We start from the raw sequence: 54,074 nt of genomic DNA, 5'->3' as shown, positions 1-54,074 counted from the left end.
AGTTTTTTTGGTAGTGCGGGTTCAGTGTAGGAGGACATCATATTTTTTGGTTTCAGGTTGGTTCAATAAATGGCTTTCATCATGTTGTCCTTGAATAAACTAGCCATTCTTGAGGTCACAAACTAGAAAAGCATGGAATGAAGCACAGGAAGAACTTCTACATTCCTTTGTCTTTTCCTGAAGTGACATGAAATGCATCATCAAACAGAAGACATGGGTGTATGTAGTTAAAGTAAAGGTAAAATAAGTACCTATTTGTCACTGAATGTTCAGTGTGTACTGAAACAGTGATATCAAACATCATCTATGGTTTTCTGGGCAGCTGTGTTGATAAAGACTCTCGTTAATGCAAAGGGGTTTATAGATCAAATTCTGTTTAGTCAATTTTATTTCTAATCACTTTTTTGATTGCAATGTCTCAAAAAAGCCACAACCAAAACCCAGCTGTTACGGAAGAAGAATGGAGCTTGTCACAGGAGCACCATGTTTTAGTGGCTAATTAGTTGTATATTTGTTGAAGGCACTTTTATTTTACTTTAATACTTCTTCCTATTTAGGGCTTAAAATAAGATGAAGTCTCGATCTTTAAGGAGAAACATAGCATTGTTTTTGCATGAATGTGTAGTTATTGTACAATAGTGGTAGCGATAGGATTCCTAAAACAAGTACTTATCAATCAAAGGAACCTAAAGGTCACACAGAAATTCAAGATCCTTTTCCAGCAGAAAAATGCCATATTCCCTCAGTGTGCTCAGCTTTGCTGTCAGTGTTGCTTGCATGTCCTACAAGACGGCTGTAAGGAAACATTTGGGGTGTTTAGCTGTAGTGTTTCTGACTATGGAAGTGTGACTGCAAGGCCATTGTTTCTTACCTGATGACTAGCAATACTCTTAAGTGGTTCTGAGGACGAGGAAGGTTTCTTTCTTGCTGGCTTTCTTCTTTGGACTTCTGCAATGTTCTTTCCTGAGCTGTTGGATCTTCAGAATGTTGGATTGACTTGAATGTTGTGTCTGGATGTCTCATCATAAAACTAGCATTCAAGCACTAGGCAGCAAATTGCTCAGCTCTGGGGAAGTGGTTAATTAGCAAAAAACAAAACTGGTGGTTGGGAATGGTCAAGAGCATCAAGCTTCTGCTTTGTGTGTTTTCTTTTGGTTTTCTGAGTACAAGTAAGACTTCTTTATCAGGTATACTCATGTAATAGTCTTAGAAAACAAGTGTGTGCAGGGACAAATCCTGCTTCTGTTTCACAGCACTTTTTTTTTTTTTGAGAATGTATTTGTAGCCTTCTCTAAGCATATTATCGGTCAATTTATCTGGAAGGGAAATATTTAATAGTGGTGAATGTTGTAACTTACAGGACTACTTTTGATATAAAATGTATGCATCTTCTTATATGACATAATTTTTAATTAGCCAACAAATCCTTACCAATGAGGGACACATGGTGTGATGATCTTGATTTGTATGTTATTTGTCTTCTAAAATGTCCTGTACCTTGTCTATTTTAAGCAGTAGTGTGGGTTTTTTTATTCCCTAGTTATTCTTCATTGTGTACTTGAGTTTATTAGGCAGGTTTTTAATATTACTGCATGTATTGTATTCTTTTTCTCACTTATCAGTGTTTGAATATAAAAATGGGACCAGGTTTTCTAATTTTCTAGTTAAGCTGTCTTGGTTTTGAAAGAGCTGGTCTCTACATCAATCTGTAATGTCAACTTTTTTTTTTTGTTTTAATCTTGTTTTCAAGTGTTAAGTGAAATCTTTCTAAGCTGAAGATCTTCCTTCCAGTGGCAACAGTTGAAATGTTAAGGGTGAAGAATTTGGAAACATGTACCTACCGTATTCCTACAAGTCTTATTATTCCTGGTTTTGAGTCTTCACTGTGAACTGGTCGTATGACTTTGGGAGCTGTTTTCAGACGGATTTCATTGAAGTCTTTAGGTTGTGAAGACAAAACTTTAGGGCAACTGTTCAGGAAGTTCTCTAGCTGCCAAAACAAGACCTGCAACGTTACAAGACCATTTCTTTTTTACAGTTGTGTAGATGGTTAAATGTGCGTGTGGCTGTGTTTCATTATGTCAGTTGTTACCCAATTGTGCAGTAAAACTAAAGTAGCTCTGTTTCTTATGCCACTATCTGAATCCAATACATGAATGTTAGGAGGCTTACGGAAATCGTGTTGCCTCTGGGTATTTTGTTAGCTTGCAAATATGAAATGAGTTGATACTGTTATATTCAAGTTCCCAGCTGATGGTTTCATTTTGTTAAGCATCGTTACCTATGCCTTAGTTAAAAGGTCAAAAAATTGCAGAAGTATCTAACCTCTGACCACTAGAAGTCTACGTAGAACAAAAATGAGATCTATGTAGCAGGAAGCGATGTCAGGGGAAGCTTGCCTTGCTGTAGCAAATGTCATTGGGTGACTATTGGTTTTCTAGCGGTGCTTAATCTGGAAACTTTGAAGAGTAGTAACTAGTTAGGGACATGCAAGATACACAGGCAGTATTTAAACCAGACAAAACCAAGCAAAGGTAGTGTGACTCAGTGGCCTGTGAAAGCTGAACTGTGTAGATGCCAAGTGGTTGTATTTAGGAGTGAACTTACGAAACAGTGCATGAGGATTTAACATTCATGCCAGCCACTTAGTAGGAAATTGCCCTGTTCATGCAAATAAAGACTGCTAAGACTATTTTTTAACTTTAAGGTCATGCACATGTGCAGAGTTCCTTATGCATAGTTCCCAGTCCGTAATGATGTCAACCAAACCACAGAGTTGCATCTTGCAGAATCTTTCTCCATCTTCATACACATATGCATGGCTTTCCAGTGAAACTTCTGGTTACTTGTTTAAAACATTCTATTATCTTCTGTTAAATAGGCAAAAAATTGGTGCACGACACCTCTAGCTATTAAAACTGCATAGTATTTCGGCTTTATCTGTACATGTGTACAGGTAGTGTTATCATCCAGTGTTATCAGATTGTTCGGTGGGTGGTTTTTTTTTTACCAGCTATGTAATCAATAAAAAGGACTTTTTTGTTGCCCTTTAGGTGTCTTCTGTGAGAGATTCTCCCTATTCCCTCAGTCTTTGTAAACATGGTAAGATATTTCAGTAGAAAGGGAAAGATATTTTTTCTTCCTTAAGACATCAGGAATGAATGAATGGTCTTCAATTTGACAGAGTTGTACATTCAGTCATGTTTAATTGAGAAATTAACCTAAACAAATTAATTGCTTTCATGAAATTGTGTATCTGTTTAAGTGAATGTTCCCTTAAGTGCCATGTTAGAAATCAACAATATACGGTACAAGAAATTTGAATTGCAAAACATAAGTGATGTTATTTTCATAAAGAATGGTGTAAAGAAAAATAAATTGTTTATTACTTTACAGCTGCTCTGATTCTTTTTTTTCATAACAGATGGAAGTAACTGCAGGTGCCATGAGGACAAACCAGTAGTAAAGCTGGTGGTTTTGTTTGATAATGTGATTTGAGAGAGTCTCTCTAGAGGAACATATATGCAAATTTGGCTTTGAAGCATGAAGATGTGAACTATAGACATGTTGCATGCAGGTGATGCTGACTGGGTAAACTCGTGATGGGTGTCTTTAGTTTCCTGGGAGAGGAGGGAAGGGGAGGGGAGATTAAATCTGCGTGAGTATTCACAGGGAACAGACTTCCTAAGAAACAAAGTTATTTGTATGATATCTCCTGACACCAAAAGCCTCTTTAGTAGGATTGGGCACTGATGTTCTGCTAAAGCCTTTGGTACCCAAGAGCATATTTTCAGCTGCTTTGAAAATGTAACGAAGTACGGAATTGATTTGGAAATCTAGCTTCAGTGCTTGTCTTTTGGATACAATTTTTGCATTTTGGAGTTACCTTGATTCTCTTAAAGGTGCTATCAAGTACCTCAGCAACTTCAGGTAAAAACTTAACAGCTACATGTTTGTGAGGGAGGAAAAAGAAGAATTGGGACATCACTTTAATTGCATGTCCAAGCAGATCTTTCGTAGTAGAGGTGAATAGTGCACAGTTCTTGTCTGCTGGCTCTGTTGCAGGATGGCAAGCTGCTAAGGCTAGATATTGGCACAGTTGGAAATCTGTTCAAACGGGTTGCAAAACAGGATAGAGAGCAGCAATTGAGGCAGAACATGACTATGGCCTAAGGACTTCCTGTCCTGTATACTGAAAATTTAAGTCAAAAGAATAAACAGAAAATTCTGGCAAGAGAGTGCATAGGGAGCAATGTCCTCACTTGGACATGTGGCATATTTAGCTTGAGCGGGTTGTGTTGCCCTAGCAGCTGCTGGGGCCTGTTAAAGAACAGCTGAGGCTCCCGCTTCCTTCTTGGGACTGAGCTGGAGACATGTGTTCTCAGTGGAATTGCAACGGGGATGTGAGTGTGGCTGATGCGTGTAGCTGATGTATGTTGTTAAATACCTTATTCCTAAGAAATGCACTAACTTAGAAAGGATAATGCAGCTTGTCTAGTCTGAGGTGAGACCAAATACCTGCAGAGTCTCACTCTCTGTTCTGGGTGCCTCAGAGATGCAGAGAACACGCTGAAGTCTGCTGGTATTACAATATATCAGGTGTTCCTTCTGTGGGATTTTCAGAAGTGCTAAACATAGCTTCCTTATCTGCAGCTCCTTGACCTCACTGGAAGCAAAATGCATGTAGTGCTGAAGCTTTAAGAATTCCCACACACGGAGTACATTCAGATAATGCAAAGGAAGGGTGTGCTCTGCCTTGGAAGCTTCCCCCTGGAAAAGAAGGTAAAAGGTTCAATCGCCAGGAAGTCAGTAGAGTGGTATTTTCATCGTGATACTAGGCTGTAGAAGCCATACTTCTCTACGGTTATGCACATCTGCAATGCCAACTTTTCAGAGGACTAGACTAGAAAGCAAAACTCAGGACTATATACAGAATGTGATATTAAAAGAAACAGTTATTTAATATGAAAACTATGTATTTGCTACCCTAAATTAGCCTGGGGCGTTGTAAAGAGAAATCAAGTAATTAAAACTTTCAACACTAGAATGTACCTGGTAAATTATGATGACTTTGGCCTTAGTTAAGGTACTCCTAGCCTTGAGTGACTGCATCACGCATACGTGTTTCAAATGAGGTGTACCTTTTGTGTGTATGAAAAACGTTACAATTTTGCAGTGAGCTGCCTCTAAGACTTCAGGTTTGAGCTGATGAATTGAGTCAGTGATGTCTTCAGGCACTGTGATTGGTGATTAAACCATGAAATAAGCTATTTACCTGTTTTTATAAATGCAGGTGGTATTTTTCTGGTGTTTAAGCCTGGGACTCCCCCTGTTGGAACATAAGGTATGGGCTTCCTTTATCACTTCCTAAAGGAGACTGGTAAATGCATGACTAGCAGATGCTGTGGTGTTTTCTTGTGCTGCCTCCTTCAAATGCTGCTCAGCTTTGAGTTTTCCTTCCTGTTCCTGTGCTGTATGCGCATAAAGGCTTTTGCCCTGATTGTCAAAGATGTTACAAAGAAGTCTGAGTTAGTGTTTTAAGGGTGAGCAACTAAAGAACCCTGTAAGAGCAGTATCTTACTCATGCAGAGCCTGTATTTTGGCTTGCAAATCCTGTGGACATGGCATCAGGGATGAGATTCAATCTCAAGCTCTTCTTGGAGACCTTGCAGGGCTGTCCAGCAGATGTTAAATTTGAATTGGGGTTATTCAGGGTCTAGGGAGAGCTTGTCCTGATGTGAAAAGCAGTTGTGGCCTCTCAGGGCAAACCATGGTCTTTTGTCCCCTTCCTTGCAGCTAGGAGCAAACAAAAGAGATGGTCTTCCTTGTGAGCTCTTTCCTCTGAGAGTTTTGTAGGAGGATTGCTGTAACTTCCACGTGATCGCGTCGCATTGTAGAACTAAAGGTGAGGAATGTTATATCTTTATTTCCTTTTTAAAGGGTTCTGAATTCTTCCACTGCCCTTTTGAAACCTTTACTATTGCTCCCTCTTCCTGTCCTCCACCCCGTGTAATATCAGATGCAGCCACTTTCCTTCTGGATTTGGGAGAGCTGGGTGGAACTCCTGGGCTGTGAACACCACTCCCGGGGCAGGCGAGCAGGGGCATAGTTCAGTCCTGTGGACTTGGAACAAGTCTGAAGCCAGGTTTCTTTTTAACTGTGATAATATAAAGCACTGCTTTTAGTTACTTGCCTAGTATAAAATTATTTTAAAATTCATCTGTCTTTGCAACTTACTGCAATGGAAACAGCCTGCCTATTTATGTTTGATAATTTGCTATAGCTTGGCATTATCTTAACCGCATAGAGAATTGAAAGTGAAGGCAGCCTGGCATTTATATTTGATTTTGAAGGTGTGAACAATACCACATCGTTCCTCACTAACAAATGTTGGATATTAATATTATTAATTTAAGGAGACCAAACAGTATTTATTGCAATTGCTGTCAGCCAAATAAAGAGGGAGAAAATCTAGTTTTACAGGTCTGGGAAATGTCTTGAAGACGGAGTAAACAGTGAAGGATGTCATTGCTGGTAGCCAACATCTGGTGTAGGGCACCTTGGAGAACAGCATTGCAGATGTTTGTTGTAGTAGTGCATATTCATGCATTTTGAGATCCACAGTGAAGACTGGAAACTTGTGCCACTCCTTCTGTCACAGTGGTTTCTTGAAACAACAGGGAATTTCACAGGGTAATGTTGAGTTTCAGACTATGCAATAAATAATACAGGCTTATATTTAGGCTTGTGTAGAATATAGAACAAGGCTTATGCAAATGAAGTGCCTCTAATGCATTCACCTCCTTAGCTTTATTTCCTTGCTATTGATTTCATGTATCATGAATCTACTAAAGCAGAAGACATCAGGTCCTAGCTCTGAGATATTTCCTATGATGGTCTGGAAGGCCTTGTAGTGACCAAGCACATATCTGCTTTTATTCTATTCTATTTTTATTCATATGCTGGTATTTGTTCTGGGATAAATAAGGACTTTGTATTGTTGTACAGCATTGCTGCTGAAACCCGGGACAATATGAGGTCCGGACCGTTTGCTACCCCGAAGGAGTAGCACCGGTGCAGCGGTGGTGCCCAGGTGAATGACTCGCCCGGTCCTGCCGGAGGGGAATCTCCGCTGAGCCGCACTCGCTTCCCTGGTGCTCGCCAGAGGCCGCCGCCGCTCGTCCCCGGGCGCCGGCCGGCGGCTGCACCGGGCGGGGAGCGTGGAGGCGGGCTCTCCCCGCGGGGTCCCAGCCCGCCTTGCAGGTTGCAAAACGCGGGTTCCCGCCGCGGGGGCCCCGTTTTCTTTCCGGAGCAGGGGGCGCTGGCCCGACCCTGCGCCCGCGGCCCTCGCCGCACCTGCCCCCGCCGCGGGCGGGCCGTGCCCGGCCCCTCCGCAGGCGCCGAAAGCGGCCGCCGCGCGGCCAGGGCCCCCGACCTCCCTCTCGGGACCCCCCCCTCAGGGGACTCCCCTCACGGGGCCGCCCCGGGGGGCCGCGGCCCGCGAGGTGGCGCGGCGGCTCCCCGCGGCGGCGCCGGGCGGCCCCTCCCTCCCGCACGCCCAGGGGCGGGCGGCCGGCAGGCACAGCCCCGGCGGCTCCTCCGGTGAGCGGTGCCGGGGCCGCCCCCTTAGCCTCCTCCCGGCACACGCGTCGGGGGCGGCCCGGCGGGGACCCTGCGCGCCGGGGCAGCGGCGGAGGGAGCCCGGCGGACGCGGACAGGCCGCGCCCGGCGGTAAGTGGGCGCTGCCCCCCCCCCCACCTGCAGGCGCCGGCGCCTGAAACCTTCCGCGGAGCCGGGGGCTCCCTTCCCCGGCTGGGCGTCGGCTCCCTCGCCGTTCTCTCTCGGTCCGTCTCTCCCCGTGCCGCTCGCTGGCTTCTGAGCCGCTTTGACGATGGTCCCGCTGTGCGTCCCGCCTGCGCTGGAGTTCAGAGGCTGAGGCAGCGCAGCTGTGAAGCCCGTCTGGTTGGGGCAGGCTGTGGGGCGCCCGCAGGGCCGCCCCTCGCCGCCCTTTGTTCCTCAGCGTCCTGGAGGAGCCCTGGGCGGTGGGCTCCCTCCCCGCAGGTCAGTCTAGTGGCTGTGGTGCAGGTCTGTCAGAGGTGCTCGGTTTGTGGCGTCCGCTGGGTCATCCCATCCACACGGTGTGTTTAGTGGTGCTTCCACCTGGGACTGCATGTGCCAGCTGTCCCGCAGCTCCCCGGATCATCTCCTCAGTCAGCAGCTGTCATTTATGCCTGAGCAGGTCCCGCAAGGGCCGCGGAATGCGGTAGTTTCAGAATTACGCCATTCGGTCTTACACACTGCTCGGTCTGGCGGTGTTTCTGTCCAAAGCCATCACTGACAGTTGATCCTGGGTTCACACCTCAGCTTACTGATGTCATTTAGCAAATGCTATATGACTTCATCATGTTTATCCATAAGTTCCTTCCTGTCTTTTTCCCGTCAAACGGCTTCACTTGGGACCTGGTAGGTTTCTTACTACTTGCGTCTCTGGGCAGTGAGGACGATGGGGCAACACAGCACAATGGAGGCAGGTTTGTCCTGGCCTGCGTCCTGTTAGAGGACAGTCAGGAATGAAGGTGTGAGTGAGAGGGTGGAGATGTGCAGCAATTGCTCCTGCTTTGGCTGATCAGTCACCAGCTGCAAAAGGACCAAAATTGGTATGCTTACCTGCTTAACACGTGGCAAAAAAGTTTAACTCTGACCCTCTCTAGAGGTGTCAGTTCTGAAATATTCATAGGTTTCAGACTTTCCTGGGTCCTTTATCTGCCTGTGCAATAAATGTAGATCACATGGGCTAGATCTCGCTTGACTTCGGGGCAGCGATGTGTCTTATCTGCAGTACTAATCCTTGACGGCGCCTCAGGGACGGGGAGTGGGGCTCTACGATGCCATGCCAGCGTGCCTGGCATTGCGGGCTTCCCCCTGCAGCCTGTCTGTCCAGGCGTTCGCACGAAGCTCATCGCTCAAGCACGCAAGGGCTTTGGGATCAGTTACAGCGGCAGCCCTCGCAGTTAGCTGTCTGCTGGGGAGCCGTAATTAGCTGCAGAGCTAACGCATTTGGTACGGACACTTGAAGCGGAGGCTTGGAAATGCAGTCTTTGGTCATTCACCACACGTGTAATTGCTGCAGAGTAAACTGGGAGGTCAGAAAGGGATCCCTTGAGAGTTAGTGGCCGGAGCGGTGAGTCTATAATGGGACTGGAGTGCTCAGATGTTGGGTGTGTTTTGTGTCCTTTATAGCCACACAGGTAATAATAGCTGCCTCAATTTTCTGACAGAAAAATTTTTAGGCTACTGTTGTTTTCTGACAGGAGAATATTTAAGTAAAAATAAGGGTTTGCTGAAATTAATATGGCTTTTAACTATGCTTTGATTACGTTTATTTGAACGCAGAGGGTACAAATTACTTGTTGTTTGCTGTTGGATTTGCTTAGCCTTTCATAGGACAAAAAAAGAGAAAGAAAGGGGATGATAAAGGTGAAAGAGGAGAACAATTTAATGCTTATAAAATTTTGTTGGTTCTAGCATAAGGCACCAAAACTAGAAGACAATATCACTTGAATTTGTTTGATGGGTGGGTTTGGTGGTGTTTTTGTGTTTAGTTTTGGGTGTTGTTTTTTGTTTGTTCGTTTGTTTTTCCCCCTGAAATTACTAATGTAAAACAGTCCAGTTTTGATTTGAAATTGTTTTGGTTGTTTTTCAGTATTAAAAAACAACTTATAAGGGAAGCTGTTACTTTGGTCTGTTCTAATGTGTTTTGGATTTTGCTTTAGTATAACTTGTTTTGTAATATAAAAAATGTCACGGGGATGCATCTGCGTTTGGCAAAGGATTTAGTGATTCAGCTCATGTCAGGTGTACCTCAGAAAGTAAGATTATTCAGCTGTTATCTCAGTCACTTGAAACTGGTTTCCATAGGGTAAAAGATAACTCTAAGGAAAAAAATGCAAGGCTGGTGACAAGACAAATGATCCAACTGTTTTGTTCTCAACTCTATTTTCTATAATCCTGCTCTCGTTCTGCGGTGGGTGGACATTTATCATGGATTTGACATGTGTAGACCACTCATTGATTGTCACATAATTTGGTGATGACAGCCTAATAAGGTAACTATGCAGGGAAACCTTTTTTGAAAGAGAAATAGAACTTACTTTCTTCTGCTTCTCTTAAGGTAGACTCTGTCACTCTCTTCAGAGGAGCGGATTTCAAGCTACACTAAAAAGGCACCTCTGTACTGGAATAAGAATATCTCCATCCAGGGCTTGTACTGGTACAAAATATATGTGTTTAAATGTATGCCTTAGATCACAATAGGAAACAGTGTAAATAAGTTAGGGTAAATAAGATCCTATTTCATGGTATGACAGGATCTAGGAATGTGAAGAGATTAGGCAGGACATGCTTCTAATGCCTGAAACTGGAATCTCGGGGGTCTCTCTTCTATTTCTTGTTTTGCTACAGCTTTGTTACATGCCTGTAGGAAAATCATTTGCATACTTGCCACCTTGTGATATTTGGGATGTGTAAAGGGGAGTTGGATATGGGAGTAAAAGGTGAAGTATCACATAGTTACACTATACATATACTATGGAGTATCATTATGAAAACACGTAAGTAATACAAATGCTGAGTAGGAGCTGGCCTTTGTATTAAAATGCTCACTGCTAGGAGTCCTAGAGCAAAGAGACTGATACAGAAGAGCTGTGCCCGACGTGGGATGGTTGAGGGACAGACATGGTGTGTTCTGTGAAAGAACACAGGGGGCTATCTTTTCTGCAGAGCTTGCCTTGGAGATATTAAAGCTCTGGTCTGATCCAGAAATCACTGCAGCAGATTCTCCCATCCTCCTGGTTTTAATGAATTCTGGTGCAGGTCCTATGTAATTGGAATGGTCCTGTCTCATTGGATTGTGATACTGTTTAGGCACGTACCCCAGAAGTGTGAGCGTGAAGAGTGGATCAGAAAAGGAAGTTGATTGATGTCATTTTCCTCAGATCACAAATGTACAACTTCTTTGTCTGAGTGAGTGACCATCTCTAACTCGGTCTGCTTTCACTGACCAGCGTAAGGAAATCACCATCTGCCTACAGAAAAAAAATAAGGCACTCATTCCTCTGTTGGTATACTTGTGCTCTGTACTTGCAAATGGAGTCCAATGAAAGCATTGCAGGTTAAATCTTTGAAGGTGAAGTCACCTTCCTACAATCAGTGTGTAGTATCAGTGGAGGGTTATGTGTATGCTTGTAATGGCATTTTTATTTCAGATGAATTTTAAGTGCACGAAGTTTATCTCTTATTATTTTATCCCACTTATGCTGTGTATTTGTTAATGACAATTGTCTTGGATCATCAAGTGTATGATCTATTTTGGGTATCTGCTAACTGACTGTTGGGCGAAAGCCAATTGAGAGGTATCAGCAGAAGTAATGAGAGTGGAAGGCAGTATAACACGAAGTGATAGACATAGGAAACACTAGCATGTCAGAGCTATGACTGGAGGGTCTGAACACTTTGGAACAGTTTTGTGTTCAGTCTTCAAAAACAAGGCTGTAGTTTGACTTGAGTGCTTGAACGGTTCCTTGGTGTTGAGAGTAAGCTTGCTGGTTTGACCTTTGCAGAGCAAGGGTATAAGTTAAAAGATCAGCAAAAGGGACAGGAATTTTCTGGTTGTTTTTGAGATAATATTGCGTGGATTCTATGCATCTGCCGAAGCAGGTGTGTTCTTTGGAGGATGCTGGGAAATGAGGAGACTTGTCGGTCAAACATAAAGTGGCTATGTTCCCAGAGGCATCTTGGGTGGGTTCCCCATTTTCAGAGCAATGTTTTTGACTTGCTCTTTTGAATGACAAACTCTCTTTCTCTCAGAACAATGGTTTTCTTTTAGGTATGTTTGCATTAATGTTATTTATAGGCACGTACCTTGGATTCTGATGAAGGGAGTAGTCAGCTTGAGGGATTTACAGTCTTTGGGCAAGTCTCAGCAGTATCTCTTAATACGTGGGCATTTTCCCATATTTGACTTTTGCATGCGCTCAGAACTTAATCTTGCAATTCGGGATGAGCGAAAGGTTTGGGGTTTTCGGCAAGGCTTGGCCTGAAGTCTGTGGGTGTTGGACTGGGTTTTGCACCAACGCTTGAGAAAATCCTGCTCTGAACAATTGCAAGCAACATTATATAAACTCAGTATGGAGCCAGTAGCTCCCTCTTTCTTGTAAATGCTACCAAAGCATTTATTGGATGTAGTTTCCAGCTCTGAGCAATACTAGTCAATGAGCTTTTTCTGAGATTATGAAAGGTTGCTTGAGCAATATGATGCTTTGCTTACAAAGCAGAATTCGAGTTGTTTGTTTTCACTGAGAAGGAAAATAGACATTTTTGTCACAAGCATGAATGTGGCTTTGGGAAAGGAATTAATGAGCAGAGTAGCACAACAGTTCACCTGGCTTCATCTTGAAAAACTCTGAAAATATAGGCAAAGTAAGGATCAGCCAGAAAACATCTGAGCAAGAATGGGGATGGGAAGTGGAAGTGAACCCCCCCACACATTGTAATGCATCCAGTCGAGGGTCACCAGTGCAAGCATGAATTTCTGCAATACGCTTTTCATGGTGCTATGGTTATTCTGGTCTTCAGCGTCACAACCTGTGTGGGTTCTATCATTTGCCTGAGGTACCTGGGTAAGAGAGATCATCGGTAGAGCACAGCTATACAGGAAGGTGTGGGAAGCAACTTTGTCTCCATTGCAGAGTTTTAAAACTAGGGTTTGAGCAGATGCGTTAATGAAAATGCAGCGGGCCCCACAGAGCCTTTGAGCCGTCACATTGGCAGTGGAGACCTCCAGCAAGGCTGCTACTGAGGGCGTGAAAGCTATTGCTAGCGATACCTGGCATCTCCCTCTCCTCCGTGAGGTGCCTGCAAGTGTCTGTCATGCAGCGGGAACGGTAACAACTTCTGAAATGTGACAGATGTGTGTTGGTCATGTCACATCACAACATGCATACTATCTCATGAGGTGTGCAGATACACACTCTTCAAAAAGGAGAGGATGCAGTTTTGATGTATAGCTGAAATATTTCCCATCATCTGATAAGACTGAAGCTGTGGGGAGAGGGAGTGGGGCTTGATAGAATAATGCATGTGCCCTGTACCTTCTCCCCCATCTTGGAGCAAAGAGCATAGAGGAGAGCGGGCTGTAGGCCGGCTGTGGGCCGTTAGAAGCTCCCCACCTAATGAGTACATTGTGAAGCGGAAAGGAGTGAAGGGAAATGAATGGTCACAAAGTCCCCCCAGGACCTCCTTGTGGTTTGGAAATAAAAATCCAAAAAGATGCACTGTACAGAAATGTTACGAGGATGAGAGCTGGAATGGAATTACGCAAAATAGTGTCACTAGGGTATGGAAGAAGGTACCCCTCCTCAGCTCGTGTGTTGTGTAACTGGTGCTGAGCGCTGAATAGAGGGACATCTGATTTTGCTGATACCCCTTGACTTATTGCTGCTATTTTTGAAAGAGTGAATGTTATTCCCAACTAATATCAGTGTAAGCATTGATGCAGTAGCCTTTTTGCTTGAGATAAAGCAGCCAAATAATTTTTGTCCTAATGTGTAGGTTTTGCTAATATTAGCCAAAAAATACATGTGGAAGAGCTAAGAGACTATTTCTGTTCCTTTGAAGCAATAGAAGCAGCGTATTTGGAAAGGAATTGAATTGATACTCAACATGCCTCCCATGTGTTAGAAGCCAATGGTTTATAATAAGAGAGGGGAAAATAAAGCAGCCAGTCTTTTTTTTTTTTTTTAAATGAGTGCATGACAAAAGCTGGGTGCATTTTGACAAGTAGTTAGACTTTTACAATATATTTGATGCTTATGGTTGTATGCTTTTATTAGAGAAAAATCTTCAAAAATAACGTGCATTTCAACTTGGCAGGAACCCTGCAATTGCTCTTTGGTACTTTGCCCTACTTTTATAAGTAGTCTGCTGATTTATCAAAATAGCTGCATCTTGCAAGATTGATTTGAGCTTATTTCTAAAGGATCAAAATAGAGATTTGTTTGCTTGTGAAATATGCTTTGCAGCATGCCACAATCAGATGCCAGAGACTGTTATTTAAAAATATGCAGGAGCTGTATAGAAATATAGAACAGCATAATGCACTCCCAGGGCCTCAAATGCAGCAATGTGAGGCTTGTCTGTCCAGACTTCACAGAGTTTATGAACTTAAAAGACTGTGTTCGGAAAACAAATTTCACAGAGTAATGCATGCTGCTCATGTTTTTGTCATTTGAAACACCTAGTGTGTGATGAAAGATGTTGCACCAGAAACTCGGTAGATGAAATCACAGTGTCTTTTTGCAGCACTGGTTCAGACTTCCGTTTGCTGTCCTGCCTGTGTGCTTCAGAAACACTGCCTGGCATGAGACAAAGGAAGCTCTGCCTTGTGGTCTCCTCGGTTCATGGTCTGCCTGCTGACACTTTGACGAAGAAGCCTGTAACGCTGATTCATATGCTAGCTCTCTTCAGTGTAGTGTGGATGCTTTATTGTCCATAACTTTGTCAAATTATTAATTAGTCACTTTACTTCTATCACATTTATGTTTCATGGTGTGTTCTGTGCTTCTGGTTAAGTATGTGCTCAGGTATTTCAGTGAGGCGCAAGAACCCTCTTCACTTAAAAGCGGTTCACCTCTTTCCAGATTTGGACCCTCACTATTTGCTAAATTAAGTCTTTTAGTTGATCAGTGGTAACTTTGGCCATGAATGAGCTGCGATGAATACAAAGGGACTATAACAGAAATGTGTTTTACTGAGTCTTTGCCTGTTGGAAGATTGTAACGAATGTCATTCTTAATATTCTAGTTGCATCATCTTTGTGCATCAATGAAAAGTCCAAATATGGCTTTGTTCAAGCAACAGAAGGTGGAGGACGTTTACGAAATTGGGGAAGAGCTAGGAAGGTAAGTTTGTACTGATGACACCACACTATTCTAAAAGCTGGCACACGGGGATATTTGCCACATCTTAAAACAATGACCGTGCATGATAGCCTAAATCAATTGCAATACACAACAATAGAAACACATCCCTTTACAAAAACTGCACTTTGGATATTAATTTTTTTTTTTAAGTTAAGCGCTAACTATTTTTCCTGTTTCTTTTCTCGCACCTAGGACAGCAAAAGGTATGTTTGCATTGTCTTTTGTAGATAGGTGTCATCTGTGTCTGTGCGTTAGGCTGAGTTCACCTGTCTGTTTTCTGAACCAGCTAGGAAACAGGAACCCATGGTGCCGTTGTCATAGACGCAGCGCTTTCATTTGGCTTGTTGTTTTGAGCAGTGCTGCACAGCACTGTTGTTTTCACCTGGCTCCGAGCACTGACGGAACATGTTCATACCTGCCTGCAAAACACTGTGTGTGTATTCCTGAAAAAAATTTACCTGTCAAAATTTTAGCTGGACTGGTTAATAACTGTATATAGCTTTTAATCTATAAAGGCTTATCTGCAGGTATTAATTATAGGTGGAGTTAATGGGCTATTACCATGCTTAACTGTAAGCACCTGCTTAAACCCTCTGCTGGGTTTGTGAGCTGGATGACACAGGGCTCCCCCAGTCACTTAGCAACATACAGCGCTCTGGGTGAGGATAGCTGGTTTCCATTCAGTGTCCAGCTCTCCAGTCATTTTCTTTTTAATATGCAAATAGCTGAATTAGGGCTATATACATATTGGCTTCTTTCCCAACGTCTGGCAGTTGGTTTTGATAAATGAGTGTGTATGTGCAATTACCCTTTTTCAAGGGCCAATAATTTAGTTACATGAAAACACTTCAGTTGAAGTTTTTTCCCTGACAAATCTTATCTTCTTCACTCCCAGTTATTTCATTTTTAGAGTTGTTGAGAAGATTTCTTTTAAGGGGAGATGGTTGTTTGGGTATTTTGGGGTTTTTTTTCTTCATTCCCTTCCCTCTCAGGAAGGCCTAGACTATGAAATTTTCTATAACTGCTTACTTTTGAGTACTGACTGGTCCTGAGAACATCAGCCTGGTAGTGAAAATCTTCCAAGAGTGAGCAGTAAAGAAACTCAGTGTGTGTATGCAGGGTGTAAAAGGTGTGCTTTTTTTAACCTAAGAGGCCCTAGTATGTGCTGTAACAGTCAAACTACTAAAATGAGAAACTGGAAACTGAGCAGTGTAAGGAAGTTTGGTTCCTGAATTGGATTTGGAAATCCAGTGTCTTTTGAGATGATGAACCTCACTCTCCTCTTCAAGCTGATGGTTATTAGGCCTTTTGAATGGAGAGGTGTAATTGAAACAGCGTGGTAAAGGCTGGCCCTTGCTCGTTGAATCTGCCCGAGAGGCCTCAGGCTGGTAAAGGCTTGCATGGTCACAGCAGCCCTCCTCCTCTCCTGGCTGCATGTCGTAGAAGCATGGCTGGTCCCAGGGGTATGCCATCACTACATGTCAGGTGATGGGCTGGGTTTAGAGGAGACTACACTCAGGCATGGAGTCTGAAATTGTGGCCTTTTTTAATGGGTGTGTTCTCTGCAAGAAAGACTTTTCCTAGGTAAGACAGAAGGAGTAGATGTATACATGAGCATGTGCCATCCTCAGATATCAGAGGGCTGTTAAACTCCACTATAAAACCATGTTCTAGTTCCCAGTGTTCTAGGTGTAGTACTTCTCGTAGTATCCCAGTCTACTGGGGTCCATAGGCAAAAATGTTGCCTGAAATCCCTGAAGGAAATAGGCGAATTGTAACAAGCAGACCTCTGCTGTTTGGTACAATTTTTCAAGGAAAGCCCTGTAATTGTAAATTGTGAGAAGAGGGCAGCAAGATTGGAATTACCTCCCTTACTCTGAATGTGTTCAAGTTGTATACTTCATACTGAATATAAGGTCACACTGTCTTTGTCAGTGCATTTTCACTTTCAGATTTTGCGAGGAGCTTTGCAAACCTCTTGTTTCAATGCTGCATTATATGTGGAGTGTCACTGGGTTATCATTCCTCTGTATCTCTGAGCAGGAGATTAGGATTAGGGCCAGTGACAAATGATATTTTGCTTTGTTAGAAGAAAAATAACACGCTAGACAGGCTGTGGTGGCTGAAATGCAAGAATCTTTTTCCAGTGCTGACTGATGCCCTTAGAACCTGTAGATGCCTTTTATTAGTTCATTGCAACAAGCTGTTAGTTGCTGATAGGTACAGGCAGGTAAAAGGATTCATTTATTATCATTCTTGCAACAGAAGTCACATAAAAAACCAAGGTTTTCAAACAACATTTGTGAAGAGTCTGTCCTGTTCGTGTCCTACTAACTGAGCTTGTGATTTCTTGAGAACAAAAGTAGTCATTAATACAGGCCTAATGCTTGTTCTAGCTCAGATTCAGTCAGAAGTCAAAATACAGGATCTCACTGACAGAGCCAGCATCTGTTTATCTGAAAGTCTTTGCACAGCACTTAGGAAAGGAGGCTGTTATTATATACTGCAAATGCTCCTTCGCAAGGCTTAGATAAATCTGGTCTGGTGATGAAATTATCCCTTTCGTGTCACTGTGCAGCATTGAAGGTAGCTGCAGCAAAGGCTCTTTGGATCCAGCTGTATAAAACCCTGCAAACTCATTTGTGAACTCCTCAACCAGATCATTCTCAGAGCCACTGCTGAGCTAGAAGCATCTCAAAGGATGCTGGAAATGCAGTCATCTCCTGTGCCAAGGGAACAGTGTGAGAGAAAACTCTTTGCAGAAAGGGGGAGCAGGTTTTCCATAGCTGCAGCTGTGTGCTGGAAATAGCTGCCTAGCTCCAACATTCCCTCAATCTTTCAAATATTAATCTTAGGTTTACACCTCTGTTGTTCAACTTCTCCAAAGGGTATGTACAGGGAACAAGTAGTCAGACATGTGGCATTAGGGAAAAGAAGTTGCTGATGGGCTTGTTTGTTCTAGCAGCTACACTTGGGAAGCTTCGCATGGCCTATGCTGAATGAGTGCAATACTTTATTATCGTATATGTATATTTAAGGTTACTTCCTGCAAGATAATATCAGTTGGCTTGTAAGTGTGAAGTCTGTGGGGACTGAGGTTCTCTAGCAATAGCTGAAAGGGAGCCCGAAAAGAGGAGGAGCCTCTAGAGTGCATTTAGCAAATTTCAACTTAAGTTAAAAAAGAACCCTTTTGAGATCTGTAATACAGCTTATTGCTGGAATATTGAAATATTTTTTTTTTCTTTTTCAAAATTTACGACAAGGGAAGGGGAGAGTTTAGAAAACTTAACTGAGGATGAGTATGTTACAGGGATATTTATTTAGTAAGTCCTCAGTTATACTAGATAGTCTTGAAGTCTAGAAGAGCTAGAAAGCAATGTGGTATAAAGTAATCAGTTCATGCAGAGTTATTAGAAGATTCTTTTCTCTTTTCCCTTCCCCCAAGGACGGTAGACTGTGTGATTTGGGAGTACTTTATACAGTCCTCACAGGCATTTACTGCTATCGCTCTTTGAAGACGTCTGACTTACTGGCAGATTCAGTTTCTTTCTGTGTCTTGAGATGTTGGTCAAAACCGTCTACTAAAGAAAATTATTTTCCATAGAATGTTTTCAAAATTTATCCCTCCTTAAATGTGAGTTTATGTTGCTAAATGACACTTCTATTCAACTAATGGCAAACTGCATCCTTTACCATTGATTTTAATAAACCTTGTAAGAAAGCTCTTGACAGTTCTGCCTGTTTGGAGGAGGATCCTGGCCTGAGCCATTTGCAGGAATGTTTGTAGCAGATCACTCTAATGGCATGCCAAAGCAATGGAAATGCAGCTTGAAAAAAGTGAGGAAGTGAAGGCTTCTTGGGAGTATGCAGCGGGTCAAATAACCACTGGTTCTTGTGGCAAGGGAGATGGCAGCAGGAGACAAGCAAGAATGGAAACTCTTAAATTGAGGCCAAAGCAGGCCAAGAAAACTGAAGAAGAAGAAACTGAGCGAGTGGTATAGTTCCCAGGAAAGTTGCAGCAATAAAGCTCACTGGAGAGCCTTTTAACAGAATGTCTCAGGGCCTGTGATTTGGATGGGCAGTTCTCTCTAGCTGGACAGGAGGAGTTCTTGTACAAAGCTGCAGGAGCCTTTTCCAGTTGTACTAGCAAACACTGGTGGTGGCGGTAGGTGCACAGAGAGTGCTAGAATTTCAGAGATGTGCAATGTAATTCATGAAAGGTTGTACCATAGAGTCAGTAATCTGTTACCCAAATGTGTTGCCAGACAGGCTGTTGAGAGCTGTTGACATGCCTTCTGGGCAGTGTCACCGTTACGTGTCAAGTCTGGGCTGAGGGTAGGAAGTGTCACGGAGCTTGTCCGGAAGCGTTTCATGGCAGTGCCTATTGAGAAAGCGTGTTCCTGCAGGCTGGTGCGAGCATGGCGCTGCAGTGTCCCGAGACGGTGCCCTGCTCGCCGCAGCTCAGCTCTCTGCAACGGACTAGATCGTGCTTAACAGAGACAAACCTTGGAGTGATGTTTCTGGGTAAGGAAGCATCCCCCTGTCCTTCGTTACCCTCCTTTCACTGTAGGGAAGGGGCTCTGTCTTCCTCCACAGTGCGTGCCAGCCTTACCACCTGCCGTTCCAGCTTCTTGCCTATCGCAGCGACTGGCAGGCATGCTCATCTCTAGCCTCAGTGTTCATCAGCTTTTGTCTGGCTTTGCTATGTTTCCTGCTGAGGTAGGAGATCTTGTATGGGTATAAGACGCACGGCCTGATGAACTGATCTTTGTAGGAAATCAAAACTGAAGGCTTTCAGTATGCATGAGAGACGGGGAAAAAAAAATTTTGTTCGCTTGCTAGTTTGAAATTTTCTCTGCTGGGAAAGACAGTTTGTTGCTGATACAGCATGGTGACCTCAGAGGAGTGCAGCTGGTCACGTCTTGAAAATTGTAAAAGCTTTTCTTCTGACGAGAAAAACAAGCAGGGCTTGCTGAAGTTGTGGAAACTGGAGTACTGAGATGGCTGTTTTCTGTGGGGCCCTATGCCTAAAGAGTTCCTAGAAGCGCAAGTTAATGCCTGGTTAACGCGAAAGGTGAGCTAGATATGAGTGGATTGGGCTTTGACCATGGAAACTAATTTTACAGCAAGGCTGCGTGTTGGGATGGTCTGTATTTCACTTTGAGGAATTTTCTGCTGTATGTGCTTAAATACCACTACCTAGTTGTTTCCGCATGTTTCTTGGGGTTTTTAACAGCAGCTTCATGATTAAAGCCTTGCTAGGTCTGTCATCGATGGCCTATCATACCTCCTGCAGTCCCCTCTCCCTGCCTTGTGTGTGGAGGATCAGCTCTGCTCACTGAGACCGGTGAAACCTTTTTTTCTGGGTGAAGCTTAAAAGGACAGCAAATGCAACACTTTACCAGTGGTAATGGGACCTTGGGGCCTGGCACATAATCGCTGTTCTGACAGTGTAACTGGTAAATATTTATTTACGTAATGAAAACAAAAAGCAGAGATAACTGATGTATTCTTTCTAGGGGAGGAACTTGGGAATGCGTGATAAAAAGTCATGTCATCCAGCTAGGTGGACTCCCTAGTAAACAGAGGGGTGTGATTGCAGCTAGGACATTTACCCTTAACACACATCACACAGTGCCTTCATACCAAGGACGTTTTTCCTATCTATAGAAATTGTTCAATATTGGGTCCTCTCAAACATGAACCTTAACTCCGGTCTTAGATTAATTTATAATTTGAATTAGTTCTTTAAATTTGCAAGAATAACTTTGGATTATTTTTTCTACAACACACATAAAGCAAGCTTTTGCTTTTGATGCAAAACGTAAGTTTAATTATTGAGCATTAACCAGCACCTCTATTACTATTTCTTGTTATGAAAATCTTCTATGTCATGTGTTTGATGTATATTGAAACAGTTTTGGCATCGGTACTTGGTCACCATCACTATGATTGTAATCGGCTGTCTGATAAAGTCACTATTTTTGTATTTTTTTACTCCTGCTAGCAGAGTGAGACATCTCAATCTTTTTCCTTTTTAAACAGATTTCCATGCTAGTTTTCAGTGTTCTTTCAACTGTTTAAAAAATGTTTGATTTGTTACAGAAAGTGCAGAGAAAATGGTGGGAGTTTTTGTTTGTTTTTCAAATAACAAAGCTGCTCTACCTACAGTAACTGAGAAGAACTGGCCTTCGTTATTTAGAACTGGCCTTAGCCTTACTTAGTAACAAAGTCATGCATTTTTTTCAAGTGAATTCCTTATTACCAGCATCCATCTTGATGATGGGAGTGATCTCAGTCCTCAATCTGTATCTGGCTTTAGAAAGTATAATTAGAGCCGAGTGACCCCAGTGGGTAGTGCTCAGAAAGCTCAAAGTTAGTAATGTCTTTAACCACGGACTATTAAGCCTAATCCCAGTCTTTGCTTTGCCATTTCTGTAAAAATAAAATTATATTTTCCACTTTGCATCACAGTAGAAAGCAGATGGAAAATTGAACAGCTGAGAAAATAGACTATGGTATTCATTCCATGCTTTTGCAATGAAAAAATGTTACTTATGAGTAAAAGTACACATAAACAGTGCAGCTCACCACTGGACTAACAATGATAAAGCATTGGACAAATTATTAGTGTTTTATGCGGAACAGGGCTTGCAGATACTTGTCTGATGGCCAAGCTTAATTTAGCTCAGGTGACATCTATTAAGTATTGTTAAAACTCTACATTAGCGGTTTTGAGCCGGAGTAAAGACCTGTTGTAATAGCTGAGCATCGCACACAGTGATGCTTTGGTGAGATGACACATATAAAATCACTCAAACAGCTAGACTTGTTCTATCTAGTGCTGGCATGTTTGGGTTGGAGTCACTGGCCTGTTTTGGGCAGCCCATAATGCAGATTCAGTTATGCCGTAAGTGGGTGACTGCGTATCCTAACGCGAGGATTTGTAAATCTTCACTCACTACAGAATCTACAGGTTCTGAGAGAGAGTACTTAACCTCAATATCTGAGTTTTGTGGATCTGTAATCCTCACAAAGAGAGAACTTCCATTGATCTGTCTGTTTTCTGCGTAGGAAGAGTAGAGGGAACAAATAATGTTGCTTTTGTGCTGTCCTGCTGCTGGAGGAGATTGTTTACTTCAATACACTAAAGATTAAACAAGATGAGAAGGTAACTTCCACCTCTTATTTTGGCAGACCAGAAGACTCCACAAAGAGCAGTGAAAGGGGAGTTTCAGCAACCTTTGTGGTTTTGGCTTTACAGATAATTTCCTAAAATCTTGATTAAAAAGCCAGCATGATTTCCATCTGTTTCTTACATGAGGAAGGAGAAAAATCGTTTAATCATAATACTGCTACCCTCTTGCAATTTATCTGCTCCCAGGCATATTACATTCAGTCCATATCTAGCTGGATTTGGACCTTTAAACACAAAGGTACAGTGTGCTGACCTTCTGCATGCATATTACGTATGCACTGGTGTTGCTCCACATAGCAGGAGGAACAGCTTATCAAATCAGCTACTCCTGCTGAGCATGAGTCAGCTTTGACCTTCCCTAGGTCTCTGGACTCTGTTCATTACCACTCCAAGAGCTGATACTCAATCTAAAAAGCGAAGTGTGATAAGTGGGGAAAAATTTTTATCATGTGCGTTTTATTCTTGAGCTTCAGATCACATAAAATGCTTGCCAGGCTGTCGGGAACTGCCAGAACTGCTGGGCTCATGCTATATCACTGCAGACTCTGTTCCTCCAGGAGCTGATAAGGGCCACATGGCTTGTGGCTGCGTGATTGGGAAGTTTCCAAAAACATTTAACAGCTTCAGGAGATGCTGGTGATGACTCAGTAGTAGGTGGCACGGTTTCATGTGACTCAGGGCTAATGGCCCAAAATGGTCCTTAAGGCATTAATTGGCTGTAATGCAGATAACGTGTTACTTTATTGATAGCGTGTAATAATTCATAGCCTTGTTCAGAAACTTAAGTTTTATTAAATCTTGCTTTTAATTTCAAATGGTTTATTTGTTCTCTAGTTATTCCCGTAAACTAGATCTTTCTGTTTGAGTCCATATTCCTCTAGTGCTGACTCTCCTCTGGCAGTGGACACAGAGATCTTCTTTGGTCAAGGATGTGTTGGTTACCTTTGCATGAGCTGTAAAGAGAAGTGGATGAAGGGTGCCAGATGGTGACATTATCAGACACAGTGTATGTCCACAGGTGTTCAGCACTTCCCTGTCATGAATATTGAAACTTGCCCTGTAAAGTCACTGTATCTAGAGTACAGTACAATCAGTTAGTAAAAACATGGGTTGTAAGTGAAAATTCCACTGTGTTTAAAAGTGGCAGGCTGATTTTTTTTTTATCTTTCTATATAAAGTAGTGCATCTAGTTAGGCTTAAAAATTAGCATATTGTTAGAGTAGTGGTATTGTGATACTTCTCTCTATAACATTAACTGGTGTGGTTAGAAGTCACTCTGACACTTCCCTGAAATGAAGTCATGGGAGTTGTTTCTCATATCATAAAACATTTCTTCCAGTCTATATCACAGGGCTGTGGTAAGTTAGTGATATTTCTATGATAATCGTGCATGAAAGGTTTAAGAGATCCATAGCATATTGTGAATTGGATTTACTTCTGTACCTTTCACACACGTGAAGAATTTATCTACTTTCTAGTAGCCCAGCAAAATTCCTGTTAAATACTCTATTAAGAAAAGTTTTAGATCATTCTGTCATAATCTGGCATCAGCCACAGTTTAGGTTCTATGTAGTTGCTTTAGGAGAGGTAGCCACTTTGTTTGCATTTTGTGTGGGGGAAAAAAACCAACCACCATCACCACCAAACAAATCCAAACTCACTTTTTATTTGCAGCTTAAACAGGAAGTACAGTGACATTTGTGACAATTTTATTTTTAAAGCTCTTTATTGAGGAGTTGTAAGAGGTGTCAGCAGAGTATTTAACAGATTAACGTTTTGGGGTTTTTTTATTTCATTCCGTGAAGTCGTACAGAAACAGCAAGGCACTTTCCCTTCAGTGACCTTGCCATGCTAAGATTTCTGTTTTGTTGTTTCAGCTATCGTACTCTAGTTTCTTTGTAAATACTGTGCTGTTGGACATACTATTTATTCATTGCTTAAATTAAATTTCTGCTGTACCAAATCCTGTCTACTGAAAAAAGTCTATAAAAATAATACACACTACAAATTACTGCTCTAGTCCATTTGCAGAAGGCTTCCAGTTCTTTATGGCTGTGACCACAGACTTCCTATAAAAAACTTCAAGGAAAGTGCTTTTATGCATGTATTTTGTTCATCTTGCGTGGCCTTTGGTTGAGCTGTGTTTCATAAATGAGCTGAGAGCATACAAATGGGTTGTAGAAGTTACCAACAGACTCCTGTCCTCTCTGCTGAGAAGAGGATGCCAGTGCAATTACAAGTAGCAGAAGTAATTTCTGAAGTGTAAGGGAAGAGGGAGGAGAGTATTCAGCTTGATAAAATTGTGTGCGGTAGAGCAATTGCTCGAATCGCTTAAATTTGAGAGGAAACCAGCTTTTTCAGGCTTGAAGTTTTTTTAAGAAAGGCATTCAGCAGGAATTCTCAAGGGCTTTGCTTTGAAAGTTAACAGAAGTGCAACTATGAAAGGATAAAATTATTAGTGTAGTTTTTCCAAGAAAAAGAAGTAGGAGTGATAAAGATGGAAAAGTAATAAGATGCAGACTTTCTAAGCTTGAGATTGCCAGTTAAAACCAACCTGAATTTAATAGTGGCGAAAAGGCATGATGAACAAAACTGTTGACATGAAACCGATTGTTGTCACGGAGAATAAATGACCTTTCTTTTCTGAAACTAAATAAACCATTGTGTCTGACCTCTAAGGGCAGCCTCTTGAATCTAGAGAAGTTCTACGTTCAGGTTAGCTAGACACTATTGTCTGTGATTATGTTTATGTGTATTAATTTAAGAATGTACACAGAATCATTTCATAATATATTTTTAGGATTTTTACTTGCTTCTAACTGTAGATTATGCAAAATCAAAGCAAAGGTTGCTGTAAGCTCATTCACTGGAGAAAGGATGATGTGATGCTAACAGAAGGTGAAGCTGACTTGGCTTATGACATAGACTGTAAAGTAACTGATGGGTGTCAGTAAATATAAATAAAATTATTTTCAGAGCTGAGAGAATATATGACACTGGATAGGGTGTCACTTTTTTTTTTTCCTTGCTGTCAAGGGACCCAACATAATTTATCATCCAATTAGAGAGAGGCAACAACTGGCAAACTTTGCAAAGTCTAGTAAACCTAAAATTAGATCTCTAGGCTGTGTTTTGGCTTCCTGAGCACAGGCAACCTCATACGTGAATTGTGTTGTTTGACTCTGTTTGGGGAAGGGTTTGTAATAGCAAATAAACGTTTTTAGACTTGCATTTCCACAACTGAATGTCTCAAATGTGAAGAAAGGAGGACAAACACAAAATTCGTGTTCTTACTCAAACTGTGAACATCTTCTATCGTGGAAGCTCTTTTTTTCAGTTTTCCTGTAAGCTCGTTCCTATAGTAAGCTGTTGGTTTTTATGACATGGTGCCTTGTGTATGTTGTTGTGCTCCAAATCTTGGTTTTAGATACATAAAGCGTGTTTTGGTAGTGGAGAAGGATGCTGTGAGGCTGAAACGTTTACCCTAGTCTTCTGTAGAAAATAATTTAAGTCAGAATTGCGTGTTCATAATTTGATGAAGGTATGAGTCAGAACCGTCTAGTTCTGTCCCATGGATCCAACTGCTGTTTTCAAGGTATTGCTGTAAGGTAGATGGATGAAGTGACGTGCCTGAGGCAGCCCCACTTTCTGACCAAGCTGAGCTCGGTACCTAGGTGTTTGTTTTCTGCGGTGTGTGGAGAGGCAGCAGCTTAAACAGGATCACTCAAAAATGTGAAGGTTCTCCAGTGTGTCTTTTACCTTCCCAGTAACCAGTCTAATTCGGAACTGCCATCAGGCTTGAGTGTTGGTGTCTTCCTACATTGTACGGCTTTGAGACTTCTGGTGTGAGAAGTTTCCTTCAAGGCCCTTACGTTGGCTGGAATGTAATTATACTGTTAAAACCAGCTGGCTGGCTTACCAACAGTGGTTTTAAGTCTGCTTCAATCTTGAGAGAAGTGCACATCTGAGCAAGAACTGAAATAGGCTAGGAAGAGCTCAGTGTAACCTTGCTAAAACATAATAAGCAACAACAAAACATGTGAGGGAGGAGAAGATCAAGGGGAGTGGAAGGTCATCTCCACCTTCCCTTACAAGCATTTGCTTGTGTCCACTCTAGTTTAATTAACTTTTCTGCCTGCTGCAGCAGTACCAAATGCGTTGATGTCAGTATTACCGTGTTCATGCTACTGTAGCTTGGTGTACTTTAGATTGCTGTTTTCTGTTCTTCTCAAATGAAGAGAGGCAACTTTCACTTTTTTTTTTTTGAATTTTCACCTCCCTATACCCACTGTAGGCCAAAACAAACATCAAAAAAGAATAATAGACATTTATGGCACTATTCAAGTAAAAAAACCTGTGTGGAAATGTATTGCTGTGTTTTGCTCTGTGCAGTAGGCTGTGATTGCACCCTTCCAACAGCCTGGCCATATACTGCTGGCATTGCTGAGCCGAGCGGCTCCTCGTTGCAAACTCCAGCCTCAAGCAGACACCTCCCACGTTGGAACTAAAAGGAATCCCAACTAAATGCTCAGATCGCCAACTGAGTTTGCAGGCGCTCTGCGCGAAGAACTGTTAAACTAAACTATCTTGCGTTTGCAGGAATCTGCATGTGAATCTAGGCAGTTAAAAGACTAGTTGAGGTGCTGTTAGGTTTTATTTTCGTTTCCTTTCTGGTCACGTATTCTTGTGCAGGAACACCTGGTGAATGAAAATATGAATGATTACAATTGTAATTCTAATGATGTCTAGAAACTTGCAATTAATTTGTAGGTCCAGCTGTCCAGCTTACCCCTTATAATTTTATTTCATTTTTCCAGTAGCGTTACCTGCATTTTGCAGACTTTGGGAAATTAAGTACAGAAGAATAAGGTGTTATTTTCAATCAAGGAACCTAATTTTCAAGGAACCTAATTACTGTTGAAGTCAGTGGGAGGTTGCTGCCTAAAATCCCTTGCAAATCTGTTCCAAAGTAAATTGTCCTGGCTCATTTAGGGAATTCAGTGTTGCCTCTTGATTGGCAGAATGCCAGAGCACTGTCCTTTGCCAGATTCACTTACGCTTTTTCAAAGAGTTCTTTGAGAAGTATCTGCCAACATGTTTTAATGTATCATCTATTTTATGGAAATTTCAAGTTTTTACTACTACCAAAAGATAATAATAATAATAAAAATCCTCTTTCTTAGACTTCTCTAATGAATGAAATTAAGATGAATATGGACAGGACAAAAAGAAATAGACTGAACATGCAGAAAGGGAACATATGTTTGGTATTTGGGGAAGAAATGGTTTGATCTTCTCAAATGACAGACAAAATCAGCTTCCTGACTTCTCCCCCCTCTGGCTGGAGAGAGCCTGTTTGGACTCAGGTAACCTGTACTGTCATCTCAGTATTTTGTTTACATGTTTTCAGTGTTTCATGACAGCTACTCAGCGATGTGCTGTTTCTGGAATATCAGGGGAAGATTCATATAAGCCCACTACCTATACAAACAGTTGCCTAAAAACTCTCTCTATTCTAATGCTCTGTAGCAATACCACTGCGATGCGTTGAGGCGTTGAAAACCGGCAGGCTGTGCTTCTGTCATGCTCTCAAGCCAATTCTGCCCCAGAGCATTACCCTCCAGAACCAGTATTAAAAATAAACTTTGAAAAAAGAGCAAGAAGTTATCCTGTTATTCTGGCTTGTCCAGTTTCTCTCTTCCCCGCATCGTTTCCACATCCTCTCCTGAACTGTGCAACAATTAAATAAACTGAACTTGTGCTCCTCTAAATCATGTTTCTGAAAATAGACTCCAAAACCACCCAGTAATATTGTCACTGAATAAGAACACAGAGATAAATCTCCTAGATGATAGTAGCAATGTGAATAGCAGGTTGTCTTCATTGCTAGGATAAATTCCCTTATTAATGATGGACAGATTTGATGTTGTACCTAATTATATTATAAGCGACAGGTTGCAGCTGCTATTGTATATACTCTTGAGCTGTTACCACAATTGAGGACTACCTGTGTTCAATCTCCCACAGTGTTGTACAGCTGTCCAAAATATTTCTGAAAGGGAACAAACTTCACTTTAAAAAAAAATAATTAGGAAGTGTCAGTCTGTGAGCTTATCTTGTGTGTGTTGTAAACACTCCTGTTTATGATCCAAGTCATCTCCATTTCAGCGATTTACTAAAACCCACAAATTTTGGCAAAGTCATTTTGCTGAAATTTGAACATCTGAGCTTGTGAAAATTAGTTTCAAGTCTAAGATCAGCCACAGACTCCCCATGTGAAATTAAGTAAATGGCTTAATTTCTCAGTGCTGTCAATGTAGGTGTCAGAGAGACATACTTTCCTTTCTTCCACTTTTTGCTTGGTCTAGGTTGCAAGTTTTGGGAAGCTGATGCTGGTTGGTTCTTGGGTGCTGAACGCAAATGCATTAGGAGGTGCAGGAATGCTGTCGTCTTGGTCCTTGACTTTACGAGCTCTCTATAGTTAACAAGAAATCCAAAGTGTATCTGGCTGTGGCTGTAAAATACCAGAGAGACATCCTCTTTTTTTCATAGGTGCATGGGCCTCCACATGAACTATTCATTGTGTCTGGTAGAAAAGTAGAGCTATATGCTGCTAAATGCTACCCTATGCTATGTGTCGTGGCTAATTACTTGTAACTCTCTTAAACGTCCTTGGCTAAGAAACTGTGCGTTCTTTGTGGCTTGCAGCCTCTTGTGCTCAGTCTCAAATTGCCTCCTGTTGCAAAAGCCTGTTTTTAAGGGCAAAGGAAAGCGCAATAAAGACTGGGGTAGGAGGAAGTAGAGTGTATGTTCGTGGGTACGCGTTTAGGGGGGAAATAGGAGATTCCAGGGGAAGGGGTAATGTTATGAGCAATTGCCCCAGACTATAAATATGCCAAAGGGGAAGATGAGAATTTCTGTGCTGTGTCATTTGTCTTTTTGTAGGCTTTTAAGTAAACAAAAATGTACAGTATCATTGGACTTTTTAAATGCAGAAGTGACTGTGTTCATTCCCATAATAAGCAGTAATAAAATAATATTTTCTCCCTGAACTTTGCTGGCAAAATTTATGTCCCCAGAGTGAATGCAAGGAAGCAAACACAGCAACATTAGTAGCATGTCTCTTTGGAAAGTCTGGACCAAACAAGATGCACGTCTTGCAAAAAATGAACGAACAGGCAAATAAAAAACCCCATGAAACCCACAATGTTTTACATAAACAGCTCCTAGCACTACAGAACAAACTCTTTTAGCAGGATGTTTAAGGCAAGTTTGGGGATTTTGTAGCAGGAATTTTATTCTCAAGGTCTCTAGGGTTTGCATGTAACGATAAAATCACGAGGCAGAAATATGAATGAATCAATGGATTTGACAAATGGCTGCAGTCTCAATTCCATTTGTGATTGATTATTCCTAAAGGGATAGGTACACTTGTCCTATCTATTCCTACCTCTCTTCTGAGATGTATTTAGGATATATATGAAAATGAAAAACAGCTTCAGGCTGTCTGGCATTGTTTGAACCCTTTGAAATGAGAGGCTGCCTCTGCCGTGGAGAGTTAGCTTTTGAGAACGAGCGAGCACCAAGTGACAGCCTTGATTTTTAATTTCTCTGCCATTGTAGGCTTAAGACAGACTCCAACCAGATGTCTGTGTTAATGAAGTACTAAGTACATTATATAATTATAAGGTTCTGAATATAATTGCTGTGTACGCTGCATAATTTAAGTTCCAACTGTACTTGCATCTCTCATTTGCCAAGCCAGTGAAGGATATAATAATACTGAAAACAATAACAGCTCAGTGCTTCTACAGTGTAGTCATAGGGGGTTGCACTTAATGAGTGTTTGTGATTCTTATAAAGAGATCCTGGCTGATAAATTCACAGTAGCTAAAGGTTAAGGTTATCTGTAAGATGAGTCTTTTCCTTGCAAGTCTGGATATAATGCCCTGACTAAGGAAGTATCTGATACTAAACGTGTATTCTGGGACTGGAGACCTGCCAATTTTTGCAGGGTGAGATCTTAGACATACAGTGCATGATGGCAGGGTAGAGCGGGGCTACTCTTGAGTATAAAAAGGAGCTCACTGTCCTGTTTTGTCTGTTTGTAAAGTGGTTGGACGTCTGCAGAGAGTCATGAATCTGAGGAGAACGAGGGCTTGGGTAAGATAGTTCTTTTGGTGGTAGGAGCTTCCATACCTGTTAGGCTTTACACATGCCAGGCAAGGGTAATATTTGACGATACTGTTCTCAGAGGGCTTCCCGGCCTCAGTTTTCAGTTATCCTGGCCATAGTCAACTGACTAAGGCTTCCTGGCCATGTAGTTTCCTAGAACTGTAAAATTTATTCTTCTCTTTGGTGGAAATGCAGTGAAATATTTTTTATGTTTTTTGCAGAAGTATGATTCTATCAAATATTTATTAATAAAACCTGAGCCTTTTTTGACTAAGGAATGCCTGGTAGGATATGGAGTACACGTGGTAGGCTTAAAGTTTCCATGTTTTTCATTCCAATTACTATGAAAAGGGCAGAGCATGGATGTGAGCTGGGGTTCCTTGCCTCTAAATCACCAAAATTCTGCACATATCAGCCAACAGCCTCTTCTTGCTTAGCCCCCCACCCCCCTTTTGATATCAAGTTGCCAAAACAAAAGGCAGCTTCCATGGAGCAATACTTTTAGCCAAACTTTATTTAACTAAAGTCCTGTTCTGTCTTCATGGCTTGCCAGTTTTTCGCCTCACTGCTATCACAAGATGCACCGTACACTTAAACAAAGCAGACTGAAGCGTGTGACCTTATCCATAGGCTCAATTCTCCAGCTATCTGGCATGATTCACCACCATGGCAGTGCTTGTAACAGTACATACCTGGCCTATTTGCAAGGTGGATTCTGTGGTCTTTTTCTTTCCCTGTGCCAAAAAGGAATTTGATAAATTTCTCCTGTAATCTAGCAATGGAAAAAGAAATAACAACAACTTTCTGGCAGAGGAGGTTTAGGTGTTAATGAAGTGTTCTTGTTAGTTGAAATCGCAGATGTACTCAGGTAGGCTATGAGGTCCTTTAACTGGTGTCCAAACAAAAGTAGTCAACTTTTCCTTCCATTCATACTCTTGTAGACTGTATTGCAGAGACACTGCTCCAAGACTTGTCAGAAGCAGCCTGCCATCAGACTCACCAAACACAATCTCTTAACGCTGCTACTAGAGTAATTCTCCTTGACAGTTCTTCTTGCCACTACAATACTTCCCCACTAGCTCCTTGCTTTCCACCAGCTCAAATTCAGTGTCCCATTTTATTATGTACTTTACACATCATGTCCAGATCTAATAGAGTCCTGGTTTCAGCCAGGATAGAGTTAATTTTCTTCACAGAAGCTAGTGTGAGGCTGTGTTTTGGATTTGGGATGAGAACATGTTGATAATGTGCTGATGTTTTGAGTTGTTGCTGAGTATTCAAGGACTATCCAGCTTCTCGTGCTGGGCTGCCAGCGAGCAGGCTGGGCGTGCATGGGAAGCTGGGAGGGGACACAGCCAGGACAGCTGACCCAGGCTGGCCAAAGGGGTATTCCATACCATACGACGTCATGCTCAGTATATAAAGTTGGGATGAAGAAGAAGGAAGGGGGGTGGAGGGAAGTTCGGAGTGATGGCGTGTCTTCCTAAGAAAGCACTACACGTGATGCAGCCCTGCTTCCCTGGAGAAGGCTGAGCACCTGCCTGCCCATGGGGAGTAGTGGATGAATTCCGTGTTTTGCTTTGCTTGCATCTGCGGCTTTTGCTTTCCCTATTAAACTGTCTTTATCTCAAACTGTGAGTTTCCTCACTTGTACTCTTCTGATTCTCTCCCCTGTCCCACCGTGGGGGAGTGAGCGAGTGAGCGGCCGCGTGGTGCTTCGTTGCTGGCTGGGGCTAAACCATGACAGTTAGTCATGGAAAGGAAAAATAATAAAAAATTCTGAAGTACCATTAGGTACTGGAAGTCTCATCAGAACATACATATTTGTTTAAAAATTAATGTAGTTTATTTTAATACTTTGTATGAAATTACTGAATTCACTGAATCAGTGAAAATACTGGACTTCCTGTTGAGCAATGAGAGAGAGTAGCAAGTGAATGAAACTCACCCTGAATGGAATGGATTGACCTCAGTTATGTTTGGACTGACTTAAGTCTATGTCGAGACCAAGTGCTCTTACTCCTCATTGTTACTTGAGCTGCAGGTGCATGAGCTAGGAGAGCACTGAGGCTGCATCAGTTTTGCTTGAAAGAATGAACATCAATGCTTTTTGTGCTTGAACCTAGGTTTTCTTTTTTTTTTTTAAACGTGTCAGTTTAAGTTTCACTTTTTTAAGATCTAAGGAAAACTTGAGAATTGGAGAGTGTTTGTGTCCAAACAAGGCAATTTTGCATGAATTCTGTGAAAAATCTTTATCCTAACTTTGATTTTAGTAAAGAGTAGTTGAAATTTAGAGTTTGTGTTGAAACCTCAAGCCATACATGTTTCACATAACTTCAGACTAATAAGTATGTAGGCCTCTATTAATCAACCTAAGGAGTTAATATATATATTTAAATGCATATGCCTACTACTCTTTGCTTAATTTGAGTATTACAAGTTTAAATCAAACCTAAAAAGCTACAGGTGTTTGTTTAAATCTGCCAAGTGATCCTCCATGAAAAGAAACGTGTTTCTGTTTAAGTGTGATTTTTGTCTGCTTTTCAGAGTCACTTTAGACAAGAGCATATTACATTGCGTGGCACAGCACTGTTTGTCCTTAACAGTGTTAAGGACACTTACACTGTTACAGTAGCAGCAAACTGAGATAGACACCTTTGTGCTAAGTAGCGCACAAGTACGTGTAGGCGTACTGCATGGAAGAAAGAAGGTCTCTTTCCTGTGTTGCTGATGGGTCAAAAGTGAATTGCTAAAGAGTATACAATGCATTTATGGCAGAATTCAGATCGCTCAAATCCCTCCAGTACTTTAGCTACAGACCATCCTTTTCCCTTCATTTTTGTGAGGTACAAGTAGTTCTCTTAACAGGTCTTGTGTAGACTACATGCAAACACATGATAAAAGCTTATGGTTTAATTTCCTTGTTTGTATGTCTCTGATGGTTTTAGTGGGATTAAACATTCCTAAGATACAACACAGTTGTCCTTGTCCTGACCAAATGGGATGAGCAAAAGGATCCTCTGAATAATCACTCTTTATTCCACATTCTTGCCTTATGTAGAATCCATAGTACTTGAATCCTGCAGATAAAGCAGACCACCTTTCTTTCTTAATTTTGATAAGACATCTCTCAACTTGATTAGTTATTTTTTTCAGAAGACAATTGAGAAGGAGGGAACATCAACACTGTGGAGGTGGTGCCTTCTCTAAGTTCAAAAAGCGCCTCTCGAGGGCATGATGAATAAAGAAAAGCTCACACAAAGAACAAAAAAGCAGGGTCCCCTACTTTCCTGTTGAAGAGGCAGTAAGAACTGTCTCGTCTTGAAAGGTTCCTGCCACTGACATAGGGCTGCAACCTCCAGGGTTGCTGTTAAGTTAATCATCTGACCTCCAAGTGATTCCCTCTTAGGAGATAAGGGGGAAATACTACAGTTGGACTGAAATATCTTACTTCAGGAGCCACGGTGAGGAAAATTTTATTGGCAAATGGCAGCTACGTGCCTTTTAAACTTTAATGCAGCCAATTTACTGTTTGGTACGGTGGGAAATTCTTTATCCTTGAAGTGCTGTGAGAAAGTTGCGCTTACTCTAGGTAACATTTACAGCTAAATTCTCAAGTGAAGTGCAGAAATACGAATAAACCTTTCTCCTATTTGAAAATTGCTTACTGAAGACCAGTTCTACCTTTCCAAAGGGTTAGGAGTCCTTTGAGTTCTTTTCTGAGAGATTATTCTTGAGGGAAATACTTCAATGCATGCGTGTCCTTTCAGAACATCCAGTGGTGTGTTGCGGACTTGAGTGCCTTAAGCATTACCCAGTGAAGGAGTGGTTAATTTGAATCTTTTGAGACAGATCTTACTCATTTAAACATGAACTGTTTTTTAGAGATTGTAACATCTGTGCTCCCTTCATGTCAGACACCGCTTGCTTTTGCTAAATTTCAAACACAGCAGGAGGCTACCTTGTTAATGCTCTAGTGACTTTAACTGCAGAATTCTGACAGTCCTCACTTTGTAGCAAGAACAAGCTTGTATGGTTAGCAGTGTGGCTCAGGGGTTGCGGGATAAAACTCTGTATATGAATGGCTTATTTGGGAAGCTGCGATAATATGAAAGCTTTGAGAGAATTTTTGTTACCATCTTCTTTTTGCAGTGGCCAGTTTGCTATAGTGAAGAAATGTCGCGAAAAAAGCACCGGTATGGAGTATGCTGCTAAGTTCATTAAGAAACGTCAGAGTCGGGCCAGTCGTCGCGGAGTGAGACGTGAGGAAATTGAACGGGAGGTTACTATTCTGCAGCAGATTCTGCACGCCAACATCATCAAGTTGCATGACATCTATGAGAACAAGACGGATGTGGTCCTCATCCTTGAGCTGTGAGTAAGGGGACTTCCTATCCGCTGGGGTAGGATGAGGTAAATAGGAACCGGAAACGGCTGCAGAGGCTGCCAGAACACAGAGGTACTGTTAAAATGGAGTTGTTGTGTTCTGAGGCCTCGCAGATCTTGGCAGGAGAATGGAATGAGGTTGCTGGTAAAGTTCATCCATGTGCTCTGGGGGTACAGGTGTGCCTTAATATCAGCTGGGCCCATTGTTCCTGAGCCAGGGAGGGTTATCAACTTGAAAACAATTTACTAATAGAGCGATTACCTCATGTCTGCCTAGTGCTGCCCTGACATGAACCTTGGAGGAAGCACAAATGGCCACTGAATGCTCATTTCATTTTTCTTTCTGCTTTCATCTCTTCCAATCCATGTGAAGCTGTCAAGTCCCTTGCACAATTTGCAGCCATTCTCACTATTCCCATATTTTCCTCATTTAGAGGAGACTAGGGGAAAAGAGGGGAGGAGGCAAGGGAAAAGTTTGTTGTTTTTTTTTAATCCCTAGACTTTGACTATTGAGGATGAATAGCAGCAGAGTGGAAGTGAAGGAAATTTGCTTACTCATCTCTTGTGCCACCATGTGATGGGGAAAACCCCTGCCACTTAGGTCCTGCTAACAAGGGAACCTCCCAACCAGTGGATCTGTGGACTGCTGTAGCCTCACCCCTGCATTGTGACCGATGGGATAGAGAGGCTGCTGGTTTAGGGTGACTATCAGACATATTTGGCTATGTAATGCAAACTGGTTTGTGCTGTTTAAGCAGAGATTTAAAACCAGCTAGCAGCAGCTTCTCTGTCTAGGCTGAGGGGACAGTGGCTTATTCTGCAGAACCTGTGCATATATCCCTGCCTGGAAGAATAAATACACAGCCCAGGGAAGCTGGAGGTACAGTCAGGAATCATCTTAACAAAGCCTTGGCTAAGGAGCCCTTGCTTAGTTGGAACATGAGTTTGAATTTTGGGGAGTCACCTTTCATGCTTTTGTCTGTATTTAGTCTTACTGACTGAAAGGAAGTGAGTGAACCTGACTAATCTGTGTTACTATGTAGAGAAATGCTGTATTAGACTATGAAGCAGTATCAAAATTGCTTTTTGATATTGCAATAGCTATTAAATTACCTGCATGAATTCTATTTGGCTGTTTCATCAGCCTAGAAATACTACATCCCAAAGACATCAGGTATTGCTCACACTCTATTGCCCTTCCTGTACGTTTGATGGAACTGAGGTGAAATGTTTGAAACAGATGCAGACCGCAGGTTAATAATGTAATCTCTTATAACACACCTTGTTTTGAACATATTTTGCCTCTTTCTACTGCCTGGCTTGAGATTCTTCAAGTCCACCATTTGGACACACACACCTGACCATGTTCTGGAAAGCTGTCACATCATTTTAAAAATGTTTTCAAAGTCACTGTGTTTTGGGGATTTCATGCAGGGGTTGGTTATGTGACGTTAATCTGAAATGTGTGTGGAGGGTAAAGTTTACACAATCACTTCAATGCTGACAGTAGTGTATGTGTTATGGAATTTCTTCACTTTTGTAAAATGTTATGTGATGTAGAAGGACCCTAACAAATAAAGAGGAATGGGAGGTTGTTTTTTTTAAAGAAAAAAATACCTCTTTCCAGCCTGACCAGGAGAGCTTTGCTCTGTGTAAAGAGCATTTTTGCCTCCTGGCCTTGCAGCTCAATATGAATCAAAACAGCACTGGAAGTGTTATTCTTGTTTTATGCGACTTCAGCTTATACTGGAAAGGCTAAAGTAGAGGTTTTGTGAGAAGGGACTAGTGATATCGCGGAAGAATGAAGAGTTGCTTTGGCAGAGCTGGAGCAGCTGCAGCAGTTGGCCGGGCTGCTAGTGTGTGCAATACCAAGGGAAGATGATGAGAGTCAGTAACTGGCCTATCAGATAGACTGAACACACTGAAGTGTTCGATGCTGCGGCAAATTGTCATCGCTTTAGGTAGGTCATGTAATTAACATGTGCAAAGCATCTCCTATGAACCACGGTTAATAGTGTGTGCTCTTGGTCTGCCTTCAGGAGTTGAAAGGGATCTAAATTATCTTAATGCATGTGCGAAGTTATATCTATGGGTATTTGTGTGGCTCAGCCTTCCTAATCTCCACTGAGAACCAGGGGAAATGTGAACACTGTCACACAAAGCAGGGAGTAGAATTGTGTGCTTGTACTCATCAGGGCCAGGAATGGAAATAGCTCTTCTAATAAATGGAGCTTTGCCGGTCAGAATATATGGCCTTGGCCTAGGGCATGAAATCTGTCATGTAGTGAAGGAAGACAGGCATCAATTTAAGCTTTTTTGGGACTTTGCCCTGCTCTTTTGTGGAATCAGTATCATCTAGTTTACAAAGGTCTGAGTCTTAGAGGAACTGTGCAGAAGACGACATATCCTTTATCTGTCAGTTTGTGGTACTAAGGTAAAGTTGTAAGCAAGGAGACAGCCTGAGGTGGTCTGCTTACTACAATTTTTAGGTAATGAGTAAATGATGCAATTTTTCTGTATGTGTGAATCAGGAAATACAGAGACACCGTGGCTGAAGTTATGCAGACCATATGTTCCCTAAGGTACCTCCCTTGACCTTGTGTATGGAATCTAGGCACTGAAGCTTTGATCCCTGAGTGAGAGGAAATAACCACTAGCTTTCCAGGGGAGCCAGCATTTAGGCCAGGGAGCATTCCTGGAGATTAATGTGGCTGCTGGCAGATGGCATATGAGTGATGATAAGCATCTGTTAATTTTTAAGTATATGTCTGTGGCCAGAAGTTGGTCTCTGTAGCCATGCACTGGAAGACAGGAACGGAGCTTGCTTTTTCTGACTAGCAGCTACTTTGTGCTGAAACAATCTCCCATTTCATTGCAGTCTGCTTTTTCCTGTCCTCACATGGCCTGACACATGTTGTGTGTCCTATTGTCAGGCTGTAGCTTATTGCACTTTTTAAAAGGCTGGGTGCAACAGAGTTTTGACCTGATTAAGGCCACTGCGTTCAGCTGCTGTATACAAATTGAGGATGATGATAATTGCTAATAAAGATAATGAAATTCTATCTGTAAACAGATGCTCTCTCCTCCTTACGCTCTGATTATCAGAGTCTCATGCTCCCTGCATTTTATCAAAATAAGCGTTACAGCACCTGGCCAACTAATCGTACATTAAGCTACAGTGGATTTGACCTTCAAAAGAATATCTCCAATATTCTTGATTAATTGAAGAAGCTACCCTAGTGTTTAAAAGAGACTTGGCTGAAATGTTGACCCTTTCCAAAACCCACTGTGCTGGCACAGGCAAGACTTACCTCCTCTTTACACAGGGGTTGATTCTCCAGGTGTTGTTGCTTCTGTTCAGGACCAGGAAGAGCATTGCCAAGTCCACTGCTGTTATGTGCAGTTTGGCAGGTACAGAGTTTGCCCGCCCTTGTGCACGTTGTTCAGGGATATGCTCTCCACTGCTTTTTGTGACCTTGCTGTTCTCTTGGGCCCTGCCTTGAGGCTGCTTTGCCTAAACAGAAGCAGCCTAAAGGCAGATTTGATTGATACGCCAGTCTCCTTTACTGGTAAGCGTCAAGGTAGTGTACACAATATAAACTGCTGTTTCCAAGAAGTAAGGCAGCATTGTCGTTCGTCTTTTATTGGAATTTGGAGGAAGAGCAAAGGTATCGTTTGTTTGCTGCTTTGTTTATCATGGGAATAAGTTGATACGGTAAAAGGGAAAGAGATGGAACCAGAGGAAGGAATTTTTCTGTAACCTAAGGTCCTTTGAGAAAGGAATATTTTCTCTTTTACAGGTGGTGCTGCTTTAGCAAACACACCGCCTTGGATGTTCAAATGTAACTTGTAGTGCAGTTATGAGTGTCTTGCTGCAAAGGAGTTACTGCTGAACTGCTTTTTTCTGGAATTCCATAATGGCTGGCTTTTGGGATTGCTAAGTCTCTTCTGCCTGAGGGTTTCTCTAAGCTCAGGTGCATAACTTGGATAAGAATGATTCTGCACTAAACTGCTTACCACTGTCTTTGTACAGCTTACTGAAACCTGTTTTTAAAGCCTGAGTCTTTGTTAATGAGAAATCATCACATCTCTTCTACTGCATTTTCCTTTAGATTACTCTTTTAAGATCTCTGCCGTTTAGCCTAATATCTTAGGCTATACCACAAGGGACTGGAGATTAATGTAGTGTTTGTAATGCGTGCCAATCTCTGACCTTCAGAAAATGAAATGCTTGTGTAGTTGTTGTAAGAGGGAGTCTTTTGCTGATTAAGTAACAGACAGACTTCAGACTCCCTGAATCTTTCTTTGGTTTGCTTTTGTATTTTTATGTTGTATTCTGTACCTTGGAAGTTCCCCCTGCCTAGCCTGATTCAAGGTTAGTGTGAACTAGAGAGAAGAGGGAAACTACAGCAAGGAGTTACCAAGTAAATCTCCTGTGCTCCTCGTTCTTGCGGGCTGTACAGTTTCTTCAGTGATGCCTTAGGTGTCGCTGGTTGTTCAGGATGTTGCTGACGTTGTTGCCGTTGGGGCAAAATCCCTGGTGTGCCCTGAGCAGCTAACCCAACTGTTTTAAGTGGCCGCTCTTGGGGGTAGTAAGAGGGAAAGGGAATGAAGTGCCTCCAGCCTGGGCAGCTAAACAATTTTCTGACATTCCTAGGTGTAGCAAAGGAGATTCCTCAAAAGAAAGTTGCCAGCCTCCAGGCAGGAAGGGATCCTCTAACATCCTTAGTACAGCCCTTTGTGCCGGGGGAAGGTGAGGGGAACGGCTTTTGCAAAGTGGCTCAGCTTGTGTGCTCTCCCTGAGTGGTATCTTCTTTTGCTGGTGTTGGAGAACCAGAGGCTGGGCTACATGGGCTGTTGCTCTGGCCCGGGAGAGTGCTTTTTTATTCTTCGTCCTGATTAAAGAGTCCACCTTAAGGAACATTCACCAAGGAGATTTTACAGCGTAAAAGAGGAAGAGAGAGTAGTGTGCCTACATGGTTAAATTCCAGAAAAGGACAAGAAAAGTATCCTGGTACAGCTGGCTTCCTGATGATGGGGCCATACAGCTTGCCAGAGGTGATTGCTTAAGTGCAGTTTGAATAGAAGTCATTAAGGAAATGGGACCTGCCTGCTCTCTGTACACAGATTTCACCAAGAGACTACCAGGCTTTACTTTCAGATTTCTTTACTGGCTTGTCAGTCAGCCGTAATAATTTTTAAACTAATGAAGCAAGGCCCCAAAACCTACTACAATAAGGAAAGGAGACAGTATTCCCTGGCTCCTGAAATGCACAGGGTAAACCAAAACCTGTCCAGCAAGGCTGATGGTAGTGGTGAGACCCTTGGTATGTGTCACCTAAAAAGAAAATCAGAGACCAAATAAGAGTCTCACAGGCTGAGTAACTGAGATTAATAGGAAGGAGAAGGCGGCAACCACATACAGCAGTTGCAACATATTCCTGGGTCATGTAAGTTTATTTTTGTTTGCCAGCCATTTAGTTGTAATAATTAAAGCATCAAGTGACATCTGCCCAGGTGAAGTGAGGTGACTTCTGCCCAAGTGAAGTGTCATGTTGTTTAGAAAGTTTCTGACTATGTGGGAGCTGCGAAAAAATACTCGGTAATCAATGCACAAGTCAGTAGGCCCTGTGTAAATCTCTGCCTGTGCAACAGCAGGGTATGCTGTAACCCACAGCAACAGCAGGAGCTAAGAAATAAGCCCAATATCTTTGTGGCTTTTGACATGGTGTTCTTGTTTGCAGTTGACTTCTCTGTGCGGTTTTTGTGGCTGTTCACAATAGTTTGCTCTGAAAGAGGCAGAGTCGAGAATCACCATCTTGTCACCACCAGTGTTGTGTAGGAGGCTGGGGTCAGAGGAATGATTGCACAAAAGACCTCTGCAGTGCACAGTGTCATCTAACTTGTCTGTGAGTCACAGCACTTGGTTAACTCAAAACATTTGAACCTGCCAGTTTTTACAGGTATTTCATCAGACAACAGGGTCAAAAGCTTGTTTTCCAAAATGGCTGTTGGATCTCTCAAGTCTTGTGCTTGCACTCTGAGTGGTGAGCACAGATGGGTGGCATACCTGAGCCCAAGAGCAACAACTGCTTTGTGGGGACCCCCAACAGTAAATTTGAATGAGAATAAATCAATAATATCAATGACAGTGTGAACTGGGAACAATAAATGTAGGTGTAATTATGAATAACAACTGCAAACAATGCCCAATTCAATATCTAGACCATCCTGTTTCATAACATATAGAAAAATAGTGCTGGACCTCTGAAAACAAGTCACAAAAAAGGCAATGGAAATCTGTATGTACTAAATATGCATGGAATGTATTTAAATTTTTATGTGAAAACTTATAGTAACTAATAGCACTTTCTTGATTTGGGAAAACAGTTTTAGGTACCTTCCAAGCTGCTACAGTCTGCTTCCTTCTTAAAAATTCAGCACAAAATAAATGCTTTCCTGTCAGTTATGTCAGGCAAGAATTTGTATTAGAACCATGTAATGGCTCTTCTGGAGAGAAGAGAGATTCTCTTGGCAGATCTTACTGCCTCATGTTTCTGATGGCAACCAGTAAGAGAAATAATTCTTTAACAGTTGTTGACTATTACAAGTTGTTCTAATTCCTCTGTCTCATCCAAAATGAAAATGTTGAAAAACAGCAGTTGAAGTGGTTAACATCGAAGTCTACCTATTGAAATACGTACATGTCTGTAGATTCATCAGACAATATACCTTTTTTGGTCCTTCATAATCCTTGATGAATCAAACCTTGCAGCATCAATGAATTAGGGAAAGCTAGCCCTTAATTTACAGGGGAGAGAGCTGAAGCCAAAAAGGAAGTTCTGGCACACACGGGAGCAGAACAGAAAACTCTAGATTGTCTGCAAGAGCGGCCTTTTTCTAACTGTATGGAGGATTTTTGCTACTTTAGTTTTCTGTGCTTATATTTATTTTATGTTTTACAATGAGGTTGATAACAGGACATTTTGTGGCGTGTTTTGCAGAGTTTCTGGGGGAGAACTTTTTGACTTCCTGGCACAGAAAGAGTCTTTGAGTGAAGAGGAAGCAACCAGATTCATCAAGCAGATTTTGGATGGTGTGAATTACCTTCACTCTAAGAAAATTGCTCACTTTGATTTGAAGGTAAAGATGCTGATTTAGACCTATTGTTATTGTTGGTTCTTAATGATGGACTGTACCTTCTACAATTTGTTAGATATCTGTATTTGATAACATGCCTAAAATAATAGGTAAGACCACTTTAAATGCACTTCACAGCTGAGTGCTCCAAGGAAGCCAATCTCCTTTATCAGGCCTGTGGTAACTTTTGGATGGGCTTGGATACTTACTGACTGAGAAGGCAAAATCCTTCAGCTGTTTGCATTTATAGTATCATCCAAAGCATGCTGTTTTAAAAAAAAAAAAAAAAAAAAAATTAGAATGAGGTACAGAAGAAGTGCATTTTGGGGAAGAGGAGGGCCAGGTCCAGATACAAACAGCTATTGCTGTTTCCATTCCCCACTGTGTTTAGAATTATGTGTGTGTGTCATCTAGTGCAGTGTGGTTAACAAAAAGACTTGTTGCTTGCTTAGGGCCTTGAAAACACATCAGACAGAGCTCTCTTCCTACTGTATCAGGTGCCATTTATAGCTTTGGTCCTTGACTTTGATATCAGTACAACTGGCCTAGACAATACAGAAGAGACTGTCTCTCTCCTGATTGTGGCCTACCTAGGTGAACATGCTTCTCTGAAGCTAGGAATCTATTGTCCTTGGGAATGAAACTCCTGAGAGCAGAAGAAAATGCTTTCTCAATAACAGACTCACAGCTACAGAACCGGCTGCCTCAAACATTGCTGCTTCCAGAAGTACATTCAAAATGCACTTACTCCCTAGGACAAAGTAGAATAAAACAGAGGAGGGAACTGTTCTAAAATGAAGGAAAAAGGAAGAAACTCTACTGCTAGATTACATATTCCTTGTCCTAACTTTTTTATTACTAATTACTAATTATGTGTGCGCTATAGATATATCCGGAGAATCCAGGGGGAGTCTATATGCTGATTCCTTGTGCCTAATGCTGTCTCTGTCTTAAATTGCTTGGTCTTGAGTCAGTGTTAGTGGCATATATGTAGTTGTCACAAATCACACCTAATCTAAGAAACTGGTTGGCAAATCTTCATGGGGTACCTGCGAAAAAGTGTAGGAGATGTGTGAACAGATAAAGGATGTGCACTTGATTTTGAAATTACTACATGAATCCAGAAGTCAAAGACTGAAAGTTTTCACTGTGTATTAGAAAACAGTGTGATATCCAGTGGCATGAAATTATTTGTGAGAATATAGGCGCAATTTTTCCTATACTGATCTCTAGCTGCTAATTTTGATACTTAATACCAGTAAGGTTAGGTGGTCAATGAAGATGTTACAAGAAATGCAAGACAGAAATCAGAAAGGGTAAGTAAAGAATGCTAAAGAGTGCTAAAGAAAGCACTGCTAGTGAGTATCAAATGACCTAAAACATATTCACAGAATAACTCCCCTGGGTTTTATAGGACTGGGTTTGGAGTTTTGCTAGTGTTAGTATTTTTAAGCAGTGATCTGATTAGATAGGGTATGATTCATAATTGTCTCATCACTTGACATGGCTGCATCGACTGCAGTGGAGCTACAGTGACTTACACCTCCTAAGGAATAAAACAGTCCAAGAGGTAGTGACTGTGACTTTTTGCCATTTCAGTCTGTTCCGTCTGCTCTAAACAAGCTCACGTCACGTATCTGGGGTGGACGCATATGGGTCCATGGAAGAAAAACAGACTTGTTAGCCTGAGGCTAAAACGTTCTTGGTCCAGTGACTATGACAATAAAGTATTCATATGCTCTCTTTCCCAGTGCAGCTCTGTGTTAGCAGGAGCTGCCTCTACATTAGGACCTGCTGCTTGTGAAAAGGCCAGGCAGCTGCCAGCAGGGAATCAAACTGTCTCACTGTTGCTCTTGAGCTTATGATTAAGTTATGACAAATTAATGCATTAAAACATTTCATGAGAGATAAATTGAAGCCATAATTTACTCTGGAACCTGTGAAATAGGGCCATGGTAGGGAGTAACTATGCCTGAGAAATTTAGTTGAAGAAGTAAGTTTATGAACTATATATGAACTTTTTATCTGGTAAAGAAAGTCAAAGCCTGTGTTTGAAAAGGTTAGCTTTAATTTCACAGTGCTAGCTTCGGTTTTTCCTTACAACGCTGTGAGAAATGCTACGTGTTCATTTAATAGCTTGCTATCATATATGAGCTAGGACCTCTGATCCCAATTCTTTCAATTTTTGGGACTGTTCAGGTAGTAAATCCTAGATCTTTCCTGGCCTTGTTGCTGCAGCTGTAAATTTAGTCTCATAGAGAAGTGCATTTTCCTTCCCTAAGTAGGTTCAGATGTGACTAGAATCCCTCAAGAAGCATTTAATGAGACATCTTCTAGTGGGTTACAATACAGTCTAGGGACAGCTGGGCAGATGTAGTGAGGTTTCCCATAGCAAATTCCAAGAACAGATCTGTAAAATTGCTGTCAGTCGAAATGTTCAGTGGCGCAGGTTCCCCTCAGAGTCAAGCAACGGCACTCTGGCTCTGCACCAGGTATCCGCACTGCTTCAGCTGCCTGCTCGCCGCTGCTACGGGCGCACCGGCCGTTGTAACCGAGGCAAGTCCATGGTGTCAGGGTGTGACGTCTTCCCAGGAGGCCCTGCAGGCCAGGGATATATTTTCTGTTTTAAGAGGGGACAAGATAAACTGAGCTTCCACTTTGTGTTATATCGCAGTGCCGCTGGGCTGATAATCTAGTGGCATATCTTGTCAGATTAGGGAACTACATACAGTTGTGTGAAAAACTTCCGCCTTATTGTGAAAACAAGGGTATCTTGTTTTCGCCCTGGCAATAGCCATCATTAAGGAAATAAGCTTAGGACTGCTAACAGGAGGATAAAGGCAGATTTTTGCATGAGATCAAAATTAAAGGAATTAAAGTATTACTCTTACTAGATTTGCTTTGCTTTTATGAAGTTCTGGTCCATTCAATGATGTCAAATCTCACAGTCATCCCTTTCTCAAAAGAATGAATTGTAAATGGTTAGGCACAGGTATGTGTTTCTTGTTCTACAGTGTTGCATAGGTGAAGGGAAAAAAGCACTTGAGAACACTGTTACTTTCCCAAGATACTAATAATACAATAAGAAAGATCTCTCTCTTGTTATTTTTAGCCTGAAAACATTATGCTTCTGGATAAGAATATCCCTATTCCACACATCAAACTCATTGACTTCGGCCTGGCTCACAAAATCGAAGATGGAGTTGAGTTTAAAAACATTTTTGGAACTCCAGAATTTGTAGGTGAGTGACTGACCTGTCACTTTGTCTTGTATTGCAAGTTCCATGAGGAAGTTGAGACATCTTTTCAAAGTTAAGAAGTGAGGGGTAGAGGTAGTTTCTATCTCACTTGTATCAAGGTGACCAAAATATATAGGGGTTTACTTTATTTTTCTGGAATAGCTGAAAGGTGCTTTCTATAAACCAGATGTGCTGCTCCTGTGAGAGTAGCTTGCTGCCAAATAAATATTGAGAGACCTAAATTCAGGCTTGAGATTGTGAAACCCTGCAAATACAAATTATAATTTTTTACTTAATGCTGGGGCAAGTAAGTTTTCTGCGTTGTTGTACACGGGTACACAATTACATGGGTATCTCTATCATTGCTCTCTAGGTAAAACTGCCTCACACTGTACACCTGTTGAGTACAAAACCCTCACCTGCCCTTGCATTTTTCCACCTGATTCTCTTTTTGTTACTCACTGATCATAATTCTAATCTGTCTTGCCTGGATTTTAGGTTAATCCTACTCCTTTCTACTAGTTTCAGTTAGAGGTTTTGGGGTGGGTTTTTGGGCATTGGGGGGCAGGGGGAGAATTATAATTCATACTCTGGTTAAACACAACCGTTACAGATGCCTTTTTTCATCTCATTGGCTCCCTTGGTCTTTTCTTTTGCATGCAGTTTTATATGGAGATGTTTTCCAATGAGGAAATTTTTCATACAAAGATAATAGGGTTTGACATGGATAGCAGTGTAGTCTGGCATGTAATTTCAATCGCTTGCCCAAGGACTGTTTCTGACTGACCATTAGAAACTAGCTTTAATGGCACCAGTTAACAACAGAACAAAACATAACATAACAGATAACTATCCTTGGGAGGTGAAATAATTTGTTACTTGTTATAATTTGCACTGCACTTAGTATATAATATCTGCTTCACCCTTATTCTTGAGTTGTGTTATGCTCCAAGTTACTCTACATAATCTCTTCTGGACAATTGTGAACCTGAATTCCTATCAGGGCTATAAAACTATAAACAGTGCATCCTATAACTACCTTTCCTTTTCCCACCCCCTGCTTTCTCCTTCTTGGTAATTCTAGACCTGCTACTCAATTCAGGCTGGTCAAGATTTGTTACCTCAGTTGCTGATGTTTGATTAAATTTTTCTTACAGCTCCAGAAATAGTAAACTATGAACCGCTTGGACTAGCTGCAGATATGTGGTAAGTTTTTAACGCTTTTTTCCCAGGTTGCTCTACTATTAATTTGCTCTGAATAGAATCCACTCTACTGCAACAAATTAAAAACAACACAAAAAACTCAGTGTGCAGTTAATAACTCTTTGTTCTGTCTTTCCATTTGTTATACATTCTTTTTAATTAAAAGATAAGCATTTAATTTCTGCAAAATTACAGTGAAAAACTTTGGTGGCAATTACAGAGTTAACAGTTTGCCGCTGTCCACTGCAGAGGAACACTCCTAAAAGAAAACATGTTCCTGCAGCGCTTGTGACAGCTTTATTTATAAGAGCACTGCATGCAGAGGAGACCTGCGTACTAATCTGATCTGCTAAGAAGGCAGGCAAAAGAGGTCACCCCAAATAAAACATGCTTGCTTCTATTTCTTTGTATTTTTGATGCGTACTGTAGTAAATACCTGCCAGAGTAGAAATACAAAAAGAGACTTCAAGTATCCGCATTAGTTGAAGTTATATGTAAAATTCTCGCTTTCCTTGAAACACCGTTCTCTAGATAACTGCTGATATCTCTCTTAAAGGCACGGTGTCGCTCCTGCCTGTATAGCAACTACATCGACTTTTTCATATTGTGTACATTAAGAACAATACAGGTCATGTAGAATCCCTGCAATTAATCTCCTTTGTTTTTTAGGAGCATAGGAGTCATCACCTACATACTGTGAGTACAATAGATTGACTGCTATAGAAGTGTTCCTACAGTTCTATTGCATCAGTACGAAGCAGCTCTTCCCTGTAGTCATTTAAGAAAGGAGCTGCACGCGTGGGATGGGCAGTGGTCTGTCGAATGGGCAAATGTTATCCTGCAGCCTTTTCAACTTTGAAATAAGGGGTAAAAGAAGTGGGGCATTCTGAGCAGGCAATGAACAAATGTCTTTAACATCACTGGGCATTTCTGCTTCTTATGAGACCTCGTCAGCTCTAAATGGTAGAGGATGGAAAAGCCCAAGCGTATTGGTTGCTCATAGAATGACTATGAGCTACCAGTGTGTGGACAGAATAGAAACAGAAAGTGTAGTAGTACCGTTTACAAAGTGAGTTATTTCAGGTGAAAACAGGGAAGTTTTAATTTGTTTGTAAAGGCAGCAGTCTAGATTACTATGCATGAATATGGTCACCCATATTCAAAAAGGTGAATTTAAGCGGGCCATCTTACAGGAAAAAAAAAGGGCTTGTTAAAGCTAGTAAAGCAAAGGCTGGTTGGGAATATTGCAGTCAGTAAGCACAAGGGGAAAAAAAGATACTTTATAAGAAGAAAAGTGTGTCAACTGGTGATGAATAAATAAAAGTAGAAGATGATGACAAGCTCAGACTCTCAAAGAAATGAGTTTCAGTGGGCATCCTGGGGACAAGCAGTTGAGAGAGTTTTAAGATGGAGCTTGAATGTTTGTGAAACTGCTTGTGTGACAATGGATGCATGCGAAGGAGCTACAGCACTCGTTGCTTCAAGAATTGTTTCCTCTGGTTTGATATGAGAATTACAGAAGTGGTCAGGGATCCTTGGACCTAACTGCTTCCATTGAAATCAAGCTCCTGTGACTGCTGGGGAGCAGTGCGTGGTGGATGCTGCATGCTCGGAAACGTCTCGCCCCAACGTTCCTACCCCGGGCTTCTGCTGCTCCTTAAGACACGCAGAGCACTGACCTGTTGCCAGGCTTAAAGCAGGTGCACTCGAGTAGTAGAGGGATTTGCACTACACAGCTCAGGACTCAGTGCAAGTACGGAGGCTTGAAGGGGAGGGGTTGTCTTTTCAGTGTGGAAAATAAATGCAGTAGAATTAAATCCACCCTTGGGCTGTACCCAAGGCTTAGATCCCAAAAGCTGTGAAAGAGCTATGGTCTGAGAAATCAGATCTGGTGCAACACTTTCCCTTCCGTCCTGTGGTGCAGAAAAAGGTAGGGATACTGGCTGAGCCCAAGCTCAGGTAGAGGAGTTTAAAACATTGTCCAGACCCTTGCTTTTTATCAGCACTCTGGTCTTCAGTGACACGTGTACTTGACAGGATATTAAACTTTGTAGATTGCTGTTTATGTGTGTTCATAAATGCTGAGAGGAAAACCTAGGAGTTGAAGATAAGCAGGTGGGAATACTCACCGTGCGATTACAATGCTGCATGGAAGGCCAGGTGCTCTGCATTGGGAGTTCTGTCCTGGGGACAGAGTAAGGAAGCGGGTTTCTGTAGGGTATCCAGTGTAGGAGATCCTGTTTTACCCGGTTGGCTAGTAATGATTGCCGTAGTAATTAAGGTTGAAAATTGTCTCACTACAGGAAAAAAAAAATCATGCTTTTTATGATGGGAGGGGTCAGCTTGCATGATAGGCTGGGCACTAGAAATTTGTATGCCTTTAACTAGTATTGCCTGTTAATTTTAAAGCCTTTTGTTCTGAAGAATTCTAAATAAATGGGGTGTGTTTAATGATACTTTAGCAAACATGGCAGCAATCAAATGGATGCGATCATCAGGTGTACAAATCAAAATGCCTACAAGTCCTTAATTCAGTAACCAGTGGAGTGATTCACTGGGTTGTAAGGGCAAAGCCTTTATTACTGAGGTCTGCTGTTAGATGTTTACAGGCACTGAGTCAGGATATGAGAAAAGTAATTTGCATTAGGTATTAGGATTTGAGAAGCCTCCCATTTCACAGACTTTAAAAATTGAGTCCCAAAGAGGAAAAAAACCCAAAACATTCAGAGGAGACTACAGCACTGTTGGCTTTGGTTTCCAGCAAAGGGCCAGAAGGTGGAATTACAGCTGCTTCATGGCACAGTTTTGGGAAAGGGAAAAGAAACCAAGGCTCTAGGGCAGGTTTCCAAGCTTTAGTTTTGGAATGATGCCCATTGTGTTTAGCAAGGTGCCTGCTTGTAGTCTTCTTGGTGGCTAACAGAAATGCAACAGAAGCTTAAGAGGGAGTATATAAAACCTCTTAAAAAGTGAGATGGACTGTGGCTTATGGGGTAAAACTTGCTGTATCAAAGACAACTGGAGGACCTCGCTCATGCTGCCTTGCTGTGTCAGCTGCTTTGGTGTCATTGTATGATTGTAGAGGGAGAGGAAACAGTTTAGGTGCTCAAATATTTATTCTGTGGATAAAACCACATTCGGTAGCTGGGGACTGGGCTGAATGGCCCGGGTGGTCCCGTCTAACTTTCTGCTTACCTGCAAATTCCCAATCAGCATGGTAGTAGCAAAACAGACAGGGTAAAAGGTCTGTTGAGCAGGATCATCGAAGCAAGCAGTTTAGTGTTCAAAACCTCACTTTAGATCCCAGGAGTTTGCTGCAGTCCTGTTTTGAGCCTGCTGCATCTTGAAACTACGTGCTATCAAAGCTATACAAAATAGGTAAGCATGATAATAGCTCAGAAGATTTTAAAAAAGGGATGAGACCAATATCCTTGCTATAAATTACATTTCCCCTACACCAGACTTTTGGAAGTCAGCATCCCTGTGCATTGGGGGAGGGAAGAGAAGGGAGAGAAAGCAGGGCAGGGCAGGAGGAGTCTGCAGTGAATCTGTTCTGGCACTTGAGTTTTATGGGGCAGAGGTAAATAATCATCAAAGATGAAGGTTGTCAGTCACAGATGAGAGATAGGCAAAGCAGGAGGAAAGCTTTTTCTGTCTAAGTAAAGATTGCTGAATGGCACTTTATTATGATGATGTCTCCATTATATCCTTGCAGTTGGAGCAGAGTGCCAACAGAACGAAATTTTGCATTGTTCAGAAACAGTTGGATTTTATTGCAGCCAAAGTCGTCTTGTCTGTGGATTCCTTTTAATGAGCAGCATGGCCCTACTTCTCTGGCAGAGCTGGTGCCTAGGCAAGGCCACGCACCTGACTTCCGATCACACATTGTATTTTGGTTCCAGCTGAGAAAGGTCTCTGGGCTGAACCCACTGTGTGTGGAATTTGTCAGTAGCTTAGCAGACAGAAAAGCAGGAGGGGCAGGGCTTTTCCTACCCGAAGAAAATCTATAGAAACAGTACTTTATCTGCTTGAAGCTGGTAGAAGCTTCTGCCTGGTAGTGTTTGTGGGTTCACAGGGATAGAGACTCTTCTCAGCCAAAGCTTTTTCTAGTTTGATTAGCAATGACTTCAATGAGACACTTAGGAGAATCTGTGCATTTCTATCTGTGTGCACGCATTAGTCCTGCACTAGAGACTTTCAAGATGAGTCTGACTGATAACCACAGATGTAGTGAGCCAAAGTTGGACCTGTTCTTTCCCATGGGGCATGGCTGCTACAACACGAGATACAGACATGTCCCGAGAGTATATTACACAGTCTCTGTAATTTCATTAGGGGACCCCTGCTGTTGGTTTTTCCAACTGATTCTTCTTTCTGGTTTGTTTAGGCTTAGTGGTGCATCGCCTTTCCTTGGAGAAAGTAAACAAGAAACACTTGCCAACATCACAGCTGTGAATTATGAATTTGATGAAGAATTTTTCAGCAATACCAGTGACCTGGCAAAAGATTTTATTCAGAAACTCCTGGTGAAAGATACACGGTAAGTAAAAATTCAGGAGGACCCTGAATCTCTCAGATATTTCTAAGATAAACTGGTGATACATAGCCTGACGAGTAATCTGCAAAGCTTTCCTTGCAGTATGTATTGCCATTCAAGAGCAAGACAGGAAGCTGCTGCTGTGCCCCTAGCTAATCACTGCACTCGGAAACCCTAAGAAAAGCAACCAAATCTCGGTTAAATTTCACTTTCAGGACCAGATTCTTACCTGAGTCAAGCTGGTACAATAGGGTGTAGGTAAAGGGCTGAAAATGGTGTGCAGTATCTCTAGTTCAGGGTACTTGCCACTCCCAGTATTTCAGTCTATTATGAACTACTTGCAAGGAGGTGACATGATCCCAGAATATGCTCCGAGTGGTGCAAGGGCAGAAAAATCTTCAAATGTTCTCATCGTGGAATTGTTCCTTAAGTCTCTCTGCACCTGTTGCAATCACCTAGAATTTGCGTGACAGCTATGCAGATCTTTATTCCCAGTTTATAGGAACCACAGACCTTTTTTTAGTTTTTCTTTTAATAAAGCACACGCAGAAGTAGCATCTCCTTCCCTGTAACACTATTTGTCCTGGAGGGAAGTCAGGCCCTTGCAGTTCTTCCTAATGGCTTCATTAGGGGAAAAAATAGGTATTGGAGAGAAAGAGGCAAACTATTTGGTCAAGATTTCTGCAAATCCTCGGGCCTTAAAATAGGGTAGAGTAGGTGGAGTTTGATGAGAGGTTTGCAGGGGTCTAGTAACCTCCTTTTAAAAAAGGACAAGTCAGTGATACTGATAGTTGTCACACATACAGAGGCAGTCCCTGTGCAGTGCTGTGTTTTCTACCTTTGATTCTCAGTGCTCTTAATGTGCTGTTCACCAAACTGCCACAATGCAGAAGGAGGTTAGGGTTGATCAGGTTTGATTAGGTTTGAAGTATTCCTCTCAGAAATGTTGCTTGCAGGAAATGGCAGCTCCTGCAGTGATGTAATATTGTGTTCCAAAGGACAGTTTTGATGTAATTAGTGTTGTATACCTTGATTCAGACACAGTCGTATTAAAGGTGTATAGAAAGAATTTATCTTCTAAGCATGTAGGATGAACAAAACAAAGTAATATTTTATCACTTTTTTTGGAAGCGTACACAAAAATACAGGTAGATTTTGACCAAGTAAGAACTAAAATTATGTGGAGTGAGGACAGCTCCTTACTGAAACTCAGACCCAGTCACTAAACTGCGCACAAGCAGTATGCCTCATGGAGAAATATAACCCTGAAATTTAAGAGCTAGTCCTGGCATTATCTTGATAAATGCTTCATACAAAGCCTGGGAGAAGTGTGGGTCAATGGACTTGCGTACCAAGTATTTCTCATTCCGGGTTGTGAGTTTTTTTGTGGTGTTGTTTTTTAGGAAACGGCTTACAATTCAGGAAGCTCTCTCTCATCCATGGATAACGGTAAGACTGAATAAAGACACAGGTCTTGTTTTTTACCATGAGCAAAGCAGAGATGATAATTCTCACTCATATTGGTGTGTTAAATGGAAAACTGCCCCCTAAGTACTTAGCGACCCTAGGTGTCTCAGAGAGGTACTGGGAAGAAATTACTTGGGTCTGACTAAGTCCTTGGATTTCTGCAAATGACTTCTTTTATTATTCAAAAAGAGGGTGACAAAGCTTTGATGTTTGTTTACACTACAGTATCCTACATTAGACTGAGCTTTGCATTTTTCCATCCTTCTCTGTTTGCATGGACGTATACTACGTGTTGGCTTTAGTGCTTTCTGACTTGACAGCTGACTACAGCCGATGTGGAAAACACAATTTCTCTTAAGATGTAACTGCTGTACCAAGCGTGCTGATTTGCTTACGTTTGTGTATGTTTTTTCATCATAAACATTGCTTGCTTTTGTGGTTAAGTCTCTTATTTAAAATACATATAGCTAATCTCAGCATGACTAATGAGGATGTTTGAAATTCAGGTTTTGCTTGGCATTGCACAAAACATTAACTGGAGTGTTTTCAGGATTGTTGTTTTTCCACTTACAAATATTGATAGCTTTGAGACTGTTAACTGCTAAAAATTGACATGAAAATAGATTGCAGCTGTGTTATTTACACTTGCCTCATTGAAATGAATGCACATCGCTTGTCACACTGGTTTTTGGGTTTGTGTGTGTGTTTTTTTTTCTTTTAATCAAATGCATGAAGCAAAATCTGTGAGAGCAAAGAATCTCCCAGCATTGTGGAAGTTCAGGCTGCATCCTTTGTGTAGAGTTTTTGAATTACTGCACTGTCTTGTAAACGTTCAGTAATATTGGTTCCTCTGTCTGACGACTCACCAGCTGAAAGAAGAGACTAAAGTCCAAGAGAACAAGAAGGTTGAGAACACACAGCTGAAGACAAAACGCCTGAGAGAGTACACCATAAAGTGCCACTCGAGTATGCCTCCCAATAATACCTACATCAACTTTGAGCGCTTTGCCCGGGTAGTAGAAGACATTTCGCTTATGGAACGGGGTTTCAGCACTTTGGCTGCATCCCACGATTCCTTGCAGGAGGACATTGATGCTCTGGTTTCCATTTATAATGAGAAAGAAGCTTGGTATAAAGAAGAGAATGAAAGCGTGAGGCACAAGTTGTCTCAGATGAAGTATGAATACCGTAAAACGGAATCCCTGAAGAGACATCTACAAGATGATATCAAGACTGTAGGCACTAGTCTTACAGGCATAACCGGGAAATACGCTGATCTGCAGAGTCAGTATGAATCTCTCAGTCAAGAACTTTCTGAGGAACTCAAGTGGATACAGGATTTAATGAGTAGTTTTCAACTGGAAAGTGAAGCAAGGGTGAATGGAAACTTTGACTCTGTTTTCAACAAAGATATTAATGAATCACTAATGGAGCTGTTAAACAGATCTCGCTGTGAAGAATTCCTTGCAGGGATGAATCTTGATGTAGCAGAATCAAATCAGTAACGTTGCAGATCAGGCTAGGTGCAGGGTTTGCTGCCTGTTTCAATGTACAGCAGTTTAAAAAGTTTTCAGTGCATAGATTCTACACAAAAACACCACCCAGAAGTTAAACAGAAATTCTGATGTATTGCACAAGATGCTGACCAAAGCCATAAACTGCCAGTGTCTTGTAGTGTTGAAGTTTTTTTTCCCATGTTCAGTGTCTGAATTTACAGGAACTATATTATCACAGTGGTATGGCCACATCTAACC

At 41.8% G+C, this 54,074-nt stretch overlaps 1 protein-coding gene across 1 annotated transcript; it reads left to right on the top strand.

Annotated features, from left to right (window-relative positions):
• Positions 1 to 14,880: 14,880 nt before the first annotated feature.
• DAPK2 (death associated protein kinase 2) lies at positions 14,881 to 53,825 on the top strand (the record flags this gene model as incomplete). Its single annotated transcript, XM_082005458.1, has 9 exons — positions 14,881 to 14,957; positions 34,504 to 34,725; positions 41,742 to 41,880; positions 44,990 to 45,119; positions 46,274 to 46,322; positions 46,989 to 47,015; positions 50,704 to 50,856; positions 52,257 to 52,302; positions 53,190 to 53,825. 9 exons carry the CDS (start codon positions 14,881 to 14,883, stop codon positions 53,823 to 53,825), a joined length of 1,479 nt encoding a protein of 492 aa, XP_081861584.1.
• Between the last annotated feature and the right edge of the window lie 249 nt (positions 53,826 to 54,074).

Source organism: Phaethon aethereus (assembly GCF_964289735.1).
Source record: "Phaethon aethereus genome assembly, chromosome: 12".
NCBI classification, from domain to species: domain Eukaryota; kingdom Metazoa; phylum Chordata; class Aves; order Phaethontiformes; family Phaethontidae; genus Phaethon; species Phaethon aethereus.
The sequence above is the reverse complement of the archived record's forward strand: the minus strand, read 5'-3'. Positions and strand labels throughout refer to the sequence as shown.